The 72,089-nt window shown below is 46.4% G+C and overlaps 2 protein-coding genes and 5 long non-coding RNA genes across 7 annotated transcripts; 2 read left to right on the forward strand and 5 right to left on the reverse strand.

Moving 5' to 3' along the window:
* Positions 1 to 15,731: 15,731 nt before the first annotated feature.
* Positions 15,732 to 16,398, reverse strand: LOC117186638. The gene is made up of 2 exons (XR_004471618.1): positions 16,232 to 16,398; positions 15,732 to 16,171 (listed from the first exon to the last, which is right to left on the reverse strand). It is a non-coding gene; the product is annotated as an uncharacterized LOC117186638 (long non-coding RNA).
* A 4,787-nt stretch (positions 16,399 to 21,185) lies between these two features.
* LOC117186636 lies at positions 21,186 to 21,852 on the reverse strand. Its single transcript, XR_004471617.1, has 2 exons — positions 21,686 to 21,852; positions 21,186 to 21,625 (listed from the first exon to the last, which is right to left on the reverse strand). It is a non-coding gene; the product is annotated as an uncharacterized LOC117186636 (long non-coding RNA).
* A 4,881-nt stretch (positions 21,853 to 26,733) lies between these two features.
* On the reverse strand, positions 26,734 to 27,400 carry LOC117186641. Its single transcript, XR_004471620.1, has 2 exons — positions 27,234 to 27,400; positions 26,734 to 27,173 (listed from the first exon to the last, which is right to left on the reverse strand). It is a non-coding gene; the product is annotated as an uncharacterized LOC117186641 (long non-coding RNA).
* Positions 27,401 to 31,930: 4,530 nt separating this feature from the next.
* Positions 31,931 to 32,577, reverse strand: LOC117186335. The gene is made up of 2 exons (XR_004471451.1): positions 32,426 to 32,577; positions 31,931 to 32,365 (listed from the first exon to the last, which is right to left on the reverse strand). It is a non-coding gene; the product is annotated as an uncharacterized LOC117186335 (long non-coding RNA).
* A 4,964-nt stretch (positions 32,578 to 37,541) lies between these two features.
* On the reverse strand, positions 37,542 to 37,974 carry LOC117186696. Its single transcript, XR_004471640.1, has 2 exons — positions 37,823 to 37,974; positions 37,542 to 37,762 (listed from the first exon to the last, which is right to left on the reverse strand). It is a non-coding gene; the product is annotated as an uncharacterized LOC117186696 (long non-coding RNA).
* Positions 37,975 to 52,790: 14,816 nt separating this feature from the next.
* On the forward strand, positions 52,791 to 57,682 carry LOC117186312. The gene is made up of 2 exons (XM_033386923.1): positions 52,791 to 56,381; positions 57,029 to 57,682. The coding sequence occupies exon 1, from the start codon at positions 52,870 to 52,872 to the stop codon at positions 53,980 to 53,982; it is 1,113 nt and encodes a 370-aa protein (XP_033242814.1). The 5' UTR covers positions 52,791 to 52,869; the 3' UTR covers positions 53,983 to 56,381; positions 57,029 to 57,682.
* Positions 57,683 to 68,371: 10,689 nt separating this feature from the next.
* On the forward strand, positions 68,372 to 69,928 carry LOC117186603. The gene is made up of 2 exons (XM_033387591.1): positions 68,372 to 68,468; positions 69,116 to 69,928. Exon 2 carries the CDS (start codon positions 69,178 to 69,180, stop codon positions 69,736 to 69,738), a length of 561 nt encoding a protein of 186 aa, XP_033243482.1. The 5' UTR covers positions 68,372 to 68,468; positions 69,116 to 69,177; the 3' UTR covers positions 69,739 to 69,928.
* Positions 69,929 to 72,089: the final 2,161 nt, after the last annotated feature.

The raw sequence follows: 72,089 nt of genomic DNA on the forward strand, positions 1-72,089 counted from the left end.
TATTTTACCGGCTGCAACTGTAAACGGCAAACACAACGCAAACCAACGGTTTATCCAACAGCCGCTATCTCTCGCACGAAGCAGGGACAAAGAAGATCAGACGATAGCTCTGCGCCTGGACAGTAGCGCACAACGCCATCGAAAGCCCATCCGGACGAGTAGCAAGATGGGCATTGGGACTGCATCCATTCTCATTCGAAATACGATATCGGAAAGGCAAGTTGAACGCAGTGGCGGACGGACTCTCCCGCTTACCACGCGAAGAAACCTGAATAGCAGAAATCGTAGAATGCGCTTGGTATCAAAACAAATGGAAACAAGTAGAGATGACACCAAAAGAAGCTACGGATTATACCATAAAACACGGAAGATTATACCGACACATACCAAGCCAAACCGACGAAGACGATCAACCCTGGAAACTGTGCGTTCCAAAACAAGAGAGACAGAGGGTACTAACCGAAAATCACACAAACCCAACAGCCGGACATCTCGGGATCAGACGCACGAAAATCAGAATAAGGCAACGATACTTTTGGCCAGGGCCAAGCAGAGACGTAACACGATTCGTACGAACATGCGAAAGCTGCCAAAAATTTAAGGTATCGCAGCAAGCAGCGGCAGGCAAAATGCTGACCAAAATCGCAAACGCACCATGGGAAACAATATGCGTCGATTTCGTGGGACCACTCCCAGGATCGCCGCACGGCAACACCGCACTAATCGTGTTTATCGATAAATTTTCGAAATGGGTGGAGGTCACACCGACAAGAAGCGCAACAGCTGACGCATTCCTAAAGGCGTTCAGAGAAAAAATACTGGCGAGGGGAGGTGCACCAAAGCGAGTGATCTCAGACAACGGCGTACAATTTACAAGCAGAAAGACGAAACAGGTAATGAAAACGTGGGGCATCACCCAACAATTCACGGCACCATACACACCACAAGAAAACCCAACCGAACGAGCGAACCGAACACTAAAGACGATGATCGCACAATTCGCGGGAGGGAAACACAACAAATGGGACGAACAACTACCAGAACTAACCCTAGCGATAAATAGCAGCAAGTCAGAAGCAACAGGGTTTAGTCCAGCATACCTGATATTCGGGAGAGAACTTAGATTGCCGGGCAACCTATTCGACGAGGTAACACTAGGGTCAGGGTTCAACAATCAAACAAACCAGGAAAACACCGACAAACGAAAACAAACAGAAATAATAGCCAGGCAAAACATGGAAGAAGCAGCAGCAAAACAAGCAAGACATTACAATTTGCGAAAGCGAGCATGGAAGCCAAAAAGAGGGGACTTAGTATGGGTACGAACGCACCCACTATCGAAAAAAATCGACAAGACAACAGCGAAACTAGAACCGAAATACACCGGTCCGTGTAAGGTACTCGAACTAACCTCTCCAGTGATCATAACAGTACAAGATACGACAACGAACAAAAAACTACGGGCACACGTCTCACAACTAAAACCAGCAAAAATAGAGGAAGCAAACACAATAACGATGCCCTCTCTCTACCTTTTCAGACAGATGGAAAATAAAGAAGATAAATTCAACATTTCGGCCCGGAAATTCAAAGAAAGGATGGCACAGGCCAGCCACAAAAACCGAGCGGCAAAACTACTATCGGCCGCCCCCCCACTCAGCTCACGGATGAAAGTATCAGGAACAAAGGTGTCAGCACCAAGGAAAACAGCAACAAACAAAACGATGGAAACCACGGCAGGACAGCGCGAGACTCGAGGAGAACAAGTAGCAACGCACAATGAAGTAATCCCAACAAAAAAGAGGATCAGCTGGGCAAACCAGGCCAACCTACAGGAACAAACGGCACGAAGAATCAGCGAACAACAAGGCCCGGAACTTTCCTGGGCAAAACAAGTGGATGACGAAGAGTCCGACCGGGACGTGCTAGACCTAAACCCCGAGCGGCCAACACCAGAACCGGAAACCCAGAAACCCATCCAGAGAGGCACCATCCCGGGCGAATGGGAGGTCCCGGAAAAATTCGAACTAGCGACCACGGCGATCGAACTAGTCAAAGCAAAACTCCACGACCGCCCAAAACACACTCAACGACGGTTCAAACTACGGAACGAGAAACAGGAGGCGTGTTGGGTGAAGATCGGCCGAGCTGGAGATGTCCGCATCAGCGCATGGTTCCAAACAAAGTCAATTGGCGACGCTCCACTGGGAAAGGAGGGGGAGTGTGACGCACAGCGCCAGGAAGACAAAGCGCCGGCGCCACAAACACCACAACAATATCACTAGAAACACCAAGACAAGCCATGAAGACTATAAACTAAGTATTAGTAGGATAAGTAGAACATAAGCTACAAATACATGAAGACCTGCCACATAAGAAATAAATATAAATAAACAAACAATAAAAGATACATAAAACCAACCACAGCTGATCACCACCAATGGGCCCGTAGCACAGCCCCCACGGTCACACCCACAGCTGACTGCCCCAAGTGTGACCATAACCCAAGCTCCAACGGGCACACTATCAGCCGATCCGTACAAACGCGTTAGCGACCCCTCAGCACAACGCGCTAGGGACAGACCGTACGATCAGCTGCTTTTCGGAAATAAAAGGGGCTCCGCCAGAGCGATCAGCATCAGTTCGGCTCCGGCCCGTGGAGAGGTAAGCATCAGTAGCAGCCACCAGCAGCCCCAGCGATCCTCCAATCCTCCTCGGAGCGCATTAAACCTCCGTCACCTTTCCCCTCGGAGCGCATTAACCCTCCGCAACATTATTTCTCCTCGGAGCGCATTCAAACTCCGCAACATTATTTCTCCTCGGAGCGCATTCACCCTCCGCAACATTATTTCTCCTCGGAGCGCATTCACCCTCCGCAACATCATTTCTCCTCAGGGCGCATTCACCCTCCGCAACATTATTTCTACTCGGAGCGCATTCACCCTCCGCAACATTATTTCTCCTCGGAGCGCATTCACCCTCCGCAACATTATTTCTCCTCGGAGCGCATTCACCCTCCGCAACATTATTTCTCCTCGGAGCGCATTCACCCTCCGCAACATTATTTCTCCTCGGAGAGCATTAACCCTCCGCAACATTATTTCTCCTCGGAGCGCATTCACCCTCCGCAACATTATTTCTCCTCGGAGCGCATTATCCCTACGCAACCTTATTTCTCCTCGGAGCGCATTAACCCTCCGCAACATTATTCCTCCGCGGAGCGGATTAACCCTCCGCAACATTATTTCTCCTCGGAGCGCATTCACCCTCCGCGACATTCTTCCCTCGGAGCTCATTAGACCTCCGCGACCTCAACCGACACCGACCAGAAGACTACCAGGACCCGCCCGCAACCATCCGCCACGTGCGGCCAACCCGAAGGACGACCCCGAAGGAAGAGCCAGCAGAAAAACACCCGCGCAACTACCAAACTTTGTACCTTTAAGAACAATAAAAATAACTCTATCTCTAGCCCGCCTTATTCTTGAACCACGAGACTCTCTTTCAGCTACCACACCCAGAGATCAAACAAATTTCTGTGGAACCCGGCGCAACGAGCATACCCCGGCCGAAGCGCCGTCACATAATATACCCTATACTCTAAGAGTACTGGATATAAAAATTGACTGACTCAATATGGCAGAAAACAAATTAGAAGAAAAAAAATTTCGACTACATTTACATTCATCTTCTATTTTTCATGGCTTTACACAATTACCCAAGATATCTGCTGTTCATTGAAATAGTGTTGCTTTCGAACAAAATCAAAAAAATAAACTCAAATTAAAACCTATTTTATATGTTCTGTATGAGCTGCTTTACCCCAGCCTGGCATGGGTCAGTAAGATCCTGCCAACGTTTCAATAGGATTTGAGCCAATAATTTGAATAATTCTTAAGCCACTTGCCAAAACTAAGTTCATGTTGACGGATTTGCAGTTGGTAGAATTCCTTTGACCTTCGGCCATAAGATTTCGATGAGTTTAAGATCCAGTGACTGAGCTAAACATGGCAGAACGTCGATATTTTCGGAATATTTTTTGTTCAGGGCATCAGTAGATAATTGCCGCGCACTGTGCCAACTCCGTGCGGTCCGGTCCCAACTCGATGTTGCGAGTTTGGCGGTGCGCTCGGAAGATCCACAATCCACACGGCGTTCACCGCAGCGTAACGCTTAAGATAAATTAGTGGACGGTTTTCTAAGGGTTAAACTACAAAGAGAGTGAAAGCGCTCTAACTGCGATTGCCCACTCGGAGAACGGCGTCGTTTCATGCTCGGGCGGCGTAACCTCGTTTCCGATCACCATGAAGAGTCTTCGTTTGCGTGTCAACGAAATCACAACGACAATTAGCAGTTGCAGCCGGCCGCGCTTAAACCCGTATTACCCATTACATACATACATACTCTATACGCGATTAAGATTAAAGTTTAAGTTGATTGAAGTCCAAATGAATAAATCTCGAATTGTCTATATCGTGTAGTACATTATTAAACGCAAAGATTCCCCAGAGCATTTCTGCTCAACATTGAAATCTCGTATGGAGGATTTCACAACATTTTTGGTGGCCCATGAGGGGAACCGCGTTTAATTCGTACTATACGCATATGATTCTACCTCGTTCCGCGTTCAGTTAAATGTACAAATAAAATCATATTTTACCGGCTGCAACTGTAAACGGCAAACACAACGCAAACCAACGGTTTATCCAACAGCCGCTATCTCTCGCACGAAGCAGGGACAAAGAAGATCAGACGATAGCTCTGCGCCTGGACAGTAGCACACAACAACAACACAAGCCGACGGTTAGACAGCAGCCTCTCTCTCGTGCAAAGCAGAGACCAAGAAACCAACGAGCGTTCTGTTGCTGCACATCATCTCTAGACACAAGGCCTCAACTCAACGCTCACAGTAGCACAGTTTCTGCTCTCCGTTCGGACAACACCAACAACAACGACTCGCAAGTTCTCTTAAGTAAGTGTTTCCAGAGTAAGTGTTTCGTTGTGGGTATTTTGTACAAGGTCAAAGAGAGTGCAACTAAGGGTGAGAAAGGTACATACACATATAACAGCAACATGTCAACAGCCGAGTCCCACGACCTCGAAGCCGATCCTCAGGTGGAGATCGACAATCTCAGTGTTATTCAGACAAATCTCATTGCGAGGGTTAATCAAACGGTGCGTAATTTCAGAAAGGATGGCGCAGATCGGAAAACAAAAGCTTATTTTCAAACGCGCTTACAAACTTTGCAACGGTTCTTAGGTGAATTTGAGCAAAATCATCAACGTTTGCTAATACTTCGATGTCCAAGTACGCATAGTTATGTGTCCAGCGAAGTGGCCTTTCGCTTTGATGAAGACTATACAACGGCATTCAGCATCATATCAGAGGCCTACGAAAATGTATGTCCAAGAGCACCACCGGTACAGCAGAATCCGGAGCCAGCAAATCCATCTGTATCATCAGTGCAATTGCCCAAGCTACCTGTACCGACATTTACAGGAAAGTTTGTGGATTGGCCGGCATTTCACGATGCATTTGTTCAACTCATCCATAACAACCAGAAACTGTCCGACGTCCAAAGGTTTCATTTCCTGAAGCAAGCTCTTCCCTCGGATCGCGACGAGGATATTCAGCAGATGGCGCTTGCGGGAAATAACTATGCAACAGCTTGGAGTCTCGTCCTCAAGCGATACGACAACAACCGGCTGCAGTTTATGTACCATATGAACGGTTTGTATGACTTGCCACAGTTGACAAAGGAGCAGTCTGCTGATATAAAACATATGCTTAATGTTGCGACGGTTTGTCTCAATGCTTTCAAGAATCTAGATGTTCAGCATTGGATGGCTCATCATCTCACTTCCAGACTGCCAAGCACGACACTGCAAGCTTGGGAGCTCCATCTCGGTAGCTCGGCCGAACTTGCCACATTTTCTCAGCTACAATCATTTCTCAACGACCGTCTCGTCAGCATCGATGTGTTCGAAAATCGAGGCCACTCCACGACGCGGACACCTGTGCCGCAGCCTGCCAATCAAAGGCACCCGAAGAAGTCAGTTGGCAACGTAACATACAAGGGCAACAGTTTCCACGCCAAGACTGCGGTTGCCGAACACACTCGCTGCCCTTACTGTAGCGACAGTCACAATCTTCGGCATTGCCCGGACCTTTTGTCCAAGGACTGCTTTGCAAGGAAAGCCATCGTCGATCATGCAAAGGCATGCCTCAACTGTCTGAGCCGTTCCCATGCACTTTCAAAATGTACCAGTAAAAGGAACTGCACGCAGTGTGGTCAAAGACACCATACACTGCTGCACTTCCCAACTCCTGCTCAGGTGGCAACACAGCCTCACGTAGCCTCCCATAGCGCTCGTTCCGGTAACTCCTGGCAGTATACAACGAGCGACTCATCTGGCAGGGCTACACCTACGCAACTCTACGCTAGGACCCCACTTCCTACTCAGAGCACTGCACAGCCTCTCCCAGTTGTTCCCAACACTAGTTCCGGTGGTCATCCACAGTCTGCAGCGACCGACTCGTCTGTGAGAACACACTCTGCGCAACTAGTCTCCGCTACGGCAACGCATCACGGACCCAGCACTGTCCTTCTGGCCACTGCCCTGGTCACAATCCACAACCCCCACACTGGCCAATCAGCTGTGGTACGTGCGTTAGTGGATTCAGGCTCGGAAGGAACCCTCATTACAGAGCACACAGTGCAGGCTCTCAACCTCAAGCGGCATCCAATTTCGGCAGAAATTGCTGGAGTTGGGACCACCTCCAAGAACAGGTGTACCTACACTACAGAATTGTCATTAAGTTCTTGTACTTCGCAGTTTTGTACTACCATTGATACTGCGTTTATACTTAAAACGCTTACATCGCAATTACCTTCAAAATCCATCAAATTGCAGCAATGTCCTCATTTGAACGGAATAGAACTCGCCGATCCCAGGTTCTACAAATCACAACGGATTGACATAAACTGGATGTCCCCATGTCCCCCCATGTCAAACGGAAAATCGCTCAATGACGTCCTATGCACCGGACCAGCGCTCCAAAACGATCTAGCCGGCGTGGTCCTGAATTGGCGTTTCCATCGTTTTGTTTTTGCTGCCGACATTCAGAAGATGTATAGATGCATATAGACATGAATGCAGAGGATTCGCAATATCAACGCATCTTTTGGCATGACGAACACAACCAAGTAGCTGAGTATTATCTCAACACAGTTACGTTTGGAACCGCTTCAGCTCCTTACACAGCCATTCGCGTCATACATCAACTGGCGCAGGATGAACGCGACCGATACCCACTCGCGGAAAGGGTACTTCGACACGAAATATACGTTGATGACGTACAAAGCGGAGCTTCCACTTGCGAAGGAGCATTAGAAATTCAAAATCAATTGATCGGAGCCTTACGATCAGCAGGAATGGAGCTTCGAAAGTGGTCTGCGAATGACGCTTCTCTGCTACAAGACATACCTCCAGACCATTTATCTCATAAGACATTATTAGAGTTTGAGTACCAAGATCCCGTTAAAACCTTAGGCCTCTATTGGCATCCACATCAAGACTATTTTGGGTTCAAGATAAATTTTGAAATCAGTCACGCACATACTAAACGTTCTTTACTTTCCACAGTCGCCCGACTGTACGACCCATTAGGTTTCATCACGCCCTGTGTCATGACCGCGAAGGCGATACTCAAGGACTCATGGATGGCCCGCATCAAACGCAACGATGGCAGCCTAGCACAACTGGACTGGGATGAACCGCTGCCAACCGAACTGCTTGATAGATGGCAGGGATTCATACAGAACTTGCCATATGTCGAGCAAATTCAAGTACCACGATGGCTGCGCTTCAACATCCACGAGCTTGCGTCATTACAGCTACATGTTTTCTGCGATGGATCATCACTGGCGTATGCAGCATGTGCATATATTCGTGCAGAGCTACCAAACGGAATGATTCAAACTCATTTGCTAGCTGCACGCAGTCGAGTCACACCCACGAAACCGATCACAATTCCACGAGTCGAACTTTCGGGTGCGCTGCTGGCAGTTAAACTGGCAAAATGGATCCGGGACCAACTTCGCACTGCAGGACCACCTATGGCAACCTTCTATTGGTCAGATGCTACTATCGTTTTGTTTTGGATAAATGGAGATCCCCACCGATGGCAAACCTTTGTGATTTTGGAGCATAGTACATCAACTCAGTGGAGACATGTACCTACTGCGGTAAACCCAGCGGACTGCGCAACTCGTGGCCTATCACCACAAGAGTTAGCAGTACATCCATTATGGTGGTCTGGACCATCATGGCTACAGCAGCCGGAAAGCCAATGGCCGGCAAACGGAGTTCCCAGTCAGGACATCGACAGGACTATAATCGAGGAGAAACCATCAGTTTTGTTCCAAAATGCTGTGCAAGTCTCGGAGGCTCCAGAAGCCTTCATCCAAAACTCGTCCTCATACGACAGACTAATATCAGTCATGGCATATGTTCTACGGTTTATACATAACATTCAAGCCAAAGGGGAGCCAAACTGTCTGGACCACTGAGTGTGCAGGAGCTCGACAACGCTTTAATTAATCTCGTTCGCAGCATTCAACAGGAGGTCTACGCGACAGAAATATTGAGGTTGAAGGGAAACAAGGCACTATCGGGCACACACAAGCTGTGTCAATTATCCCCATTTCTAGATGACCAACAAATTCTACGAGTCAGAGGTCGACTGCGAAATGCAATGCACCTTCCCATAAGCCAGCGACAACCAATGATCATTCCCAATCATCATCATTTTACCGATCTCGTCGTGCGTAACGCCCACCGTCTCGCACTCCACGGCGGCACCGAATTAACGCTGGCCACTATTCGACACAAATTCTGGATAGTCAACGGAAAACAAACTGTCAAACGCATTCTTCGACAATGCGTCCGATGTTTTCGTCACCGACCGAAACCAGCAGCACAATTGATGGCCGATCTTCCCCTACATAGAGTCAATCCGCCAACTCGTGCATTCATCGCCACCGGAGTGGACTATACAGGCGCGTTCGAAATTCAAGCATCCAGATTCCGTGGACACACAAACTACAAGGCGTATATCGCAGTTTTCATCTGTTTGGCTACAAAGGCAATTCATCTTGAAGCGGTCACGGGCTTAACCACCGAACACTTTCTCATGGCCCTACAACGTTTCATCGCGCGTCGGGGCTACTGTGAACACATGTATAGCGACTGCGGCACGAACTTCATTGGTGCCGACCGGGCTCTTCAAACCTTGCAAATACATTTGAAATGAGAGCTACCCACAACTGTAATACCTGCTTTAGCGGCCCGAAACGTCCAATGGCATTTTAATCCACCGCATAGTCCTAATTTCGGAGGCCTTTGGGAGGCAAATGTAAAGTCTGTCAAAACACATCTCTATCGAGCCTTTCCAGGATATAAAATGACCTACGAACAACTTGCTACCGTGCTAACACAAATTGAAGCCTGTTTAAATTCCAGGCCATTATGTCCCCTAAGCGCGGAGCCGGAGGACCTAGCTGTCCTCACCCCGGCACATTTTCTTATTGGAGATTCATTATTAGCTCCGCCGGATGTAACGACAAGGGATGTTCCACTCACAGTCCAATTTCTGGAAGGACAGAAAATGATCCGGCAATTTTGGAAACGTTGGAGTTCGGATTGGCTATCACATCTTCAAGCCCGTCCAAAGTGGCGACATGAAACCGACAATCTACAAGTCAGCGATCTAGTAATTGTCAAGGATGACCGACTGCCACCCAACGAGTGAAAACTGGGAAGGATAATAGAAGTTCACCCTGGAGCTGACAGTTTAGTCAGAGTCGCAACTGTTAAAACAGCATCAGGCGTATACAAACGATCGGTCTCTAAACTATGTCGGCTACCGTTGCCACAGACCTCAGAATAATCCTACCACCGTTGCTAGCTCCATTCGACCATACATGTACCATAACGAACACTTTATTTATTCACAGAGCATTCACATGTGACATCCTTTGGTTTCTAATACTGGTCCCAGTATTGGGGGCGGCATGGACGGTTTTCTAAGGGTTAAACTACAAAGAGAGTGAGAGCGCTCTAACTGCGATTGCCCACTCGGAGAACGGCGTCGTTTCATGCTAGGGCGGCGTAACCTCGTCTCCGATCACCATGAAGAGTCTTCGTTTGCGTGTCGACGAAATCACAACGACAATTAGCAGTTGCAGCCGGCCGCGCTTAAGCCCGTATTACCCATTACATACATACATACTCTATACGCGATTAAGATTAAAGTTTAAGTTGATTGAAGTCCAAATGAATAAATCTCGAATTGTCTATATCGTGTAGTACATTATTACACGCAAAGATTCCCCAGAGCATTTCTGCTCAACATTGAAATCTCGTATCGAGGATTTCACAACAGTTAGTTACGCTCCCACCGCCGTTTTAACCGGCGCGCTACCTACACGTTACACCCAAGTGATCCAGTAGCTATTTCTTAATAATCTTGAACTTGAATCCCCGCACATATTTATGTACATATGTTTATGGCTACGTATACATTTTCAATTAGCATATACTTGAACATATGCATACATATATATATTCACTCATGCCTTCATAGTTATTGATACACATACATATATCACTATAAAATGGTTATATTCCGTTTTACCCGTTGTTTGAATCTCGTCAAAAGGGTGGTTCGTTAACCGAAGCCTCGGTAAATAGCACTTACAGCCATACATACATAAATGCAGTGCATTCTTTTCGTTTTTTCGCTTCTCCACCGGTTGCTTGCTTTGTATTTGTTGGGATAGTTTTCGATGCCGCGCTTGAACTTAATGGAACGTTAAGCAACGCGCTACCTCGCATTTCGAGGGTATATTTTTTTGAACTGCCGTCTGCAACCGACTCTATACATTAGTACCTCGTGCCTCAATATTATTGTTCGTCCACAATTTTCGCTCTTGGTTAAACATTTATTGATCGTAGTATTTATATCTGCACATTCCGGCCACATTTTACAATTTCCATAATATTGTTACGTTTATACAGTTCGTATTTTATGGGTTGAGAATATGCTTTCGATGTCTTGTTGCTCCCCTCGGCAGTCCCTCTTACGGTTCCGAGCACTATGGACCAATCGGCAGCCATTTTCACACGGTCTAAGTTTGCCTTCGCTGCAAGCAGACTGACCCGCTTCGACCAGAAGCTCGACGCTCCAGATGCTAGCACTCCAACCTGCTCCCAAGTCCATCGAGATCAACTCCAAAGCCTGTGGGCAAAGGTGGACGCGGAGTTCTAGGCCTGTTCGGTGGCGATGGCGGAAGCGGATCCAAAGGGTGGTAGCTGATGTCCAAGGGATGTACGATGACTGCTACACGGTCTACACGTAATGCCTTGCCGAACTGAACGATCAGCTCGAGCCCCCGAGTGTCTCTCACACGCCGCAACTGGCCGTTCAAGTGCAGACTTCCGGCGGTAGCCTCCATTCTCCATGTGACACTGGGGACTACCAGCAGTGTCCCACGTTCTGAGACCTGAGGTCTCCATTCTCAATGCCGTGTCCGCTCAGTCAAAGAAGATCTGCAGTTTTTCCATCCGCTCTCTGACTAAGCCGGGCTTACAACTAAATGCCGCAACCTACGTTATTCCGGAATTGGCCCTATGTGGTGGTTCTCTTGAGAGAATTACCGTGGTGGATGATCTTGGTGTTATATTAGACGCCAAGCTAAAGTATTCTGAACACATGTCGACAATGGTAAATATGGCCATGGGCGTACTTTGGTTTATAAAGAGGTGGTCAAAAGAATTTGACGACCCCTATATAACAAAGACTCTCTATACCTCGCTAGTTCGTACAAAGTACACCAGGACCGTATAGAATCAGTACAGAAAAACTCTTTACTCTTTGCTCTGCGGGGCCTTAACTGGGATACGGGTGTAGGTTGACAGACTGGCCTTGTATTCGGCCTAGTTTTGCTCAACGTTTTCAGCCTTAGCTTTATTGAAGAGTCTCCGGGAGGCTTTCCGGAGTTCACACAGTTTCGGATTCCACCATTCAGGTTTCTTCCGGCCTCTGTTCTTGCCAGAGGGGCATGCTTTGTCGAGCGCCTTATTGCAGGCGTCGGTAAAGATCTTAAGAAGACGAGGCGTGGGCTCCGTGGAGAACTCCTCCTCAGATGGGGGCTCAGGGAGAACGCGACAGAGGTAATCAGAGTACCGAGTCCAGTTTGTCCGCCTGATGTTCCGGAATCGGACTGGCTTCGGTACTGAGAAGGAGAAAACAGTTTCCACGTACCTGTGGTCCGAGAAGGAGTGCTCTTCCAGGACCCTCCAGGATACAATGTTACGCTGTATCTCATGAGAGGCAAGCGTGAGGTCCAGGACCTCCTTGCGGTTTTTAATGATAAAGGTGGGATCACTACCCCGGTTTAATAAGACCATCTGAGTGGTCAGTAAGTAACTGAAAAGCTACTCACCCCTTTCGTTTGTGTCAGTGCTTCCCCACTGACAGTGATGTGCATTGTCATCGCACCCCACAATTAGGCCGATGTCCTTGGCCGAGCAGTCTGCGATTAGAGCCCGGAGAGGCGCGTGTGGAGGGGGGTCTGGTTTTTCATGCCCCATGTATGCGGAGCAGATCCTCAGTGAGCGCTCCTGGCCTTCGAGGCTCACTGCGGTGTGGTCTTCATTGCTGAAATTTGGGAGCGCAACTCTCTTTTTGCAAGAATGCAGGTACGAATTTTACCTGCGGTTTCAACTACATATAGCTTGTAGTCAGAAGTCCTCAGACCGGAGACCCTGTTTCCGTCGGCTCCACCCTTGGCCAGGTGGAGCAGTAGAGCAGCGCATGCTGCCTTACAATGGTGGAGGTTTATCTGCAGGAGCGTCAACGACATTCCTGAGGCTCGCCTCCACCATTGTTGCTTCTAGATCGCTGTCAGGGGACTCCGGCTCCTCCCCGACAACGATGTGGCTGAGACCTCTGGCTAGGTCGCTCTCGTCGAACGCGTAGTCGTCCAAGATGTCGTCCGACATCATGGACGCCGCATCCGACGCCGGGTTGTCTTCCTCGCACGAGGCCCCCTCTTTCGGGATCTCCGGCAGCTCCGGGTCTGGCTCGACCTCCGCTTGCCTGCCCTTGCGATCGGACTTGTAAGTGGATATGGTGACCTTCTTGTAGCCATAATCCACTACACCGTCCGACTTTGCGTGGAGATCAATGGATTCCTCATTTAGGACGAGGATAATCTGGCGCCTCTGCCCTTGGATATCCTCCACCTTTGCCACCTTCCAATCGGCTGTAGGAAGGTGGGGGTTGCAGACCTGCAGTAACCTGAGGATCTTCTCGGGCTCTGCAGGCTTAGCCGAGACCCACGCTCTGGCTCTCGGGCGACTAGGGACATCTTCCCACTTCACGGCCTCCAGTTTCGCCCCTGGATAGACCTCTTTTAGGGCCGCCACCGCCTTCATGTAGAGGGCCGCAGAGCGAGCGTCTTGGCAGGCGATGGCTTTCACCTTGCCTTGATGCCACCCTGCGTCCTCACACTTTGACGGTGGTCCGCCGTTCTCCTCCAGTTCCAGTAGGAACCGGTCCTGGAGCTCGTTCTCCACCAGGTGCCACTTATCGCGAGGGACATGGCCGTCCTCGGCGCCCCTGTCCAGGACACCGATCAGGGTCTTGCCCCTCGCCACCTCAGCGAACGACCGGTTCGTGAGGTGGGTCTTCACCCGCTTGGCTTGCTGGGCTTGGCCTGGCTGATTTGCGGGGTCCTCCGCTCCATCTTACTCTAGTAGACTGCTATAAGTAAACCTCCCATCCTTAGTTAGCCGTACGAAAATGCTTGGTGTGATTTTTGTGCACAACTTGATCAGGGGTTACATAGACAGCCCTGATCTGTTGGGCCGCATAAACTTCACGATTCCTATTAGACTAACTAAAAATGTTATACCGTTGTTCCTTCCACTTTGTAGATCGAATTATTCCTTGCATGAACCGTTTAGGGTCTTATGCTCGGATTATAATTCCCTCTACCTAAGTTACTCACACAATTAGAAATTAGAAATTGTAGTGGTATTTGTATTTGTATTTTAAATGCATGCTTAGTTGCTTAATAAGTGTAGTGCTAATTTTCCTCGAATATTAGTCTTACAACTATCTTTCCTGCATGTTCGCGTTTGGTTCGGCTACGCACCGCGCGTAATGCGGCAGCGCCCCTCGGTCGGTTAGACGGGAGGAGGGCTGACGGTGCAGTAATTGCATCGCCTCTTTTAAGATGCAGTCATTGCATGTCAACGTCCATAAAGAAAAAATGTCTGTCCGGTAAAAGTAAGTCTGACCAACTTAAATTTTTCATGTTTTTTACTAGACTAGAAGCTATTTTTACAAAAAATAATCATGACCATAGCGATAAGCCTTCCTTATATTTTCGGGTACCTTGATTTTTAATATTAAGCAGTCGATGTTTTTTGGCTTATATCCCTTTCTGTAAATATTTGTTTTCGAATTTGCCCAAAACTTTTTAACTGGCCTTAACTGAGGCACATTTGCAGGTTTTGCAGCTTAGGCACGAACTCAATGCTTTGTTAAGTGCTTAACAAATGAGTTGGAAGCAGATCAAGGATAGTGGCTTCAGTCTTCTTCAGATGTGACAAAGTTGCGACAATGTTTGAAATAAACATAGAAATGTTGAAAAAACCCACAATGTTGCGAGAATGTTAGAAATAAACAGTGTAACGTTGAAAAAACGGACGCATGGTATGAGAAATGCTACGTTGTGAAAACAGTCAAGGAAAGCACTTAGAAAAGAAAGGTTTATCCAACGGCTTCGAGTTGTGCGATTATATGTGGTTAGTCTACACTTCAATAAAACATACGGCTTTTCCTGTGAATACGGATATTTGGAAATTCCGCCAAGAATTTGCCGAAAAACCAACAAAGGTATTCCCATATATATGGGAGGATCTGAACCCAAAACAAGCAAAAAAAAAAAGTGGCCAAGAGGCTTCAGAGTTGTTCTGGCATAATGAGCAGAAGCTATTATCATTCGCATAATACCTATCAAAAAATTTTTTAAGCGTCGGAAGACAATTGTCCTTGTAATTTTGCGCATTTACAGCCAATACTGCCAATATGTTGGTTTTTTTCATCTGGTACAGAGAAAAGTTTGATCAGGTCTTCTGGTGTCTGCATATGTAGTATAGAGAAAACTATTTTTTAACAATTTTTTTACAGTCGGTCCGGTTCAGCGCATTTTATTATAATTTATTGTACCAAAACGTTGTATTAAATGTAATTCATTACATAATTACCCATACTAATTAATCGGTATATATATCTAAATGGAGTAAAAAATTTACGGGATTTCATAAATTGAGAATGACTGAGCCAATCTGTCTCAAATTTGGTTTTCAGCTGTTTAAATTATCCATGGATTTTCTATTTTATTTTTTTTAATACTAGCCGTAGTAGCCGTATTAGCGGAGAATCAATTGCCATAGTCGGAGATCAGGTCAAAACTCTTTATATTCTCCATCAAGAAACAATTAACTGAGTTGTCCTCATTTCTTATCCGTGCAACCACAATGAGCGCCACAGCAAAACGAGGCAGGGCCGGCTAGTTAAACAACAAAAATCGAAGTATAGAGGCAATATAAAGAAAATTCCGTTTTGTATAAGGAGACTTAAAAAAAAAATGTAATAATGTTAATTATTATGTATTCTTCTTTTTTATGTGTAATTTAATTTACAAAGACTTGGAGGAAACTAATATATATTTAAATACTAATATTTAGTATACTAGCTCAAAAAATACTTTTCTCAAAATTTTATGTCTTGTAACTCATTTTTAGCCTGCCCTAGAATCTTAAATGTTTGCGTCCGATAGGGTAGGGTAGCCTTAAAGCAATTTTGATCAGCGTTGGTGTCAGCAGTAGTAAATGTTAGGGAGGGTATTGGCATTTGCCTCATGCGTTGCGGGCGCTGCTGATGATATTGCTGGTTTGGATGAGTCTGATTACGTCTCTGGCAGTACATTTTTGCAGAGTTAGGAGGTTGAATGTCAACAAAAAACGGCTGCAGGTTGCGACTGTGCTCTTCAAAAATGTTCTCCATATGCAACATACACTCTTGCAGTTGAACCTATTCATATAAAAATAAAATTTAGTCAATGCCTTGGACTTCAATCTTTCTTATACAAACTTGTTCGATGCTGGTTAAGTCCGTAAGTAGACCTAATAAAAAGGGAAGATTATGGCCTGTGCGAAGATGCCATTTTAGCCCACTCATTGAAGCGGCTATACTCGATGCTGCTATTGTGCTAGCTGGGTACTTTGCAAATTGATGTTCTGCGGAATAACAGTTATATAACTTATATAAGTGTTATATATAATAAGAAGAATAATAAAATATTAAAAAATATTGTAAAAGTAACTCTCTGTCTACATTCCTCGATTCGGAAATTAAAAAAAAAAAACGGAAGGGATCGTTGTGAGGTGCTGTGGCGACCGCAACTCTACATTTATACCCGATACTAACTCCGGCAGACGCCGAAATTTTGAGATATACGTTGTTTAATGACATCTAACAGGAGTGTGGATACCAAATTTGGTTGCTCTAGCCTTAATAGTCTCTGAGATTTGTGGATGCCCCAGATTTTCGTCCTTTGCGGGGGCGGAAGGGGTGTGTTGAAATTTTGAAACTAGCTCGTCAAGGTCCGATATCACAGGAGTGTGGATCAAAAATTTGGTTGCTCTAGCTTTTATAGTCTCTGAGATCTAGGAACTCACTTTTAGCAATAGGCAAAGCCGACCATGAAACCTGTGTGTTAGAGAGAGACAGAGCGAAGAGAATGACATTTTTTTCATCAGATTCTGCAGTCTAGAAGATATAATCATTCTCTACGATTCTGCGTTTTCTCGTATCTTTGAAATTGTGGATGCCACAGATTTTCGACCTTTTTGGGGCGGAAGTGGGCGGGGCGAAGTTTTGAAATATACCTGTAACAGTGACATGTCACAGAAGTCTGGATACAAAATGTCGTTGCTCTAGCTCTTATAGTCTCTGAGCACTAGGCGCTCATAGGGACGACAGACAGATATGGCTCTATCGACTTGGCTTTTGATGCTGATCAAGAATATATATACATTATGGGGTCGGAAACGGTTTCTGGACGTTTCACATATCCACTTTCACCACTTATCTAATATACCCCTATACTCTAAGAGTACTGGATATAAAAATTGACTGACTCAATATGGCAGAAAAAAAATTAGAAGAAAAAAAATTTCGACTCAAAATACATACTCCTTTTGAGACATTTCAGGTATTCAAAATTGAACAAGTTATACCTTTTTACAAAGCTAAAATTTAGGAAGAAATTATAAACCTGATGAAATTTTGTTACATTTACATTCATCTTCTATTTTTCATGGCTTTCCACAATTACCCAAGATATCTGCTGTTCATTGAAATAGTGTTGCTTTCGAACAAAATCAAAAAAATAAACTCAAATTAAAACCTATTTTATATGTTCTGTATGAGCTGCTTTACCCCAGCCTGGCATGGGTCAGTAAGATCCTGCCAACGTTTTAATAGGATTTGAGCCAATAATTTGAATAATTCTTAAACCACTTGCCAAAACTTAGTTCATGTTGACGGATTTGCAGTTGGTAGAATTCCTTTGACCTTCGGCCATAAGATTTCGATGAGTTTGAGATCCAGTGACTGAGCTAAACATGGCAGAACGTCGATATTTTCGGAATATTTTTTGTTCAGGGCATCAGTAGATAATTGCCGCGCACTGTGCCAGCTCCGTGCGGTCCGGTCCCAACTCGATGTCGCGAGTTTGGCGGTGCGCTCGGAAGATCCACAATCCACACGGCGTTCACCGCAGCGTAACGCTTAAGATAAGTTAGTTACGCTCCCACCGCCGTTTTAACCGGCGCGCTACCTACACGTTACACCCAAGTAATCCAGTAGCTATTTCTTAATAATCTTGAACTTGAATCCCCCGCACATATTTATGTACATATGTTTATGGCTACGTATACATTTTCAATTAGCATATACTTTAACATATGCATACATATATATATTCACTCATGCCTTCATAGTTATTGATACACTTACATGTATCACTATAAAATGGTTATATACCGTTTTACCCGTTGTTTGAATCTCGTCAAAAGGGTGGTTCGTTAACCGAAGCCTCGGTAAATAGCACTTACAGCCATACATACATACATGCAGTGCATTCTTTTCGTTTTTTCGCTTCTCCACCGGTTGCTTGCTTTGTATTTGTTGGGATAGTTTTCGATGCCGCGCTTGAACTTAATGGAACGTTAAGCAACGCGCTACCTCGCATTTCGAGGGTATATTTGGACCAATCGGCAGCCATTTTCACACGGTCTAAGTTTGCCTTCGCTGCAAGCAGACTGACCCGCTTAGACCAGAAGCTCGACGCTCCAGATGCTAGCACTCCAACCTGCTCGCTCTCCCAAGTCCATCGAGATCAACTCCAAAGCCTGTGGGCAAAGGTGGACGCGGAGTTCTAGGCCTGTTCGGTGGCGATGGCGGAAGCGGATCCAAAGGGTGGTAGCTGATGTCCAAAGGATGTACGATGACTGCTAAACGGTCTACACGTAATGCCTTGCCGAACTGAACGATCAGCTCGAGCCCCCGAGTGTCTCTCACACGCCGCAACTGGCCGTTCAAGTGCAGACTTCCGGCGGTAGCCTCCATTCTCCATGTGACACTGGGGACTACCAGCAGTGTCCCACGTTCTGAGACCTGAGGTCTCCATTCTCAATGCCGTGTCCGCTCAGTCAAAGAAGATCTGCAGTTTTTCCATCCGCTCTCTGACTAAGCCGGGCTTACAACTAAATGCCGCAACCTACGTTATTCCGGAATTGGCCCTATGTGGTGGTTCTCTTGAGAGAATTACCGTGGTGGATGGTCTTGGTGTTATATTAGACGCCAAGCTAAAGTATTCTGAACACATGTCGACAATGGTAAATATGGCCATGGGCGTACTTTGGTTTATAAAGAGGTGGTCAAAAGAATTTGACGACCCCTATATAACAAAGACTCTCTATACCTCGCTAGTTCGTACAAAGTACACCAGGACCGTATAGAATCAGTACAGAAAAACTCTTTACTCTTTGCTCTGCGGGGCCTTAACTGGGATACGGGTGTGAGACTTCCATCTTACTCTAGTAGACTGCTATAAGTAAACCTCCCATCCTTAGTTAGCCGTACGAAAATGCTTGGTGTGATTTTTGTGCACAACTTGATCAGGGGTTACATAGACAGCCCTGATCTGTTGGGCCGCATAAACTTCACGATTCCTATTAGACTAACTAAAAATGTTATACCGTTGTTCCTTCCACTTTGTAGATCGAATTATTCCTTGCATGAACCGTTTAGGGTCTTATGCTCGGATTATAATTCCCTCTACCTAAGTTACTCACACAATTAGAAATTAGAAATTGTAGTGGTATTTGTATTTGTATTTTAAATGCATGCTTAGTTACTTAATAAGTGTAGTGCTTATTATTCTCGAATATTAGTCTTACAACTATCTTTCCTGCATGTTCGCGTTTGGTTCGGCTACGCACCGCGCGTAATGCGGCAGCGCCCCTCGGTCGGTTAGACGGGAGGAGGGCTGACGGTGCAGTAATTGCATCGCCTCTTTTAAGATGCAGTCATTGCATGTCAACGTCCATAAAGAAAAAATGTCTGTCCGGTTAAAGTAAGTCTGACCAACTTAAATTTTTCATGTTTTTTACTAGACTAGAAGCTATTTTTACAAAAAATAATCATGACCATAGCGATAAGCCTTCCTTATATTTTCGGGTACCGTGATTTTTAATATTAAGCAGTCGATGTTTTTTGGCTTATATCCCTTTCTGTAAATATTTGTTTTCGAATTTGCCCAAAACTTTTTAACTGGCCTTAACTGAGGCACATTTGCAGGTTTTGCAGCTTAGGCACGAACTCAATGCTTTGTTAAGTGCTTAACAAATGAGTTGGAAGCAGATCAAGGATAGTGGTCTTCAGTCTTCTTCAGATGTGACAAAGTTGCGACAATGTTTGAAATAAACATAGAAATGTTGAAAAAACCCACAATGTTGCGAGAATGTTAGAAATAAACAGTGTAACGTTGAAAACGGACGCATGGTATGAGAAATGCTACGTTATGAAAACAGTCAAGGAAAACACTTAGAAAAGAAAGGTTTATCCAACGGCTTCGAGTTGTGCGATTATATGTGGTTAGTCTACACGTCAATAAAACATACGGCTTTTCCTGTGAATACGGATATTTGGAAATTCCGCCAAGAATTTGCCGAAAAACCAACAAAGGTATTCCCATATATATGGGAGGATCTGAACCCAAAACAAGCAAAAAAAAAGTGGCCAAGAGGCTTCAGAGTTGCTCTGGCATAATGAGCAGAAGCTATTATCATTCGCATAATACCTATCAACAAATTTTTTAAGCGTCGGAAGACAATTGTCCTTGTAATTTTGCGCATTTACAGCCAATACTGCCAATATGTTGGTTTTTTTCATCTGGTACAGAGAAAAGTTTGATCAGGTCTTCTGGTGTCTGCATATGTAGTATAGAGAAAACTATTTTTTAACAATTTTTTTACAGTCGGTCCGGTTCAGCGCATTTTATTATAATTTATTGTACCAATACGTTGTATTAAATGTAATCCGTTACATAATTACCCATACTAATAAATCGGTATATATATATAAATGGAGTAAAAAATTTACGGGATTTCATAAATTGAGAATGACTGAGCCGATCTGTCTCAAATTTGGTTTTCAGCTGTTTAAATTATCCAGGAGAAGGTTTATACGAAAACACTCCCGAAAAAAATGGATTTTCTATTTTATTTTTTTTAATACTAGCCGTAGTAGCCGTATTAGCGGAGAATCAATTGCCATAGTCGGAGATCAGGTCAAAACTCTTTATATTCTCCATCAAGAAACAATCAACTGAGTTGTCCTCATTTCTTATCCGTGCAACCACAATGAGCGCCACAGCAAAACGAGGCAGGGCCGGCTAGTTAAACAACAAAAATCGAAGTATAGAGGCAATATAAAGAAAATTCCGTTTTGTATAAGGAGACTTAAAAAAAAAATGTAATAATGTTAATTATTATGTATTCTTCTTTTTTATGTGTAATTTAATTTACAAAGACTTGGAGGAAACTAATATATATTTAAATACTAATATTTAGTATACTAGCTCAAAAAATACTTTTCTCAAAATTTTATGTCTTGTAACTCATTTTTAGCCTGCCCTAGAATCTTAAATGTTTGCGTCCGATAGGGTAGGGTAGCCTTAAAGCAATTTTGATCAGCGTTGGTGTCAGCAGTAGTAAATGTTAGGGAGGGTATTGGCATTTGCCTCATGCGTTGCGGGCGCTGCTGATGATATTGCTGGTTTGGATGAGTCTGATTACGTCTCTGGCAGTACATTTTTGCAGAGTTAGGAGGTTGAATGTCAACAAAAAACGGCTGCAGGTTGCGACTGTGCTCTTCAAAAATGTTCTCCATATGCAACATACACTCTTGCAGTTGAACCTATTCATATAAAAATAAAATTTAGTCAATGCCTTGGACTTCAATCTTTCTTATACAAACTTGTTCGATGCTGGTTAAGTCCGTAAGTAGACCTAATAAAAAGGGAAGATTATGGCCTGTGCGAAGATGCCATTTTAGCCCACTCATTGAAGCGGCTATACTCGATGCTGCTATTGTGCTAGCTGGGTACTTTGCAAATTGATGTTCTGCGGAATAACAGTTATATAACTTATATAAGTGTTATATATAATAAGAAGAATAATAAAATATTAAAAAATATTGTAAAAGTAACTCTCTGTCTACATTCCTCGATTCGGAAATTAAAAAAAAAAAACGGAAGGGATCGTAGTGAGGTGCTGTGGCGACCGCAACTCTACATTTATACCCGATACTAACTCCGGCAGACGCCGAAATTTTGAGATATACGTTGTTTAATGACATCTAACAGGAGTGTGGATACCAAATTTGGTTGCTCTAGCCTTAATAGTCTCTGAGATTTGTGGATGCCCCAGATTTTCGTCCTTTGCGGGGGCGGAAGGGGGTGTGTTGAAATTTTGAAACTAGCTCGTCAAGGTCCGATATCACAGGAGTGTGGATCAAAAATTTGGTTGCTCTAGCTTTTATAGTCTCTGAGATCTAGGAACTCACTTTTAGCAATAGGCAAAGCCGACCATGAAACCTGTGTGTTAGAGAGAGACAGAGCGAAGAGAATGACATTTTTTTCATCAGATTCTGCAGTCTAGAAGATATAATCATTCTCTACGATTCTGCGTTTTCTCGTATCTTTGAAATTGTGGATGCCACAGATTTTCGACCTTTTTGGGGGCGGAAGTGGGCGGGGCGAAGTTTTGAAATATACCTGTAACAGTGACATGTCACAGAAGTCTGGATACAAAATGTCGTTGCTCTAGCTCTTATAGTCTCTGAGCACTAGGCGCTCATAGGGACGACAGACAGATATGGCTCTATCGACTTGGCTTTTGATGCTGATCAAGAATATATATACATTATGGGGTCGGAAACGGTTTCTGGACGTTTCACATATCCATTTTCACCACTTATCTAATATACCCCTATACTCTAAGAGTACTGGATATAAAAATTGACTGACTCAATATGGCAGAAAAAAAATTAGAAGAAAAAAAATTTCGACTCAAAATACATACTCCTTTTGAGACATTTCAGGTATTCAAAATTGAACAAGTTATACCTTTTTACAAAGCTAAAATTTAGGAAGAAATTATAAACCTGATGAAATTTTGTTACATTTACATTCATCTTCTATTTTTCATGGCTTTCCACAATTACCCAAGATATCTGCTGTTCATTGAAATAGTGTTGCTTTCGAACAAAATCAAAAAAATAAACTCAAATTAAAACCTATTTTATATGTTCTGTATGAGCTGCTTTACCCCAGCCTGGCATGGGTCAGTAAGATCCTGCCAACGTTTTAATAGGATTTGAGCCAATAATTTGAATAATTCTTAAACCACTTGCCAAAACTTAGTTCATGTTGACGGATTTGCAGTTGGTAGAATTCCTTTGACCTTCGGCCATAAGATTTCGATGAGTTTGAGATCCAGTGACTGAGCTAAACATGGCAGAACGTCGATATTTTCGGAATATTTTTTGTTCAGGGCATCAGTAGATAATTGCCGCGCACTGTGCCAACTCCGTGCGGTCCGGTCCCAACTCGATGTCGCGAGTTTGGCGGTGCGGTCGGAAGATCCACAATCCACACGGCGTTCACCGCAGCGTAACGCTTAAGATAAGTTAGTTACGCTCCCACCGCCGTTTTAACCGGCGCGCTACCTACACGTTACACCCAAGTGATCCAGTAGCTATTTCTTAATAATCTTGAACTTGAATCCCCCGCACATATTTATGTACATATGTTTATGGCTACGTATACATTTTCAATTAGCATATACTTTAACATATGCATACATATATATATTCACTCATGCCTTCATAGTTATTGATACACATACATGTATCACTATAAAATGGTTATATACCGTTTTACCCGTTGTTTGAATCTCGAAGCCTCGGTAAATAGCACTTACAGCCATACATACATACATGCAGTGCATTCTTTTCGTTTTTTCGCTTCTCCACCGGTTGCTTGCTTTGTATTTGTTGGGATAGTTTTCGATGCCGCGCTTGAACTTAATGGAACGTTAAGCAACGCGCTACCTCGCATTTCGAGGGTATATTTGGACCAATCGGCAGCCATTTTCACACGGTCTAAGTTTGCCTTCGCTGCAAGCAGACTGACCCGCTTCGACCAGAAGCTCGACGCTCCAGATGCTAGCACTCCAACCTGCTCGCTCTCCCAAGTCCATCGAGATCAACTCCAAAGCCTGTGGGCAAAGGTGGACGCGGAGTTCTAGGCCTGTTCGGTGGCGATGGCGGAAGCGGATCCAAAGGGTGGTAGCTGATGTCCAAAGGATGTACGATGACTGCTAAACGGTCTACACGTAATGCCTTGCCGAACTGAACGATCAGCTCGAGCCCCCGAGTGTCTCTCACACGCCGCAACTGGCCGTTCAAGTGCAGACTTCCGGCGGTAGCCTCCATTCTCCATGTGACACTGGGGACTACCAGCAGTGTCCCACGTTCTGAGACCTGAGGTCTCCATTCTCAATGCCGTGTCCGCTCAGTCAAAGAAGATCTGCAGTTTTTCCATCCGCTCTCTGACTAAGCCGGGCTTACAACTAAATGCCGCAACCTACGTTATTCCGGAATTGGCCCTATGTGGTGGTTCTCTTGAGAGAATTACCGTGGTGGATGGTCTTGGTGTTATATTAGACGCCAAGCTAAAGTATTCTGAACACATGTCGACAATGGTAAATATGGCCATGGGCGTACTTTGGTTTATAAAGAGGTGGTCAAAAGAATTTGACGACCCCTATATAACAAAGACTCTCTATACCTCGCTAGTTCGTACAAAGTACACCAGGACCGTATAGAATCAGTACAGAAAAACTCTTTACTCTTTGCTCTGCGGGGCCTTAACTGGGATACGGGTGTGAGACTTCCATCTTACTCTAGTAGACTGCTATAAGTAAACCTCCCATCCTTAGTTAGCCGTACGAAAATGCTTGGTGTGATTTTTGTGCACAACTTGATCAGGGGTTACATAGACAGCCCTGATCTGTTGGGCCGCATAAACTTCACGATTCCTATTAGACTAACTAAAAATGTTATACCGTTGTTCCTTCCACTTTGTAGATCGAATTATTCCTTGCATGAACCGTTTAGGGTCTTATGCTCGGATTATAATTCCCTCTACCTAAGTTACTCACACAATTAGAAATTAGAAATTGTAGTGGTATTTGTATTTGTATTTTAAATGCATGCTTAGTTGCTTAATAAGTGTAGTGCTAATTATTCTCGAATATTAGTCTTACAACTATCTTTCCTGCATGTTCGCGTTTGGTTCGGCTACGCACCGCGCGTAATGCGGCAGCGCCCCTCGGTCGGTTAGACGGGAGGAGGGCTGACGGTGCAGTAATTGCATCGCCTCTTTTAAGATGCAGTCATTGCATGTCAACGTCCATAAAGAAAAAATGTCTGTCCGGTAAAAGTAAGTCTGACCAACTTAAATTTTTCATGTTTTTTACTAGACTAGAAGCTATTTTTACAAAAAATAATCATGACCATAGCGATAAGCCTTCCTTATATTTTCGGGTACCGTGATTTTTAATATTAAGCAGTCGATGTTTTTTGGCTTATATCCCTTTCTGTAAATATTTGTTTTCGAATTTGCCCAAAACTTTTTAACTGGCCTTAACTGAGGCACATTTGCAGGTTTTGCAGCTTAGGCACGAACTCAATGCTTTGTTAAGTGCTTAACAAATGAGTTGGAAGCAGATCAAGGATAGTGGTCTTCAGTCTTCTTCAGATGTGACAAAGTTGCGACAATGTTTGAAATAAACATAGAAATGTTAAAAAAAACCCACAATGTTGCGAGAATGTTAGAAATAAACAGTGTAACGTTGAAAACGGACGCATGGTATGAGAAATGCTACGTTGTGAAAACAGTCAAGGAAAACACTTAGAAAAGAAAGGTTTATCCAACGGCTTCGAGTTGTGCGATTATATGTGGTTAGTCTACACGTCAATAAAACATACGGCTTTTCCTGTGAATACGGATATTTGGAAATTCCGCCAAGAATTTGCCGAAAAACCAACAAAGGTATTCCCATATATATGGGAGGATCTGAACCCAAAACAAGCAAAAAAAAAGTGGCCAAGAGGCTTCAGAGTTGTTCTGGCATAATGAGCAGAAGCTATTATCATTCGCATAATACCTATCAAAAAATTTTTTAAGCGTCGGAAGACAATTGTCCTTGTAATTTTGCGCATTTACAGCCAATACTGCCAATATGTTGGTTTTTTTCATCTGGTACAGAGAAAAGTTTGATCAGGTCTTCTGGTGTCTGCATATGTAGTATAGAGAAAACTATTTTTTAACAATTTTTTTACAGTCGGTCCGGTTCAGCGCATTTTATTATAATTTATTGTACCAATACGTTGTATTAAATGTAATCCGTTACATAATTACCCATACTAATAAATCGGTATATATATATAAATGGAGTAAAAAATTTACGGGATTTCATAAATTGAGAATGACTGAGCCGATCTGTCTCAAATTTGGTTTTCAGCTGTTTAAATTATCCAGAGAAGGTTTATACGAAAACACTCCCGAAAAAAATGGATTTTCTATTTTATTTTTTTTAATACTAGCCGTAGTAGCCGTATTAGCGGAGAATCAATTGCCATAGTCGGAGATCAGGTCAAAACTCTTTATATTCTCTGTTAGGTATTATATTAATATCTATATACGGTCACACCATCCAAGGGGGATAGAATAAAGGAGAATCTTGAAGACAACGCGTGCTTAAGTCTGAGTGTCAATACACTACATTCTCCATCAAGAAACAATCAACTGAGTTGTCCTCATTTCTTATCCGTGCAACCACAATGAGCGCCACAGCAAAACAAGGCAGGGCCGGCTAGTTAAACAACAAAAATCGAAGTATAGAGGCAATATAAAGAAAATTCCGTTTTGTATAAGGAGACTTAAAAAAAAAATGTAATAATGTTAATTATTATGTATTCTTCTTTTTTATGTGTAATTTAATTTACAAAGACTTGGAGGAAACTAATATATATTTAAATACTAATATTTAGTATACTAGCTCAAAAAATACTTTTCTCAAAATTGTATGTCTTGTAACTCATTTTTAGCCTGCCCTAGAATCTTAAATGTTTGCGTCCGATAGGGTAGGGTAGCCTTAAAGCAATTTTGATCAGCGTTGGTGTCAGCAGTAGTAAATGTTAGGGAGGGTATTGGCATTTGCCTCATGCGTTGCGGGCGCTGCTGATGATATTGCTGGTTTGGATGAGTCTGATTACGTCTCTGGCAGTACATTTTTGCAGAGTTAGGAGGTTGAATGTCAACAAAAAACGGCTGCAGGTTGCGACTGTGCTCTTCAAAAATGTTCTCCATATGCAACATACACTCTTGCAGTTGAACCTATTCATATAAAAATAAAATTTAGTCAATGCCTTGGACTTCAATCTTTCTTATACAAACTTGTTCGATGCTGGTTAAGTCCGTAAGTAGACCTAATAAAAAGGGAAGATTATGGCCTGTGCGAAGATGCCATTTTAGCCCACTCATTGAAGCGGCTATACTCGATGCTGCTATTGTGCTAGCTGGGTACTTTGCAAATTGATGTTCTGCGGAATAACAGTTATATAACTTATATAAGTGTTATATATAATAAGAAGAATAATAAAATATTTAAAAATATTGTAAAAGTAACTCTCTGTCTACATTCCTCGATTCGGAAATTAAAAAAAAAAACGGAAGGGATCGTTGTGAGGTGCTGTGGCGACCGCAACTCTACATTTATACCCGATACTAACTCCGGCAGACGCCGAAATTTTGAGATATACGTTGTTTAATGACATCTAACAGGAGTGTGGATACCAAATTTGGTTGCTCTAGCCTTAATAGTCTCTGAGATTTGTGGATGCCCCAGATTTTCGTCCTTTGCGGGGGCGGAAGGGGGTGTGTTGAAATTTTGAAACTAGCTCGTCAAGGTCCGATATCACAGGAGTGTGGATCAAAAATTTGGTTGCTCTAGCTTTTATAGTCTCTGAGATCTAGGAACTCACTTTTAGCAATAGGCAAAGCCGACCATGAAACCTGTGTGTTAGAGAGAGACAGAGCGAAGAGAATGAAATTTTGTTCATCAGATTCTGCAGTCTAGAAGATATAATCATTCTCTACGATTCTGCGTTTTCTCGTATCTTTGAAATTGTGGATGCCACAGATTTTCGACCTTTTTGGGGGCGGAAGTGGGCGGGGCGAAGTTTTGAAATATACCTGTAACAGTGACATGTCCCAGAAGTCTGGATACAAAATGTCGTTGCTCTAGCTCTTATAGTCTCTGAGCACTAGGCGCTCATAGGGACGACAGACAGATATGGCTCTATCGACTTGGCTTTTGATGCTGATCAAGAATATATATACATTATATGGTCGGAAACGGTTTCTGGACGTTTCACATATCCACTTTCACCACTTATCTAATTGTGACGCCCAGCGCCAGGAAGACCAAGTGCCAAGACCAAGACCCCCCTCCACAGGCGCTCAGGGCGCTAATCACAGACTGCAAGGCCAAGGACACCGGCCTAATCGTAGGGTGCGACGCCAATGCACACCACTGCCAGTGGGGAAGCACTGACACCAACGAAAGGGGTGAGTACCTTTTCAACTATTTACTGACCACTCAGATGGTCCTTTTAAATAGGGGAAGTGATCCCACCTTCATTATTAAAAACCGCAAGGAGGTCCTGGACCTCACACTTGCCTCTCATGAGTTACACGTGAACATCGTATCCTGGAGGGTCCTGGAAGAGCACTCCTTCTCGGACCACAGGTACGTGGAAACCGTATTCTTTTTTTCACTACCGAGACCAGCTCAATTTCGGAACCTTAGGCGGACAAACTGGGCTCGGTACTCAGACCACCTCTGTCGTGTTCTCAATGAGACTCCACCTGAGGAGGAGATCTCCAGGAAAGCCACGACTCATCTTGTTAAACTATTTACCGACGCCTGCAATGAGGCGCTCGATAAATCCTGCCCCTCTAGCAAGAGCAGAGGCCGGAAGAAACCTGAATGGTGGAATCCGAAACTGAGGGAACTCCGGAAAGCCTCCCGAAGACTCTTCAATAAAGCTAAGGCTGAAAACGCTGAGCAGAACTGGGCCGATTACAAGGCCAGTCTGTCAGTTTACAATAAAGAACTGAGGAAAGCCAAACGCGCCTCATGGCGTAAGTTCTGTAGCGACATTGAGAATAACTCGGAAGCCTCGCGCTTGCGCAAAGTTCTCTCGAAGACTACACCCACTCTGTGCTACCTGAAGAACGCCGACCAATCATGGACAACGTCCAGCAATGAGTCGCTAAATCTTCTCCTTAACACCCACTTTCCCGGCTGCGATGAAAACAGACCACACTACATCGCGGCTCCCTCCGTTGCCTCAAGTGTTATCATGAACCTGCTAAGCCAGGAGAACATTTCCTGGGCAATAAAAAGCTTCAAACCATACAAGTCTGCGGGACCAGATGGCATCATCCCTGCCCAACTGATTCACGCTGGACAAAAAGCCACTAATTGGCTCAAAAGGATATACGAGGGAATCTTCTCCCATGGATATATCCCGGAAACCTGGCTTCATACCAAAGTCGTCTTCATCCCCAAGGCAGGCAAGCCCTCGCACACTGCCCCCAAAGATTTCAGACCCATAAGTCTATCGTCCTTCCTTCTGAAGACGATGGAACGGCTTTTGGGGATGCATCTCACGGTAAATATGCCGCCTAGTCTATTCTCAGACTCCCAGCATGCCTATCGGAAAGGAAGATCCACCGAAACGGCCCTACACACGATCACATCGATCATAGAAGCGTCCCTCAACTGTAAGGAGTACACCCTGGTAGCCTTCCTTGACATAGAAGGTGCCTTTAATAACATCCTCCCGACCGCCATCACGGGTGCACTGACGGACCTGGGGGTTGACTCCCGGACGGTGAGCCTGATCGATCAGATGCTACAATGCAGGACGGTTGAGGCATCACTGGGGACGTCAACGTCCACCAGATTTGTCAGTAGAGGCACCCCGCAGGGCGGAGTCCTCTCGCCCCTCCTATGGAACGTGGCAGTGAACGAACTGCTGCGGGAGATAGAGGGGGTGGCTGCCGCGTGGTGGCGTATGCGGACGATGTTGCTATAGCATTCTCGGGTAAATTCCCGCAGACGCTGTGTGAGGGCCTGACAAGCACTCTCATGAAGATGTCAAAATGGGCAGACAAATGCGGTCTAGGCGTCAACCCGTCTAAAACGAAACTGGTGCTCTTCACTAGGAAGTACAAAGTTCCGGCACTGATTCCCCCAAGACTATGTGGGAAGCGCTAATCTTCAGCAACAACGCCAAGTATCTTGGTCTAATCCTCGATAGAAAGCTCGATTGGAAATTGAGCATAGAGGATAGAGTAAAGAAGGCCACAGTAGCCCTCTATACTTGCAGGAAAGCCATCGGACTAAGATGGGGAATGACCCCCTATATAGTTCGGTGGCTTTACACCACCATCATACGACCGATCATGCTCTATGGAGCGGTAGTATGGTGGCCAGCCTTAGACAAAAGGACATGCCTCAATAAACTCAGCAGAGTTCAACGCATGGCAGAGCTATGCATAACTGGCGGGCTACGCACTACTCCAGGGGAAGCCCTGGATACTGTGCTGGACCTCCTCCCCATAGATCTCATGGGAAAGAAAGTGGCAACACTTCCGCACTCAGAATGAGAGAAGCCAGACTGTGGAAAGCGTCCGCGGTTGGGCACTCGGGAATCCTGACGAGACACCCGCAATTACCAGAGAGGACAGATTATTGTGTCCCTAGTGATCTCCTCTCGACGCCTTTCCAGGTATCAATCCCATCTAGGGAGGACTGGGAGATGGGCGAACCAGAACCCGCAAATGCGGTTCACTTCTACACTGATGGCTCCAAGCTAGAGGGCCGCGTGGGAGCCGGAGTCTACTGCAGCGAGCTGAACATCAGTCATTGCTTCAGGCTCCCGGACCACTGCAGTGTGTTCCAAGCGGAGGTTGTAGCCATCAAGAAGGCCATTTCTATCGTCTCCAAACTACTTCTAGACACGCACTTAGTGTGCGTTTTCTCGGACAGCCAAGCAGCTATTAAAGCTCTAGGCTCAATATCGTCGACCTCAGCGACTGTAAATGACTGCCGCAGGTCTCTGCACGAGATCGCAGATCAGTTAGACCTCTTCCTTATATGGGTCCCAGGCCACAGGGACATCGAGGGGAACGACGCCGCCGACGAGCTAGCAAGGCAGGGTACTACAGTTCCTCTCCTTATGGAGAGGGAGCAGGTAGCGATGCCTCTGGCTACGTGCAGGCTCCTCACGCACGAATTGTTCGAGCAAAATGCCAATAGGAGATGGCAGCAAACCGTTTCCTGTAAAATCTCAAGATTGATATGGCCATATCGATCGAAGAAGCGCTCAGCCGAGCTGTATAGGCTCAGCAGAGCACAGTGCTCTTCAGTTACTCGAGCCATTACGGGACACTGGCAGATTGGCACTCATGCCTCTAGACTGTCAATCCCTCATAACGACTTCTGCAGGAGTTGTCGCGACGAGGAAGAGGAGGAATCGGTCCCCCACTTCTTCTGCCACTGCCCGGCCCTTGGAAATCGTCGTCTTCGTATTCTCGGGGCCGCTTTCCTCACAGACATTTCGGACCTGTCCGAAATCAAACCGGGGACCTTGTCCAGATTCATCCAAGTCTCCGGATGGGACTGCCCTTAATTTGCAACAGCCTGTTTCTCCACGGTTTTTAGGTACTGGGAAGGGGCACACGCCCATGCGGCACCACAACGGACCTTCTACAGGTCCAAGTGAGCTTGGGAGGGTTTCATCACTCCCCAGGCTACCGCCTGAACCTAACCTAACCTAACCGTAGTAGCCGTATTAGCGGAGAATCAATTGCCATAGTCGGAGATCAGGTCAAAACTCTTTATATTCTCCATCAAGAAACAATCAACTGAGTTGTCCTCATTTCTTATCCGTGCAACCACAATGAGCGCCACAGCAAAACGAGGCAGGGCCGGCTAGTTAAACAACAAAAATCGAAGTATAGAGGCAATATAAAGAAAATTCCGTTTTTTATAAGGAGACTTAAAAAAAAATGTAATAGTGTTAATTATTATGTATTCTTCTTTTTTATGTGTAATTTAATTTACAAAGACTTGGAGGAAACTAATATATATTTAAATACTAATATTTAATATACTAGCTCAAAAAATACTTTTCTCAAAATTGTATGTCTTGTAACTCATTTTTAGCCTGCCCTAGAATCTTAAATGTTTGCGTCCGATAGGGTAGGGTAGCCTTAAAGCAATTTTGATCAGCGTTGGTGTCAGCAGTAGTAAATGTTAGGGAGGGTATTGGCATTTGCCTCATGCGTTGCGGGCGCTGCTGATGATATTGCTGGTTTGGATGAGTCTGATTACGTCTCTGGCAGTACATTTTTGCAGAGTTAGGAGGTTGAATGTCAACAAAAAACGGCTGCAGGTTGCGACTGTGCTCTTCAAAAATGTTCTCCATATGCAACATACACTCTTGCAGTTGAACCTATTTATATAAAAATAAAATTTAGTCAATGCCTTGGACTTCAATCTTTCTTATACAAACTTGTTCGATGCTGGTTAAGTCCGTAAGTAGACCTAATAAAAAGGGAAGATTATGGCCTGTGCGAAGATGACATTTTAGCCCACTCATTGAAGCGGCTATACTCGATGCTGCTATTGTGCTAGCTGGGTACTTTGCAAATTGATGTTCTGCGGAATAACAGTTATATAGCTTATATAACAGTTATATATAATAATAAGAATAATAAAATATTAAAATACCGAATATTCGGTAAAATGCACATCCCCACAACAAAACATGTCTGTCCAGAGAAGGGTTGGTAATTTCGGCTTCAGAATTTCAAAGGGGGCTCTAAAACACATGATGGGTATATTTTGGTATATTGTAAGGAATGGGCAGATCAAGCAGGCCAAGATTTGGGTTCTCATGCCGTATTGACTAGGAATAGTTTTTCTTAGCTCAAACTTGGTTCGCCATGGAGCTTAAATTTTGTCTGAAATATTGTGATCCCATAATTGTAAAAGTAACTCTCTGTCTACATTCCTCGATTCGGAAATTAAAAAAAAAACGGAAGGGATCGTTGTGAGGTGCTGTGCCGACCGCAACTCTACATTTATACCCGATACTAACTCAGTATAGCTCTCCTCCGGCAGACGCCGAAATTTTGAGATATACGTTGTTTAGTGACATCTAACAGGAGTGTGGATACCAAATTTGGTTGCTTTAGCCTTAATAGTCTCTGAGATTTGTGGATGCCCCAGATTTTCGTCCTTTGCGGGGGCGGAAGGGGGTGTGGCGAAATTTTGAAACTCGCTCGTCAAGGTCCGATATCACAGGAGTGTGGATCAAAAATTTGGTTGCTCTAGCTTTTATAGTCTCTGAGATCTAGGAACTCACTTTTAGCAATAGGCAAAGCCGACCATGAAACCTGTGTGTTAGAGAGAGACAGAGCGAAGAGAATGAAATTTTTTTCATCAGATTCTGCAGTCTAGAAGATATAATCATTCTCTACGATTCTGCGTTTTCTCGTATCTTTGAAATTGTGGATGCCACAGATTTTCGACCTTTTTGGGGGCGGAAGTGGGCGGGGCGAAGTTTTGAAATATACCTGTAACAGTGACATGTCCCAGAAGTCTGGATACAAAATGTCGTTGCTCCAGCTCTTATAGTCTCTGAGCACTAGGCGCTCATAGGGACGACAGACAGATATGGCTCTATCGACTTGGCTTTTGATGCTGATCAAGAATATATATACATTATATGGTCGGAAACGGTTTCTGGACGTTTCACATATCCACTTTCACCACTTATCTAATTGTGACGCCCAGCGCCAGGAAGACCAAGTGCCAAGACCAAGACCCCCCTCCACAGGCGCTCAGGGCGCTAATCACAGACTGCAAGGCCAAGGACACCGGCCTAATCGTAGGGTGCGACGCCAATGCACACCACTGCCAGTGGGGAAGCACTGACACCAACGAAAGGGGTGAGTACCTTTTCAACTATTTACTGACCACTCAGATGGTCCTTTTAAATAGGGGAAGTGATCCCACCTTCATTATTAAAAACCGCAAGGAGGTCCTGGACCTCACACTTGCCTCTCATGAGTTACACGGGAACATCGTATCCTGGAGGGTCCTGGAAGAGCACTCCTTCTCGGACCACAGGTACGTGGAAACCGTATTCTTTTTTTCACTACCGAGACCAGCTCAATTTCGGAACCTTAGGCGGACAAACTGGGCTCGGTACTCAGACCACCTCTGTCGTGTTCTCAATGAGACTCCACCTGAGGAGGAGATCTCCAGGAAAGCCACGACTCATCTTGTTAAACTATTTACCGACGCCTGCAATGAGGCGCTCGATAAATCCTGCCCCTCTAGCAAGAGCAGAGGCCGGAAGAAACCTGAATGGTGGAATCCGAAACTGAGGGAACTCCGGAAAGCCTCCCGAAGACTCTTCAATAAAGCTAAGGCTGAAAACGCTGAGCAGAACTGGGCCGATTACAAGGCCAGTCTGTCAGTTTACAATAAAGAACTGAGGAAAGCCAAACGCGCCTCATGGCGTAAGTTCTGTAGCGACATTGAGAATAACTCGGAAGCCTCGCGCTTGCGCAAAGTTCTCTCGAAGACTACACCCACTCTGTGCTACCTGAAGAACGCCGACCAATCATGGACAACGTCCAGCAATGAGTCGCTAAATCTTCTCCTTAACACCCACTTTCCCGGCTGCGATGAAAACAGACCACACTACATCGCGGCTCCCTCCGTTGCCTCAAGTGTTATCATGAACCTGCTAAGCCAGGAGAACATTTCCTGGGCAATAAAAAGCTTCAAACCATACAAGTCTGCGGGACCAGATGGCATCATCCCTGCCCAACTGATTCACGCTGGACAAAAAGCCACTAATTGGCTCAAAAGGATATACGAGGGAATCTTCTCCCATGGATATATCCCGGAAACCTGGCTTCATACCAAAGTCGTCTTCATCCCCAAGGCAGGCAAGCCCTCGCACACTGCCCCCAAAGATTTCAGACCCATAAGTCTATCGTCCTTCCTTCTGAAGACGATGGAACGGCTTTTGGGGATGCATCCACCGAAACGGCCCTACACACGATCACATCGATCATAGAAGCGTCCCTCAACTGTAAGGAGTACACCCTGGTAGCCTTCCTTGACATAGAAGGTGCCTTTAATAACATCCTCCCGACCGCCATCACGGGTGCACTGACGGACCTGGGGGTTGACTCCCGGACGGTGAGCCTGATCGATCAGATGCTACAATGCAGGACGGTTGAGGCATCACTGGGGACGTCAACGTCCACCAGATTTGTCAGTAGAGGCACCCCGCAGGGCGGAGTCCTCTCGCCCCTCCTATGGAACGTGGCAGTGAACGAACTGCTGCGGGAGATAGAGGGGGGTGGCTGCCGCGTGGTGGCGTATGCGGACGATGTTGCTATAGCATTCTCGGGTAAATTCCCGCAGACGCTGTGTGAGGGCCTGACAAGCACTCTCATGAAGATGTCAAAATGGGCAGACAAATGCGGTCTAGGCGTCAACCCGTCTAAAACGAAACTGGTGCTCTTCACTAGGAAGTACAAAGTTCCGGCACTGATTCCCCCAAGACTATGTGGGAAGCGCTAATCTTCAGCAACAACGCCAAGTATCTTGGTCTAATCCTCGATAGAAAGCTCGATTGGAAATTGAGCATAGAGGATAGAGTAAAGAAGGCCACAGTAGCCCTCTATACTTGCAGGAAAGCCATCGGACTAAGATGGGGAATAACCCCCTATATAGTTCGGTGGCTTTACACCACCATCATACGACCGATCATGCTCTATGGAGCGGTAGTATGGTGGCCAGCCTTAGACAAAAGGACATGCCTCAATAAACTCAGCAGAGTTCAACGCATGGCAGAGCTATGCATAACTGGCGGGCTACGCACTACTCCAGGGGAAGCCTGGATACTGTGCTGGACCTCCTCCCCATAGATCTCATGGGAAAGAAAGTGGCAACACTTCCGCACTCAGAATGAGAGAAGCCAGACTGTGGAAAGCGTCCGCGGTTGGGCACTCGGGAATCCTGACGAGACACCCGCAATTACCAGAGAGGACAGATTATTGTGTCCGTAGTGATCTCCTCTCGACGCCTTTCCAGGTATCAATCCCATCTAGGGAGGACTGGGAGATGGGCGAACCAGAACCCGCAAATGCGGTTCACTTCTACACTGATGGCTCCAAGCTAGAGGGCCGCGTGGGAGGCGGAGTCTACTGCAGCGAGCTGAACATCAGTCATTGCTTCAGGCTCCCGGACCACTGCAGTGTGTTCCAAGCGGAGGTTGTAGCCATCAAGGAGGCCATATCTATCGTCTCCAAACTACTTCTAGACACGCACTTAGTGTGCGTTTTCTCGGACAGCCAAGCAGCTATTAAAGCTCTAGGCTCAATATCGTCGACCTCAGCGACTGTAAATGACTGCCGCAGGTCTCTGCACGAGATTGCAGATCAGTTAGACCTCTTCCTTATATGGGTCCCAGGCCACAGGGACATCGAGGGGAACGACGCCGCCGACGAGCTAGCAAGGCAGGGTACTACAGTTCCTCTCCTTATGGAGAGGGAGCAGGTAGCGATGCCTCTGGCTACGTGCAGGCTCCTCACGCACGAATTGTTCGAGCAAAATGCCAATAGGAGATGGCAGCAAACCGTTTCCTGTAAAATCTCAAGATTGATATGGCCATATCGATCGAAGAAGCGCTCAGCCGAGCTGTATAGGCTCAGCAGAGCACAGTGCTCTTCAGATACTCGAGCCATTACGGCACACTGGCAGATTGGCACTCATGCCTCTAGACTGTCAATCCCTCATAACGACTTCTGCAGGAGTTGTCGCGACGAGGAAGAGGAGGAATCGGTCCCCCACTTCTTCTGCCACTGCCCGGCCCTTGGAAATCGTCGTCTTCGTATTCTCGGGGTTGCTTTCCTCACAGACATTTCGGACCTGTCCGAAATCAAACCGGGGACCTTGTCCAGATTCATCCAAGTCTCCGGATGGGACTGCCCTTAATTTGCAACAGCCTGTTTCTCCACGGTTTTTAGGCACTGGGAAGGGGCACACGCCCATGCGGCACCACAACGGACCTTCTACAGGTCCAAGTGAGCTTGGGAGGGTTTCATCACTCCCCCAGGCTACCGCCTGAACCTAACCTAACCTAACCGTAGTAGCCGTATTAGCGGAGAATCAATTGCCATAGTCGGAGATCAGGTCAAAACTCTTTATATTCTCCATCAAGAAACAATCAACTGAGTTGTCCTCATTTCTTATCCGTGCAACCACAATGAGCGCCACAGCAAAACGAGGCAGGGCCGGCTAGTTAAACAACAAAAATCGAAGTATAGAGGCAATATAAAGAAAATTCCGTTTTGTATAAGGAGACTTAAAAAAAAATGTAATAATGTTAATTATTATGTATTCTTCTTTTTTATGTGTAATTTAATTTACAAAGACTTGGAGGAAACTAATATATATTTAAATACTAATATTAAATATACTAGCTCAAAAAATACTTTTCTCAAAATTGTATGTCTTGTAACTCATTTTTAGCCTGCCCTAGAATCTTAAATGTTTGCGTCCGATAGGGTAGGGTAGCCTTAAAGCAATTTTGATCAGCGTTGGTGTCAGCAGTAGTAAATGTTAGGGAGGGTATTGGCATTTGCCTCATGCGTTGCGGGCGCTGCTGATGATATTGCTGGTTTGGATGAGTCTGATTACGTCTCTGGCAGTACATTTTTGCAGAGTTAGGAGGTTGAATGTCAACAAAAAACGGCTGCAGGTTGCGACTGTGCTCTTCAAAAATGTTCTCCATATGCAACATACACTCTTGCAGTTGAACCTATTTATATAAAAATAAAATTTAGTCAATGCCTTGGACTTCAATCTTTCTTATACAAACTTGTTCGATGCTGGTTAAGTCCGTAAGTAGACCTAATAAAAAGGGAAGATTATGGCCTGTGCGAAGATGACATTTTAGCCCACTCATTGAAGCGGCTATACTCGATGCTGCTATTGTGCTAGCTGGGTACTTTGCAAATTGATGTTCTGCGGAATAACAGTTATATAGCTTATATAACAGTTATATATAATAATAAGAATAATAAAATATTAAAATACCGAATATTCGGTAAAATGCACATCCCCACAACAAAACATGTCTGTCCAGAGAAGGGTTGGTAATTTCGGCTTCAGAATTCCAAAGGGGGCTCTAAAACACATGATGGGTATATTTTGGTATATTGTAAGGAATGGGCAGATCAAGCAGGCCAAGAATTGGGTTCTCATGCCGTATTGACTAGGAATAATTTTTCTTAGCTCAAACTTGGTTCGCCATGGAGCTTAAATTTTGTCTGAAATATTGTGATCCCATTATTGTAAAAGTAACTCTCTGTCTACATTCCTCGATTCGGAAATTAAAAAAAAAACGGAAGGGATTGTTGTGAGGTGCTGTGCCGACCGCAACTCTACATTTATACCCGATACTAACTCCGGCAGACGCCGAAATTTTGAGATATACGTTGTTTAATGACATCTAACAGGAGTGTGGATACCAAATTTGGTTGCTCTAGCCTTAATAGTCTCTGAGTTTTGTGGATGCCCCAGATTTTCGTCCTTTGCGGGGGCGGAGGGGGGTGTGGCGAAATTTTGAAACTAGCTCGTCAAGGTCCGATATCACAGGAGTGTGGATCAAAAATTTGGTTGCTCTAGCTTTTATAGTCTCTGAGATCTAGGAACTCACTTTTAGCAATAGGCAAAGCCGACCATGAAACCTGTGTGTTAGAGAGAGACAGAGCGAAGAGAATGAAATTTTTTTCATCAGATTCTGCAGTCTAGAAGATATAATCATTCTCTACGATTCTGCGTTTTCTCGTATCTTTGAAATTGTGGATGCCACAGATTTTCGACCTTTTTGGGGGCGGAAGTGGGCGGGGCGAAGTTTTGAAATATACCTGTAACAGTGACATGTCCCAGAAGTCTGGATACAAAATGTCGTTGCTCTAGCTCTTATAGTCTCTGGGCACTAGGCGCTCATAGGGACGACAGACAGATATGGCTCTATCGACTTGGCTTTTGATGCTGATCAAGAATATATATACATTATATGGTCGGAAACGGTTTCTGGACGTTTCACATATCCACTTTCACCACTTATCTAATTGTGACGCCCAGCGCCAGGAAGACCAAGCGCCGGCGCCACAAACACCACAACAATATCACTAGAAACACCAAGACAAGCCATGAAGACTATAAAATAAGTATTAGTAGGATAAGTAGAACATAAGCTACAAATACATGAAGACCTGCCACATAAGAAATAAATATAAATAAACAAACAATAAAAGATACATAAAACCAACCACAGCTGAGCACCACCAATGGGCCCGTAGCACAGCCACCCACGGTCACACCCACAGCTGACCGCCCCAAGTGTGACCATAACCCAAGCTCCAACGGGCACACTATCAGCCGATCCGTACAAACGCGTTAGGGACCCCTCAGCACAACGCGCTAGGGACAGACCGTACGATCAGCTGCTTTTCGGAAATAAAAGGGGCTCCGCCAGAGCGATCAGCATCAGTTCGGCTCCGGCCCGTGGAGAGGTAAGCATCAGTAGCAGCCACCAGCAGCCCCAGCGATCCTCCAATCCTCCTCGGAGCGCATTAAACCTCCGCCACCTTTCCCCTCGGAGCGCATTCACCCTCCGCAACATTATTTCTCCTCGGAGCGCATTCACCCTCCGCAACATTATTTCTCCTCGGAGCGCATTCACCCTCCGCAACATTATTTCTCCTCGGAGCGCATTCACCCTCCGCAACATTATTTCTCCTCGGAGCGCATTCACCCTCCGCAACATTATTTCTCCTCGGAGCGCATTCACCCTCCGCAACATTATTTCTCCTCGGAGCGCATTAACCCTCCGCAACATTATTTCTCCTCGGAGCGCATTCACCCTCCGCAACATTATTTCTCCTCGGAGCGCATTAACCCTCCGCAACCTTATTTCTCCTCGGAGCGCATTAACCCTCTGCAACATTATTCCTCCTCGGAGCGCATTTACCCTCCGCAACATTATTCCTCCTCGGAGCGGATTAACCCTCCGCAACATTATTTCTCCTCGGAGCGCATTCACCCTCCGCGACATTCTTCCCCTCGGAGCTCATTAGACCTCCGCGACCTCAACCGACACCGACCAGAAGACTACCAGGACCCGCCCGCAACCATCCGCCACGTGCGGCCAACCCGAAGGACGACCCCGAAGGAAGAGCCAGCAGAAAAACACCCGCGCAACTACCAAACTTTGTACCTTTAAGAACAATAAAAATAACTCTATCTCTTTTATTACCGCTCAAAGCCCGCCTTATTCTTGAACCACGAGACTCTCTTTCAGCTACCACATCCAGAGATCAAACCAATTTCTGTGGAACCCGGCGCGACGAGCATACCCCGGCCGAAGCGCCGTCACAGTGGCGCCCGAGCAGGTTGTGGTAGCATAAGAAGCATAATCTCAAAGGTCAAGATGGCAAAACAATGGATAAACCAAGCAACGAAACTGGAGTTACAAAACTATTGCGAGGAATTCGGATTGGAGAAACTGGATGGACTAGAAACCCAAAAGAAACAACTACTACAATTTTCGGAGAGAACAGACCTCCCAATACATATTCGAGAGAGGCTAGAACAACTAGCAAATACCCAAACACGAGGGAGAAGCCCGAGAACCAAGGGCCCAAGGCAACAATCACCAAAAGGAGTACCACAAAAACCAACAATGGAAGAGAGCCAAGGGGAGACCAGGACAGGCAGGAAGAAATCGCTATTTCCAAAACAGATAAAGAAAGGATCACCAGAAGCAGTAGCGATAATAGAAAAAATACGCAAGTGGGAACTGATCTTTACAGGAAAAGGAGGGCTGCTAGAATTCCTGAGCAGGATGGAGGAATTAGCAGAAACCTACGGGGTAGAACCGGACCACCTCGTATTCGCAATGCCGATAATTCTGGAAGAAAGCGCACTAGACTGGTGGCACACAAAGCCAGCGCCAGTCACATCATGGGAGGATGCAAAGGTCGGACTAAAAGAGAACTTCGTATCCCCCAGATACCAAGAGGAGCTTGCAAAACAAGTGGCAGAGCGAAAACAAGCGGAAACAGAACCAGTTCGAGACTTTATCCAAGAAATAAGGAAGTTAATGAGGTTCGGAACCTACACAGAGCAGGAAAAACTGGAAATAATATACCAGAACTGCCGGCTGCCGCTGAAACTATACGTGAAGAGGAGAGAATTCCAAACGCTGTCGGAATTCATGATCATCACAGAGGAATTCGAAAAAATTTAGACAGATGCAGGACTCTTCAAGGTTACAGGTCGCCAATGGAATAACCCACAAAACGACCAACCAGCTTGGCAAAGGACGCAATACCGACAAAGGAAATGTCAAAGATGTGGAAACTATGGGCACGAGGCCCGAACATGCAACAGGGAACCCGTACTGTACTGCTGTACCTGCAACAAACAAGGAGTACGCACAATAGACTGCTGCAGAAAACAACCGGAAAACACACAGGGCGCAGGACCAACCCGCGAATCTCCTGTGGCCCAAAACCAGCTGAGCGGGACAACACACAATTAATATTTAACAAGAACCAACTTTTAGGACGGGCCAGGATTGGATCACAACTGATGGATGTAATCATCGATACAGGGGCAACAAGATGCATGATAAACGAAAGGGCGGCCGAAAAACTAAAAGAAGAAGGCATCGAAGGAGTGGAAAACAGATTAATCCGTCTCGCGGATGGGAGCACTCGGAGAACAACACGGAGAATCCAACTAACAGTAGAACTAGGGGGAAAAGAGACCACCCAATCATTCCTAATCATGACAGGGGTACCAGACACCCCCATACTAGGGATGGAATTTTTAAAGGATGCAGGCACATCAATAACGTGCGGAGAAGCCACAGTAAACTTCAACGGGGAACCAAACCCAAAGAGAAAGGAGGAAAGCGCAAGAAATTCAGTAACAGAGCCGACGGACGAAGAAATCGAAAAATGGATTAAAACGGAGGTACAAAAATCCAACACTCTTGAAGGGGTGAGCAATGTTACGAAACATCGGATATTTCTGAAGGATGACAGACCAGTCAAACAGAGGTATTACCCAAGAAACCCAGCGCAAATGGAAATCATCAACAAAGAGATCAGCGAACTCATAAAGCAAGATCTAATAGAACCATCACACAGCCCATACAGCTCGCCGATTGTTCTCATAAAAAAGAAAACCGGAGATTGGAGGGTCTGCGTGGACTACCGACTGTTAAACGAAAAAACAGAGAAGGATGCATACCCATTACCACGGATGGACTTTATTCTAAATCAGCTTAAAGAGGCTAAATACATTAGCACGCTCGACTTAAAGTCAGGGTATTGGCAAATCCCTATGGAAAAACAGAGCCGACACTACACAGCCTTTACAGCTCCCGGGCGAGGATTGTACCAATGGAAGGTCATGCCATTCGGACTCACAACAGCACCTGCTACGTTCCAAAGAGCCCTAGACTCGGTAATCGGACCGGACATGGAACCATTCGCTTTCGCATACCTAGACGACATAATCGTAATTGGGCGGACGAAAGTTGAACACATGCAGAAACTACAAACGGTATTCGAACGACTACGGACAGCAAACCTACGCATTAACGCAGCAAAATGTCACTTTTTCCAAAAGAAACTTAAATACCTAGGACACATGGTGAGCGAGGAAGGAATACACACAGACCCAGATAAAGTGGCGGCCATTAAAGAACTCACCGCACCAACTACACTGAAACAGCTGCACAGTTTTTTGGGCCTGGCATCTTGGTACCGCAGATTCGTACCAGCGTACACCGAACGAGCAAAAGCTCTACAAGACCTATTAAAAAAGGGGCAAAAATTTGAGTGGGGCGAAGCACAAGAGAACAGCTTCCAAGACCTAAAGCTGTGTCTAACGGAAGCACCAATATTAGCATGCCCGGACTTCAGAAAAACATTCATACTGCAAACAGACGCAAGCGACTGCGGCCTAGGAGCGGTGTTGACCCAGGAAGATGCGGACGGAGAACATGTAATTTCCTACGCAAGCCGCAAGCTCAAAAGCGAGGAAACGAAATACTCCGCAACGGAAAAAGAATGCCTAGCCATCTACTGGGGTATACACAAGATGAGGATGTACCTGGAAGGCTACCAATTTATCGTAATTACAGATCACCGGTCCCTCAAATGGTTAAATTCCATCGAAAGCCCATCCGGACGAGTAGCAAGATGGGCATTGGGACTGCAACCATTCTCATTCGAAATACGATATCGGAAAGGCAAGTTGAACGCAGTGGCGGACGGACTCTCCCGCTTACCACGCGAAGAAACCCGAATAGCAGAAATCGTAGAATGCGCTTGGTATCAAAACAAATGGAACCAAGTAGAGATGACACCAAAAGAAGCTACGGATTATACCATAAAACACGGAAGATTATACCGACACATACCAAGCCAAACCGACGAAGACGATCAACCCTGGAAACTGTGCGTTCCAAAACAAGAGAGACAGAGGGTACTAACCGAAAATCACACAAACCCAACAGCCGGACATCTCGGGATCAGACGCACGAAAATCAGAATAAGGCAACGATACTTTTGGCCAGGGCCAAGCAGAGACGTAACACGATTCGTACGAACATGCGAAAGCTGCCAAAAATTTAAGGTATCGCAGCAAGCAGCGGCAGGCAAAATGCTGACCAAAATCGCAAACGCACCATGGGAAACAATATGCGTCGATTTCGTGGGACCACTCCCAAGATCGCCGCACGGCAACACCGCACTAATCGTGTTTATCGATAAATTTTCGAAATGGGTGGAGGTCACACCGACAAGAAGCGCATTCCTAAAGGCGTTCAGAGAAAAAATACTGGCAAGGGGAGGTGCACCAAAGCGAGTGATCTCAGACAACGGCGTACAATTTACAAGCAGAAAGACGAAACAGGTAATGAAAACGTGGGGCATCACCCAACAATTCACGGCACCATACACACCACAAGAAAACCCAACCGAACGAGCGAACCGAACACTAAAGACGATGATCGCACAATTCGCGGGAGGGAAACACAACAAATGGGACGAACAACTACCAGAACTAACCCTAGCGATAAATAGCAGCAAGTCAGAAGCAACAGGGTTTAGTCCAGCATACCTGATATTCGGGAGAGAACTTAGATTGCCGGGCAACCTATTCGACGAGGTAACACTAGGGTCAGGGTTCAACAATCAAACAAACCAGGAAAACACCGACAAACGAAAACAAACAGAAACAATAGCCAGGCAAAACATGGAAGAAGCAGCAGCAAAACAAGCAAGACATTACAATTTGCGAAAGCGAGCATGGAAGCCAAAAAGAGGGGACTTAGTATGGGTACGAACGCACCCACTATCGAAAAAAATCGACAAGACAACAGCGAAACTAGAACCGAAATACACCGGTCCGTGTAAGGTACTCGAACTAACCTCTCCAGTGATCATAACAGTACAAGATACGACAACGAACAAAAAACTACGGGCACACGTCTCACAACTAAAACCAGCAAAAATAGAGGAAGCAAACACAATAACGATGCCCTCTCTCTACCTTTTCAGACAGATGGAAAATAAAGAAGATAAATTCAACATTTCGGCCCGGAAATTCAAAGAAAGGATGGCACAGGCCAGCCACAAAAACCGAGCGGCAAAACTACTATCGGCCGCCCCCCCACTCAGCTCACGGATGAAAGTATCAGGAACAAAGGTGTCAGCACCAAGGAAAACAGCAACAAACAAAACGATGGAAACCACGGCAGGACAGCGCGAGACTCGAGGAGAACAAGTAGCAACGCACAATGAAGTAATCCCAACAAAAAAGAGGATCAGCTGGGCAAACCAGGCCAACAGGAACAAATCAGCGAACAACAAGGCCCGGAACTTTCCTGGGTAAAACAAGTGGAAGACGAAGAGTCCGACCGGGACGTGCTAGACCTAAGCCCCGAGCGGCCAACACCAGAACCGGAAACCCAGAAACCCATCCAGAGAGGCACCATCCCGGGCGAATGGGAGGTCCCGGAAAAATTCGAACTAGCGACCACGGCGATCGAACTAGTCAAAGCAAAACTCCACGACCGCCCAAAACACACTCAACGACGGTTCAAACTACGGAACGAGAAACAGGAGGCGTGTTGGGTGAAGATCGGCCGAGCTGGAGATGTCCGCATCAGCGCATGGTTCCAAACAAAGTCAATTGGCGCCGCTCCACTGGGAAAGGAGGGGGAGTGTGACGCCCAGCGCCAGGAAGACCAAGCGCCGGCGCCACAAACACCACAACAATATCACTAGAAACACCAAGACAAGCCAAGAAGACTATAAAATAAGTATTAGTAGGATAAGTAGAACATAAGCTACAAATACATGAAGACCTGCCACATAAGAAATAAATATAAATAAACAAACAATAAAAGATACATAAAACCAACCACAGCTGATCACCACCAATGGGCCCGTAGCACAGCCCCCACGGTCACACCCACAGCTGACTGCCCCAAGTGTGACCATAACCCAAGCTCCAACGGGCACACTATCAGCCGATCCGTACAAACGCGTTAGGGACCCCTCAGCACAACGCGCTAGGGACAGACCGTACGATCAGCTGCTTTTCGGAAATAAAAGGGGCTCCGCCAGAGCGATCAGCATCAGTTCGGCTCCGGCCCGTGGAGAGGTAAGCATCAGTAGCAGCCACCAGCAGCCCCAGCGATCCTCCAATCCTCCTCGGAGCGCATTAAACCTCCGCCACCTTTCCCCTCGGAGCGCATTAACCCTCCGCAACATTATTTCTCCTCGGAGCGCATTCACCCTCCGCAACATTATTTCTCCTCGGAGCGCATTCACCCTCCGCAACATTATTTCTCCTCGGAGCGCATTCACCCTCCGCAACATTATTTCTCCTCGGAGCGCATTCACCCTCCGCAACATTATTTCTCCTCGGAGCGCTTAACCCTCCGCAACCTTATTTCTCCTCGGAGCGCATTAACCCTCCGCAACCTTATTTCTCCTCGGAGCGCATTAACCCTCCGCAACATTATTTCTCCTCGGAGCGCATTAACCCTCCGCAACATTATTTCTCCTCGGAGCGCATTAACCCTCCGCAACATTATTTCTCCTCGGAACGCATTAGCCCTCCGCAACATTATTCCTCCTCGGAGCGCATTCACCCTCCGCAACATTATTCCTCCTCGGAGCGCATTAACCCTCCGCAACATTATTTCTCCTCGGAGCGCATTCACCCTCCGCGACATTCTTCCCCTCGGAGCTCATTAGACCTCCGCGACCTCAACCGACACCGACCAGAAGACTACCAGGACCCGCCCGCAACCATCCGCCACGTGCGGCCAACCCGAAGGACGACCCCGAAGGAAGAGCCAGCAGAAAAACACCCGCGCAACTACCAAACTTTGTACCTTTAAGAACAATAAAAATAACTCTATCTCTTTTATTACCGCTCAAAGCCCGCCTTATTCTTGAACCACGAGACTCTCTTTCAGCTACCACATCCAGAGATCAAACAAATTTCTGTGGAACCCGGCGCGACGAGCATACCCCGGCCGAAGCGCCGTCACAGTGGCGCCCGAGCAGGTTGTGGTAGCATAAGAAGCATAATCTCAAAGGTCAAGATGGCAAAACAATGGATAAACCAAGCAACGAAACTGGAGTTACAAAACTATTGCGAGGAATTCGGATTGGAGAAACTGGATGGACTAGAAACCCAAAAGAAACAACTACTACAATTTTCGGAGAGAACAGACCTCCCAATACATATTCGAGAGAGGCTAGAACAACTAGCAAATACCCAAACACGAGGGAGAAGCCCGAGAACCAAGGGCCCAAGGCAACAATCACCAAAAGGAGTACCACAAAAACCAACAATGGAAGAGAGCCAAGGGGAGACCAGGACAGGCAGGAAGAAATCGCTATTTCCAAAACAGATAAAGAAAGGATCACCAGAAGCAGTAGCGATAATAGAAAAAATACGCAAGTGGGAACTGATCTTTACAGGAAAAGGAGGGCTGCTAGAATTCCTGAGCAGGATGGAGGAATTAGCAGAAACCTACGGGGTAGAACCGGACCACCTCGTATTCGCAATGCCGATAATTCTGGAAGAAAGCGCACTAGACTGGTGGCACACAAAGCCAGCGCCAGTCACATCATGGGATCCTCCCATGACTAAAGATACTAAAGGACTAAAAGAGAACTTCGTATCCCCCAGATACCAAGAGGAGCTTGCAAAACAAGTGGCAGAGCGAAAACAAGCGGAAACAGAACCAGTTCGAGACTTTATCCAAGAAATAAGGAAGTTAATGAGGTTCGGAACCTACACAGAGCAGGAAAAACTGGAAATAATATACCAGAACTGCCGGCTGCCGCTGAAACTATACGTGAAGAGGAGAGAATTCCAAACGCTGTCGGAATTCATGATCATCACAGAGGAATTCGAAAAAATTGAGACAGATGCAGGACTCTTCAAGGTTACAGGTCGCCAATGGAATAACCCACAAAACTACCAACCAGCTTGGCAAAGGACGCAATACCGACAAAGGAAATGTCAAAGATGTGGAAACTATGGGCACGAGGCCCGAACATGCAACAGGGAACCCGTACTGTACTGCTGTACCTGCAACAAACAAGGAGTACGCACAATAGACTGCTGCAGAAAACAACCGGAAAACACACAGGGCGCAGGACCAACCCGCGAATCTCCTGTGGCCCAAAACCAGCTGAGCGGGACAACACACAATTAATATTTAACAAGAACCAACTTTTAGGACGGGCCAGGATTGGATCACAACTGATGGATGTAATCATCGATACAGGGGCAACAAGATGCATGATAAACGAAAGGGCGGCCGAAAAACTAAAAGAAGAAGGCATCGAAGGAGTGGAAAACAGATTAATCCGTCTCGCGGATGGGAGCACTCGGAGAACAACACGGAGAATCCAACTAACAGTAGAACTAGGGGGAAAAGAGACCACCCAATCATTCCTAATCATGACAGGGGTACCAGACACCCCCATACTAGGGATGGAATTTTTAAAGGATGCAGGCACATCAATAACGTGCGGAGAAGCCACAGTAAACTTCAACGGGGAACCAAACCCAAAGAGAAAGGAGGAAAGCGCAAGAAATTCAGTAACAGAGCCGACGGACGAAGAAATCGAAAAATGGATTAAAACTCTTGAAGGGGTGAGCAATGTTACGAAACATCGGATATTTCTGAAGGATGACAGACCAGTCAAACAGAGGTATTACCCAAGAAACCCAGCGCAAATGGAAATCATCAACAAAGAGATCAGCGAACTCATAAAGCAAGATCTAATAGAACCATCACACAGCCCATACAGCTCGCCGATTGTTCTCATAAAAAAGAAAACCGGAGATTGGAGGGTCTGCGTGGACTACCGACTGTTAAACGAAAAAACAGAGAAGGATGCATACCCATTACCACGGATGGACTTTATTCTAAATCAGCTTAAAGAGGCTAAATACATTAGCACGCTCGACTTAAAGTCAGGGTATTGGCAAATCCCTATGGAAAAACAGAGCCGACACTACACAGCCTTTACAGCTCCCGGGCGAGGATTGTACCAATGGAAGGTCATGCCATTCGGACTCACAACAGCACCTGCTACGTTCCAAAGAGCCCTAGACTCGGTAATCGGACCGGACATGGAACCATTCGCTTTCGCATACCTAGACGACATAATCGTAATTGGGCGGACGAAAGTTGAACACATGCAGAAACTACAAACGGTATTCGAACGACTACGGACAGCAAACCTACGCATTAACGCAGCAAAATGTCACTTTTTCCAAAAGAAACCTAAATACCTAGGACACATGGTGAGCGAGGAAGGAATACACACAGACCCAGATAAAGTGGCGGCCATTAAAGAACTCACCGCACCAACTACACTGAAACAGCTGCACAGTTTTTTGGGCCTGGCATCTTGGTACCGCAGATTCGTACCAGCGTACACCGAACGAGCAAAAGCTCTACAAGACCTATTAAAAAAGGGGCAAAAATTTGAGTGGGGCGAAGCACAAGAGAACAGCTTCCAAGACCTAAAGCTGTGTCTAACGGAAGCACCAATATTAGCATGCCCGGACTTCAGAAAAACATTCATACTGCAAACAGACGCAAGCGACTGCGGCCTAGGAGCGGTGTTGACCCAGGAAGATGCGGACGGAGAACATGTAATTTCCTACCCAAGCCGCAAGCTCAAAAGCGAGGAAACGAAATACTCCGCAACGGAAAAAGAATGCCTAGCCATCTACTGGGGTATACACAAGATGAGGATGTACCTGGAAGGCTACCAATTTATCGTAATTACAGATCACCGGTCCCTCAAATGGTTAAATTCCATCGAAAGCCCATCCGGACGAGTAGCAAGATGGGCATTGGGACTGCAACCATTCTCATTCGAAATACGATATCGGAAAGGCAAGTTGAACGCAGTGGCGGACGGACTCTCCCGCTTACCACGCGAAGAAACCCGAATAGCAGAAATCGTAGAATGCGCTTGGTATCAAAACAAATGGAACCAAGTAGAGATGACACCAAAAGAAGCTACGGATTATACCATAAAACACGGAAGATTATACCGACACATACCAAGCCAAACCGACGAAGACGATCAACCCTGGAAACTGTGCGTTCCAAAACAAGAGAGACAGAGGGTACTAACCGAAAATCACACAAACCCAACAGCCGGACATCTCGGGATCAGACGCACGAAAATCAGAATAAGGCAACGATACTTTTGGCCAGGGCCAAGCAGAGACGTAACACGATTCGTACGAACATGCGAAAGCTGCCAAAAATTTAAGGTATCGCAGCAAGCAGCGGCAGGCAAAATGCTGACCAAAATCGCAAACGCACCATGGGAAACAATAGGCGTCGATTTCGTGGGACCACTCCCAAGATCGCCGCACGGCAACACCGCACTAATCGTGTTTATCGATAAATTTTCGAAATGGGTGGAGGTCACACCGACAAGAAGCGCAATAGCTGACGCATTCCTAAAGGCGTTCAGAGAAAAAATACTGGCGAGGTGCACCAAAGCGAGTGATCTCAGACAACGGCGTACAATTTACAAGCAGAAAGACGAAACAGGTAATGAAAACGTGGGGCATCACCCAACAATTCACGGCACCATACACACCACAAGAAAACCCAACCGAACGAGCGAACCGAACACTAAAGACGATGATCGCACAATTCGCGGGAGGGAAACACAACAAATGGGACGAACAACTACCAGAACTAACCCTAGCGATAAATAGCAGCAAGTCAGAAGCAACAGGGTTTAGTCCAGCATACCTGATATTCGGGAGAGAACTTAGATTGCCGGGCAACCTATTCGACGAGGTAACACTAGGGTCAGGGCTCAACAATCAAACAAACCAGGAAAACACCGACAAACGAAAACAAACAGAAATAATAGCCAGGCAAAACATGGAAGAAGCAGCAGCAAAACAAGCAAGACATTACAATTTGCGAAAGCGAGCATGGAAGCCAAAAAGAGGGGACTTAGTATGGGTACGAACGCACCCACTATCGAAAAAAATCGACAAGACAACAGCGAAACTAGAACCTAAATACACCGGTCCGTGTAAGGTACTCGAACTAACCTCTCCAGTGATCATAACAGTACAAGATACGACAACGAACAAAAAACTACGGGCACACGTCTCACAACTAAAACCAGCAAAACTAGAGGAAGCAAACACAATAACGATGCCCTCTCTCTACCTTTTCAGACAGATGGAAAATAAAGAAGATAAATTCAACATTTCGGCCCGGAAATTCAAAGAAAGGATGGCACAGGCCAGCCACAAAAACCGAGCGGCAAAACTACTATCGGCCGCCCCCCCACTCAGCTCACGGATGAAAGTATCAGGAACAAAGGTGTCAGCACCAAGGAAAACAGCAACAAACAAAACGATGGAAACCACGGCAGGACAGCGCGAGACTCGAGGAGAACAAGTAGCAACGCACAATGAAGTAATCCCAACAAAAAAGAGGATCAGCTGGGCAAACCAGGCCAACCTACAGGAACAAACGGCACGAAGAATCAGCGAACAACAAGGCCCGGAACTTTCCTGGGCAAAACAAGTGGAAGACGAAGAGTCCGACCGGGACGTGCTAGACCTAAACCCCGAGCGGCCAACACCAGAACCGGAAACCCAGAAACCCATCCAGAGAGGCACCATCCCGGGCGAATGGGAGGTCCCGGAAAAATTCGAACTAGCGACCACGGCGATCGAACTAGTCAAAGCAAAACTCCACGACCGCCCAAAACACACTCAACGACGGTTCAAACTACGGAACGAGAAACAGGAGGCGTGTTGGGTGAAGATCGGCCGAGCTGGAGATGTCCGCATCAGCGCATGGTTCCAAACAAAGTCAAATGGCGACGCTCCACTGGGAAAGGAGGGGGAGTGTGACGCCCAGCGCCAGGAAGACCAAGCGCCGACGCCACAAACACCACAACAATATCACTAGAAACACCAAGACAAGCCATGAAGACTATAAAATAAGTATTAGTAGGATAAGTAGAACATAAGCTACAAATACATGAAGACCTGCCACATAAGAAATAAATATAAATAAACAAACAATAAAAGATACATAAAACCAACCACAGCTGATCACCACCAATGGGCCCGTAGCACAGCCCCCACGGTCACACCCACAGCTGACTGCCCCAAGTGTGACAATAACACAAGCTCCAACGGGCACACTATCAGCCGATCCGTACAAACGCGTTAGGGACCCCTCAGCACAACGCGCTAGGGACAGACCGTACGATCAGCTGCTTTTCGGAAATAAAAGGGGCTCCGCCAGAGCGATCAGCATCAGTTCGGCTCCGGCCCGTGGAGAGGTAAGCATCAGTAGCAGCCACCAGCAGCCCCAGCGATCCTCCAATCCTCCTCGGTGCGCATTAAACCTCCGCCACCTTTCCCCTCGGAGCGCATTCACCCTCCGCAACATTATTTCTCCTCGGAGCGCATTCACCCTCCGCAACATTATTTCTCCTCGGAGCGCATTCACCCTCCGCAACATTATTTCTCCTCGGAGCGCATTCACCCTCCGCAACATTATTTCTCCTCGGAGCGCATTCACCCTCCGCAACATTATTTCTCCTCGGAGCGCTTAACCCTCCGCAACCTTATTTCTCCTCGGAGCGCATTAACCCTCCGCAACCTTATTTCTCCTCGGAGCGCATTAACCCTCCGCAACATTATTTCTCCTCGGAGCGCATTAACCCTCCGCAACATTATTTCTACTCGGAGCGCATTAACCCTCCGCAACATTATTTCTCCTCGGAACGCATTAGCCCTCCGCAACATTATTCCTCCTCGGAGCGCATTCACCCTCCGCAACATTATTCCTCCTCGGAGCGCATTAACCCTCCGCAACATTATTTCTCCTCGGAGCGCATTCACCCTCCGCGACATTCTTCCCCTCGGAGCTCATTAGACCTCCGCGACCTCAACCGACACCGACCAGAAGACTACCAGGACCCGCCCGCAACCATCCGCCACGTGCGGCCAACCCGAAGGACGACCCCGAAGGAAGAGCCAGCAGAAAATCACCCGCGCAACTACCAAACTTTGTACCTTTAAGAACAATACAAATAACTCTATCTCTTTTATTACCGCTCAAAGCCCGCCTTATTCTTGAACCACGAGACTCTCTTTCAGCTACCACATCCAGAGATCAAACAAATTTCTGTGGAACCCGGCGCGACGAGCATACCCCGGCCGAAGCGCCGTCACAGTGGCGCCCGAGCAGGTTGTGGTAGCATAAGAAGCATAATCTCAAAGGTCAAGATGGCAAAACAATGGATAAACCAAGCAACGAAACTGGAGTTACAAAACTATTGCGAGGAATTCGGATTGGAGAAACTGGATGGACTAGAAACCCAAAAGAAACAACTACTACAATTTTCGGAGAGAACAGACCTCCCAATACATATTCGAGAGAGGCTAGAACAACTAGCAAATACCCAAACACGAGGGAGAAGCCCGAGAACCAAGGGCCCAAGGCAACAATCACCAAAAGGAGTACCACAAAAACCAACAATGGAAGAGAGCCAAGGGGAGACCAGGACAGGCAGGAAGAAATCGCTATTTCCAAAACAGATAAAGAAAGGATCACCAGAAGCAGTAGCGATAATAGAAAAAATACGCAAGTGGGAACTGATCTTTACAGGAAAAGGAGGGCTGCTAGAATTCCTGAGCAGGATGGAGGAATTAGCAGAAACCTACGGGATAGAACCGGACCACCTCGTATTCGCAATGCCGATAATTCTGGAAGAAAGCGCACTAGACTGGTGGCACACAAAGCCAGCGCCAGTCACATCATGGGAGGATGCAAAGGTCGGACTAAAAGAGAACTTCGTATCCCCCAGATACCAAGAGGAGCTTGCAAAACAAGTGGCAGAGCGAAAACAAGCGGAAACAGAACCAGTTCGAGACTTTATCCAAGAAATAAGGAAGTTAATGAGGTTCGGAACCTACACAGAGCAGGAAAAACTGGAAATAATATACCAGAACTGCCGGCTGCCGCTGAAACTATACGTGAAGAGGAGAGAATTCCAAACGCTGTCGGAATTCATGATCATCACAGAGGAATTCGAAAAAATTGAGACAGATGCAGGACTCTTCAAGGTTACAGGTCGCCAATGGAATAACCCACAAAACGACAAACCAGCTTGGCAAAGGACGCAATACCGACAAAGGAAATGTCAAAGATGTGGAAACTATGGGCACGAGGCCCGAACATGCAACAGGGAACCCGTACTGTACTGCTGTACCTGCAACAAACAAGGAGTACGCACAATAGACTGCTGCAGAAAACAACCGGAAAACACACAGGGCGCAGGACCAACCCGCGAATCTCCTGTGGCCCAAAACCAGCTGAGCGGGACAACACACAATTAATATTTAACAAGAACCAACTTTTAGGATGGGCCAGGATTGGATCACAACTGATGGATGTAATCATCGATACAGGGGCAACAAGATGCATGATAAACGAAAGGGCGGCCGAAAAACTAAAAGAAGAAGGCATCGAAGGAGTGGAAAACAATTTAATCCGTCTCGCGGATGGGAGCACTCGGAGAACAACACGGAGAATCCAACTAACAGTAGAACTAGGGGGAAAAGAGACCACCCAATCATTCCTAATCATGACAGGGGTACCAGACACCCCCATACTAGGGATGGAATTTTTAAAGGATGCAGGCACATCAATAACGTGCGGAGAAGCCACAGTAAACTTCAACGGGGAACCAAACCCAAAGAGAAAGGAGGAAAGCGCAAGAAATTCAGTAACAGAGCCGACGGACGAAGAAATCGAAAAATGGATTAAAACGGAGGTACAAAAATCCAACACTCTTGAAGGGGTGAGCAATGTTACGAAACATCGGATATTTCTGAAGGATGACAGACCAGTCAAACAGAGGTATTACCCAAGAAACCCAGCGCAAATGGAAATCATCAACAAAGAGATCAGCGAACTCATAAAGCAAGATCTAATAGAACCATCACACAGCCCATACAGCTCGCCGATTGTTCTCATAAAAAAGAAAACCGGAGATTGGAGGGTCTGCGTGGACTACCGACTGTTAAACGAAAAAACAGAGAAGGATGCATACCCATTACCACGGATGGACTTTATTCTAAATCAGCTTAAAGAGGCTAAATACATTAGCACGCTCGACTTAAAGTCAGGGTATTGGCAAATCCCTATGGAAAAACAGAGCCGACACTACACAGCCTTTACAGCTCCCGGGCGAGGATTGTACCAATGGAAGGTCATGCCATTCGGACTCACAACAGCACCTGCTACGTTCCAAAGAGCCCTAGACTCGGTAATCGGACCGGACATGGAACCATTCGCTTTCGCATACCTAGACGACATAATCGTAATTGGGCGGACGAAAGTTGAACACATGCAGAAACTACAAACGGTATTCGAACGACTACGGACAGCAAACCTACGCATTAACGCAGCAAAATGTCACTTTTTCCAAAAGAAACTTAAATACCTAGGACACATGGTGAGCGAGGAAGGAATACACACAGACCCAGATAAAGTGGCGGCCATTAAAGAACTCACCGCACCAACTACACTGAAACAGCTGCACAGTTTTTTGGGCCTGGCATCTTGGTACCGCAGATTCGTACCAGCGTACACCGAACGAGCAAAAGCTCTACAAGACCTATTAAAAAAGGGGCAAAAATTTGAGTGGGGCGAAGCACAAGAGACCAGCTTCCAAGACCTAAAGCTGTGTCTAACGGAAGCACCAATATTAGCATGCCCGGACTTCAGAAAAACATTCATACTGCAAACAGACGCAAGCGACTGCGGCCTAGGAGCGGTGTTGACCCAGGAAGATGCGGACGGAGAACATGTAATTTCCTACGCAAGCCGCAAGCTCAAAAGCGAGGAAACGAAATACTCCGCAACGGAAAAAGAATGCCTAGCCATCTACTGGGGTATACACAAGATGAGGATGTACCTGGAAGGCTACCAATTTATCGTAATTACAGATCACCGGTCCCTCAAATGGTTAAATTCCATCGAAAGCCCATCCGGACGAGTAGCAAGATGGGCATTGGGACTGCAACCATTCTCATTCGAAATACGATATCGGAAAGGCAAGTTGAACGCAGTGGCGGACGGACTCTCCCGCTTACCACGCGAAGAAACCCGAATAGCAGAAATCGTAGAATGCGCTTGGTATCAAAACAAATGGAACCAAGTAGAGATGACACCAAAAGAAGCTACGGATTATACCATAAAACACGGAAGATTATACCGACACATACCAAGCCAAACCGACGAAGACGATCAACCCTGGAAACTGTGCGTTCCAAAACAAGAGAGACAGAGGGTACTAACCGAAAATCACACAAACCCAACAGCCGGACATCTCGGGATCAGACGCACGAAAATCAGAATAAGGCAACGATACTTTTGGCCAGGGCCAAGCAGAGACGTAACACGATTCGTACGAACATGCGAAAGCTGCCAAAAATTTAAGGTATCGCAGCAAGCAGCGGCAGGCAAAATGCTGACCAAAATCGCAAACGCACCATGGGAAACAATAGGCGTCGATTTCGTGGGACCACTCCCAAGATCGCCGCACGGCAACACCGCACTAATCGTGTTTATCGATAAATTTTCGAAATGGGTGGAGGTCACACCGACAAGAAGCGCAACAGCTGACGCATTCCTAAAGGCGTTCAGAGAAAAAATACTGGCGAGGGGAGGTGCACCAAAGCGAGTGATCTCAGACAACGGCGTACAATTTACAAGCAGAAAGACGAAACAGGTAATGAAAACGTGGGGCATCACCCAACAATTCACGGCACCATACACACCACAAGAAAACCCAACCGAACGAGCGAACCGAACACTAAAGACGATGATCGCACAATTCGCGGGAGGGAAACACAACAAATGGGACGAACAACTACCAGAACTAACCCTAGCGATAAATAGCAGCAAGTCAGAAGCAACAGGGTTTAGTCCAGCATACCTGATATTCGGGAGAGAACTTAGATTGCCGGGCAACCTATTCGACGAGGTAACACTAGGGTCAGGGTTCAACAATCAAACAAACCAGGAAAACACCGACAAACGAAAACAAACAGAAATAATAGCCAGGCAAAACATGGAAGAAGCAGCAGCAAAACAAGCAAGACATTACAATTTGCGAAAGCGAGCATGGAAGCCAAAAAGAGGGGACTTAGTATGGGTACGAACGCACCCACTATCGAAAAAAATCGACAAGACAACAGCGAAACTAGAACCGAAATACACCGGTCCGTGTAAGGTACTCGAACTAACCTCTCCAGTGATCATAACAGTACAAGATACGACAACGAACAAAAAACTACGGGCACACGTCTCACAACTAAAACCAGCAAAACTAGAGGAAGCAAACACAATAACGATGCCCTCTCTTTACCTTTTCAGACAGATGGAAAATAAAGAAGATAAATTCAACATTTCGGCCCGGAAATTCAAAGAAAGGATGGCACAGGCCAGCCACAAAAACCGAGCGGCAAAACTACTATCGGCCGCCCCCCCACTCAGCTCACGGATGAAAGTATCAGGAACAAAGGTGTCAGCACCAAGGAAAACAGCAACAAACAAAACGATGGAAACCACGGCAGGACAGCGCGAGACTCGAGGAGAACAAGTAGCAACGCACAATGAAGTAATCCCAACAAAAAAGAGGATCAGCTGGGCAAACCAGGCCAACCTACAGGAACAAACGGCACGAAGAATCAGCGAACAACAAGGCCCGGAACTTTCCTGGGCAAAACAAGTGGAAGACGAAGAGTCCGACCGGGACGTGCTAGACCTAAACCCCGAGCGGCCAACACCAGAACCGGAAACCCAGAAACCCATCCAGAGAGGCACCATCCCGGGCGAATGGGAGGTCCCGGAAAAATTCGAACTAGCGACCACGGCGATCGAACTAGTCAAAGCAAAACTCCACGACCGCCCAAAACACACTCAACGACGGTTCAAACTACGGAACGAGAAACAGGAGGCGTGTTGGGTGAAGATCGGCCGAGCTGGAGATGTCCGCATCAGCGCATGGTTCCGAACAAAGTCAATTGGCGACGCTCCACTGGGAAAGGAGGGGGAGTGTGACGCCCAGCGCCAGGAAGACCAAGCGCCGGCGCCACAAACACCACAACAATATCACTAGAAACACCAAGACAAGCCATGAAGACTATAAAATAAGTATTAGTAGGATAAGTAGAACATAAGCTACAAATACATGAAGACCTGCCACATAAGAAATAAATATAAATAAACAAACAATAAAAGATACATAAAACCAACCACAGCTGATCACCACCAATGGGCCCGTAGCACAGCCCCCACGGTCACACCCACAGCTGACTGCCCCAAGTGTGACCATAACCCAAGCTCCAACGGGCACACTATCAGCCGATCCGTACAAACGCGTTAGGGACCCCTCAGCACAACGCGCTAGGGACAGACCGTACGATCAGCTGCTTTTCGGAAATAAAAGGGGCCTTGCCAGAGCGATCAGCATCAGTTCGGCTCCGGCCCGTGGAGAGGTAAGCATCAGTAGCAGCCACCAGCAGCCCCAGCGATCCTCCAATCCTCCTCGGAGCGCATTAAACCTCCGCCACCTTTCCCCTCGGAGCGCATTAACCCTCCGCAACATTATTTCTCCTCGGAACGCATTAACCCTCCGCAACATTATTCCTCCTCGGAGCGCATTCACCCTCCGCAACATTATTCCTCCTCGGAGCGCATTAACCCTCCGCAACATTATTTCTCCTCGGAGCGCATTCACCCTCCGCGACATTCTTCCCCTCGGAGCACATTAGACCTCCGCGACCTCAACCGACACCGACCAAAAGACTACCAGGACCCGCCCGCAACCATCCGCCACGTGCGGCCAACCCGAAGGACGACCCCGAAGGAAGAGCCAGCAGAAAAACACCCGCGCAACTACCAAACTTTGTACCTTTAAGAACAATAAAAATAACTCTATCTCTTTTATTACCGCTCAAAGCCCGCCTTATTCTTGAACCACGAGACTCTCTTTCAGCTACCACACCCAGAGATCAAACAAATTTCTGTGGAACCCGGCGCGACGAGCATACTCCGGCCGAAGCGCCGTCACAGTGGCGCCCGAGCAGGTTGTGGTAGCATAAGAAGCATAATCTCAAAGGTCAAGATGGCAAAACAATGGATAAACCAAGCAACGAAACTGGAGTTACAAAACTATTGCGAGGAATTCGGATTGGAGAAACTGGATGGACTAGAAACCCAAAAGAAACAACTACTACAATTTTCGGAGAGAACAGACCTCCCAATACATATTCGAGAGAGGCTAGAACAACTAGCAAATACCCAAACACGAGGGAGAAGCCCGAGAACCAAGGGCCCAAGGCAACAATCACCAAAAGGAGTACCACAAAAACCAACAATGGAAGAGAGCCAAGGGGAGACCAGGACAGGCAGGAAGAAATCGCTATTTCCAAAACAGATAAAGAAAGGATCACCAGAAGCAGTAGCGATAATAGAAAAAATACGCAAGTGGGAACTGATCTTTACAGGAAAAGGAGGGCTGCTAGAATTCCTGAGCAGGATGGAGGAATTAGCAGAAACCTACGGGGTAGAACCGGACCACCTCGTATTCGCAATGCCGATAATTCTGGAAGAAAGCGCACTAGACTGGTGGCACACAAAGCCAGCGCCAGTCACATCATGGGAGGATGCAAAGGTCGGACTAAAAGAGAACTTCGTATCCCCCAGATACCAAGAGGAGCTTGCAAAACAAGTGGCAGAGCGAAAACAAGCGGAAACAGAACCAGTTCGAGACTTTATCCAAGAAATAAGGAAGTTAATGAGGTTCGGAACCTACACAGAGCAGGAAAAACTGGAAATAATATACCAGAACTGCCGGCTGCCGCTGAAACTATACGTGAAGAGGAGAGAATTCCAAACGCTGTCGGAATTCATGATCATCACAGAGGAATTCGAAAAAATTGAGACAGATGCAGGACTCTTCAAGGTTACAGGTCGCCAATGGAATAACCCACAAAACGACCAACCAGCTTGGCAAAGGACGCAATACCGACAAAGGAAATGTCAAAGATGTGGAAACTATGGGCACGAGGCCCGAACATGCAACAGGGAACCCGTACTGTACTGCTGTACCTGCAACAAACAAGGAGTACGCACAATAGACTGCTGCAGAAAACAACCGGAAAACACACAGGGCGCAGGACCAACCCGCGAATCTCCTGTGGCCCAAAACCAGCTGAGCGGGACAACACACAATTAATATTTAACAAGAACCAACTTTTAGGACGGGCCAGGATTGGATCACAACTGATGGATGTAATCATCGATACAGGGGCAACAAGATGCATGATAAACGAAAGGGCGGCCGAAAAACTAAAAGAAGAAGGCATCGAAGGAGTGGAAAACAATTTAATCCGTCTCGCGGATGGGAGCACTCGGAGAACAACACGGAGAATCCAACTAACAGTAGAACTAGGGGGAAAAGAGACCACCCAATCATTCCTAATCATGACAGGGGTACCAGACACCCCCATACTAGGGATGGAATTTTTAAAGGATGCAGGCACATCAATAACGTGCGGAGAAGCCACAGTAAACTTCAACGGGGAACCAAACCCAAAGAGAAAGGAGGAAAGCGCAAGAAATTCAGTAACAGAGCCGACGGACGAAGAAATCGAAAAATGGATTAAAACGGAGGTACAAAAATCCAACACTCTTGAAGGGGTGAGCAATGTTACGAAACATCGGATATTTCTGAAGGATGACAGACCAGTCAAACAGAGGTATTACCCAAGAAACCCAGCGCAAATGGAAATCATCAACAAAGAGATCAGCGAACTCATAAAGCAAGATCTAATAGAACCATCACACAGCCCATACAGCTCGCCGATTGTTCTCATAAAAAAGAAAACCGGAGATTGGAGGGTCTGCGTGGACTACCGACTGTTAAACGAAAAAACAGAGAAGGATGCATACCCATTACCACGGATGGACTTTATTCTAAATCAGCTTAAAGAGGCTAAATACATTAGCACGCTCGACTTAAAGTCAGGGTATTGGCAAATCCCTATGGAAAAACAGAGCCGACACTACACAGCCTTTACAGCTCCCGGGCGAGGATTGTACCAATGGAAGGTCATGCCATTCGGACTCACAACAGCACCTGCTACGTTCCAAAGAGCCCTAGACTCGGTAATCGGACCGGATATGGAACCATTCGCTTTCGCATACCTAGACGACATAATCGTAATTGGGCGGACGAAAGTTGAACACATGCAGAAACTACAAACGGTATTTGAACGACTACGGACAGCAAACCTACGCATCAACGCAGCAAAATGTCACTTTTTCCAAAAGAAGCTTAAATACCTAGGACACATGGTGAGCGAGGAAGGAATACACACAGACCCAGATAAAGTGGCGGCCATTAAAGAACTCACCGCACCAACTACACTGAAACAGCTGCACAGTTTTTTGGGCCTGGCATCTTGGTACCGCAGATTCGTACCAGCGTACACCGAACGAGCAAAAGCTCTACAAGACCTATTAAAAAAGGGGCAAAAATTTGAGTGGGGCGAAGCACAAGAGAACAGCTTTCAAGACCTAAAGCTGTGTCTAACGGAAGCACCAATATTAGCATGCCCGGACTTCAGAAAAACATTCATACTGCAAACAGACGCAAGCGACTGCGGCCTAGGAGCGGTGTTGACCCAGGAAGATGCGGACGGAGAACATGTAATTTCCTACGCAATCCGCAAGCTCAAAAGCGAGGAAACGAAATACTCCGCAACGGAAAAAGAATGCCTAGCCATCTACTGGGGTATACACAAGATGAGGATGTACCTGGAAGGCTACCAATTTATCGTAATTACAGATCACCGGTCCCTCAAATGGTTAAATTCCATCGAAAGCCCATCCGGACGAGTAGCAAGATGGGCATTGGGACTGCAACCATTCTCATTCGAAATACGATATCGGAAAGGCAAGTTGAACGCAGTGGCGGACGGACTCTCCCGCTTACCACGCGAAGAAACCCGAATAGCAGAAATCGTAGAATGCGCTTGGTATCAAAACAAATGGAACCAAGTAGAGATGACACCAAAAGAAGCTACGGACTATACCATAAAACACGGAAGATTATACCGACACATACCAAGCCAAACCGACGAAGACGATCAACCCTGGAAACTGTGCGTTCCAAAACAAGAGAGACAGAGGGTACTAACCGAAAATCACACAAACCCAACAGCCGGACATCTCGGGATCAGACGCACGAAAATCAGAATAAGGCAACGATACTTTTGGCCAGGGCCAAGCAGAGACGTAACACGATTCGTACGAACATGCGAAAGCTACCAAAAATTTAAGGTATCGCAGCAAGCAGCGGCAGGCAAAATGCTGACCAAAATCGCAAACGCACCATGGGAAACAATATGCGTCGATTTCGTGGGACCACTCCCAAGATCGCCGCACGGCAACACCGCACTAATCGTGTTTATCGATAAATTTTCGAACCGACAAGAAGCGCAACAGCTGACGCATTCCTAAAGGCGTGCAGAGAAAAAATACTGGCGAGGGGAGGTGCACCAAAGCGAGTGATCTCAGACAACGGCGTACAATTTACAAGCAGAAAGACGAAACAGGTAATGAAAACGTGGGGCATCACCCAACAATTCACGGCACCATACACACCACAAGAAAACCCAACCGAACGAGCGAACCGAACACTAAAGACGATGATCGCACAATTCGCGGGAGGGAAACACAACAAATGGGACGAACAACTACCAGAACTAACCCTAGCGATAAATAGCAGCAAGTCAGAAGCAACAGGGTTTAGTCCAGCATACCTGATATTCGGGAGAGAACTTAGATTGCCGGGCAACCTATTCGACGAGGTAACACTAGGGTCAGGGTTCAACAATCAAACAAACCAGGAAAACACCGACAAACGAAAACAAACAGAAACAATAGCCAGGCAAAACATGGAAGAAGCAGCAGCAAAACAAGCAAGACATTACAATTTGCGAAAGCGAGCATGGAAGCCAAAAAGAGGGGACTTAGTATGGGTACGAACGCACCCACTATCGAAAAAAATCGACAAGACAACAGCGAAACTAGAACCGAAATACACCGGTCCGTGTAAGGTACTCGAACTAACCTCTCCAGTGATCATAACAGTACAAGATACGACAACGAACAAAAAACTACGGGCACACGTCTCACAACTAAAACCAGCAAAAATAGAGGAAGCAAACACAATAACGATGCCCTCTCTCTACCTTTTCAGACAGATGGAAAATAAAGAAAATAAATTCAACATTTCGGCCCGGAAATTCAAAGAAAGGATGGATAAAAGTATCAGGAACAAAGGTGTCAGCACCAAGGAAAACAGCAACAAACAAAACGATGGAAACCACGGCAGGACAGCGCGAGACTCGAGGAGAACAAGTAGCAACGCACAATGAAGTAATCCCAACAAAAAAGAGGATCAGCTGGGCAAACCAGGCCAACCTACAGGAACAAACGGCACGAAGAATCAGCGAACAACAAGGTCCGGAACTTTCCTGGGCAAAACAAGTGGAAGACGAAGAGTCCGACCGGGACGTGCTAGACCTAAACCCCGAGCGGCCAACACCAGAACCGGAAACCCAGAAGCCCATCCAGAGAGGCACCATCCCGGGCGAATGGGAGGTCCCGGAAAAATTCGAACTAGCGACCACGGCGATCGAACTAGTCAAAGCAAAACTCCACGACCGCCCAAAACACACTCAACGACGGTTCAAACTACGGAACGAGAAACAGGAGGCGTGTTGGGTGAAGATCGGCCGAGCTGGAGATGTCCGCATCAGCGCATGGTTCCAAACAAAGTCAATTGGCGACGCTCCACTGGGAAAGGAGGGGGAGTGTGACGCCCAGCGCCAGGAAGACCAAGCGCTGGCGCCACAAACACCACAACAATATCACTAGAAACACCAAGACAAGCCATGAAGACTATAAAATAAGTATTAGTAGGATAAGTAGAACATAAGCTACAAATACATGAAGACCTGCCACATAAGAAATAAATATAAATAAACAAACAATAAAAGATATATAAAACCAACCACAGCTGATCACCACCAATGGGCCCGTAGCACAGCCCCCACGGTCACACCCACAGCTGACTGCCCCAAGTGTGACCATAACCCAAGCTCCAACGGGCACACTATCAGCCGATCCGTACAAGCGCGTTAGGGACCCCTCAGCACAACGCGCTAGGGACAGACCGTACGATCAGCTGCTTTTCGGAAATAAAAGGGGCTCCGCCAGAGCGATCAGCATCAGTTCGGCTCCGGCCCGTGGAGAGGTAAGCATCAGTAGCAGCCACCAGCAGCCCCAGCGATCCTCCAATCCTCCTCGGAGCGCATTAAACCTCCGCCACCTTTCCCCTCGGAGCGCATTAACCCTCCGCAACATTATTTCTCCTCGGAGCGCATTCACCCTCCGCAACATTATTTCTCCTCGGAGCGCATTCACCCTCCGCAACATTATTTCTCCTCGGAGCGCATTCACCCTCCGCAACATTATTTCTCCTCGGAGCGCATTCACCCTCCGCAACATTACTTCTCCTCGGAGCGCATTCACCCTCCGCAACATTATTTCTCTTCGGAGCGCATTAACCCTCCGCAACCTTATTTCTCCTCGGAGCGCATTAACCCTCCGCAACCTTATTTCTCTTCGGAGCGCATTAACCCTCCGCAACATTATTTCTCCTCGGAGCGCATTAACCCTCCGCAACATTATTTCTCCTCGGAGCGCATTAACCCTCCGCAACATTATTTCTCCTCGGAACGCATTAACCCTCCGCAACATTATTCCTCCTCGGAGCGCATTCACCCTCCACAACATTATTCCTCCTCGGAGCGCATTAACCCTCCGCAACATTATTTCTCCTCGGAGCGCATTCACCCTCCGCGACATTCTTCCCCTCGGAGCTCATTAGACCTCCGCGACCTCAACCGACACCGACCAGAAGACTACCAGGACCCGCCCGCAACCATCCGCCACGTGCGGCCAACCCGAAGGACGACCCCGAAGGAAGAGCCAGCAGAAAAACACCCGCGCAACTACCAAACTTTGTACCTTTAAGAACAATAAAAATAACTCTATCTCTTTTATTACCGCTCAAAGCCCGCCTTATTCTTGAACCACGAGACTCTCTTTCAGCTACCACACCCAGAGATCAAACAAATTTCTGTGGAACCCGGCGCGACGAGCATACCCCGGCCGAAGCGCCGTCACAGTGGCGCCCGAGCAGGTTGTGGTAGCATAAGAAGCATAATCTCAAAGGTCAAGATGGCAAAACAATGGATAAACCAAGCAACGAAACTGGTGTTACAAAACTATTGCGAGGAATTCGGATTGGAGAAACTGGATGGACTATAAACCCAAAAGAAACAACTACTACAATTTTCGGAGAGAACAGACCTCCCAATACATATTCGAGTGAGGCTAGAACAACTAGCAAATACCCAAACACGAGGGAGAAGCCCGAGAACCAAGAGCCCAAGGCAACAATCACCAAAAGGAGTACCACAAAAACCAACAATGGAAGAGAGCCAAGGGGAGACCAGGACAGGCAGGAAGAAATCGCTATTTCCAAAACAGATAAAGAAAGGATCACCAGAAGCAGTAGCGATAATAGAAAAAATACGCAAGTGGGAACTGATCTTTACAGGAAAAGGAGGGCTGCTAGAATTCCTGAGCAGGATGGAGGAATTAGCAGAAACCTACGGGGTAGAACCGGACCACCTCGTATTCGCAATGCCGATAATTCTGGAAGAAAGCGCACTAGACTGGTGGCACACAAAGCCAGCGCCAGTCACATCATGGGAGGATGCAAAGGTCGGACTAAAAGAGAACTTCGTATCCCCCAGATACCAAGAGGAGCTTGCAAAACAAGTGGCAGAGCGAAAACAAGCGGAAACAGAACCAGTTCGAGACTTTATCCAAGAAATAAGGAAGTTAATGAGGTTCGGAACCTACACAGAGCAGGAAAAACTGGAAATAATATACCAGAACTGCCGGCTGCCGCTGAAACTGTACGTGAAGAGGAGAGAATTCCAAACGCTGTCGGAATTCATGATCATCACAGAGGAATTCGAAAAAATTGAGACAGATGCAGGACTCTCCAAGGTTACAGGTCGCCAATGGAATAACCCACAAAACGACCAACCAGCTTGGCAAAGGACGCAATACCGACAAAGGAAATGTCAAAGATGTGGAAACTATGGGCACGAGGCCCGAACATGCAACAGGGAACCCGTACTGTACTGCTGTACCTGCAACAAACAAGGAGTACGCACAATAGACTGCTGCAGAAAACAACCGGAAAACACACAGGGCGCAGGACCAACCCGCGAATCTCCTGTGGCCCAAAACCAGCTGAGCGGGACAACACACAATTAATATTTAACAAGAACCAACTTTTAGGACGGGCCAGGATTGGATCACAACTGATGGATGTAATCATCGATACAGGGGCAACAAGATGCATGATAAACGAAAGGGCGGCCGAAAAACTAAAAGAAGAAGGCATCGAAGGAGTGGAAAACAATTTAATCCGTCTCGCGGATGGGAGCACTCGGAGAACAACACGGAGAATCCAACTAACAGTAGAACTAGGGGGAAAAGAGACCACCCAATCATTCCTAATCATGACAGGGGTACCAGACACCCCCATACTAGGGATGGAATTTTTAAAGGATGCAGGCACATCAATAACGTGCGGAGAAGCCACAGTAAACTTCAACGGGGAACCAAACCCAAAGAGAAAGGAGGAAAGCGCAAGAAATTCAGTAACAGAGCCGACGGACGAAGAAATCGAAAAATGGATTAAAACGTAGGTACAAAAATCCAACACTCTTGAAGGGGTGAGCAATGTTACGAAACATCGGATATTTCTGAAGGATGACAGACCAGTCAAACAGAGGTATTACCCAAGAAACCCAGCGCAAATGGAAATCATCAACAAAGAGATCAGCGAACTCATAAAGCAAGATCTAATAAAACCATCACACAGCCCATACAGCTCGCCGATTGTTCTCATAAAAAAGAAAACCGGAGATTGGAGGGTCTGCGTGGACTACCGACTGTTAAACGAAAAAACAGAGAAGGATGCATACCCATTACCACGGATGGACTTTATTCTAAATCAGCTTAAAGAGGCTAAATACATTAGCACGCTCGACTTAAAGTCAGGGTATTGGCAAATCCCTATGGAAAAACAGAGCCGACACTACACAGCCTTTACAGCTCCCGGGCGAGGATTGTACCAATGGAAGGTCATGCCATTCGGACTCACAACAGCACCTGCTACGTTCCAAAGAGCCCTAGACTCGGTAATCGGACCGGACATGGAACCATTCGCTTTCGCATACCTAGACGACATAATTGTAATTGGGCGGACGAAAGTTGAACACATGCAGAAACTACAAACGGTATTCGAACGACTACGGACAGCAAACCTACGCATCAACGCAGCAAAATGTCACTTTTTCCAAAAGAAACTTAAATACCTAGGACACATGGTGAGCGAGGAAGGAATACACACAGACCCAGATAAAGTGGCGGCCATTAAAGAACTCACCGCACCAACTACACTGAAACAGCTGCACAGTTTTTTGGGCCTGGCATCTTGGTACCGCAGATTCGTACCAGCGTACACCGAACGAGCAAAAGCTCTACAAGACCTATTAAAAAAGGGGCAAAAATTTGAGTGGGGCGAAGCACAAGAGAACAGCTTCCAAGACCTAAAGCTGTGTCTAACGGAAGCACCAATATTAGCATGCCCGGACTTCAGAAAAACATTCATTCTGCAAACAGACGCAAGCGACTGCGGCCTAGGAGCGGTGTTGACCCAGGAAGATGCGGACGGAGAACATGTAATTTCCTACGCAAGCCGCAAGCTCAAAAGCGAGGAAACGAAATACTCCGCAACGGAAAAAGAATGCCTAGCCATCTACTGGGGTATACACAAGATGAGGATGTACCTGGAAGGCTACCAATTTATCGTAATTACAGATCACCGGTCCCTCAAATGGTTAAATTCCATCGAAAGCCCATCCGGACGAGTAGCAAGATGGGCATTGGGACTGCAACCATTCTCATTCGAAATACGATATCGGAAAGGCAAGTTGAACGCAGTGGCGGACGGACTCTCCCGCTTACCACGCGAAGAAACCCGAATAGCAGAAATCGTAGAATGCGCTTGGTATCAAAACAAATGGAACCAAGTAGAGATGACACCAAAAGAAGCTACGGATTATACCATAAAACACGGAAGATTATACCGACACATACCAAGCCAAACCGACGAAGACGATCAACCCTGGAAACTGTGCGTTCCAAAACAAGAGAGACAGAGGGTACTAACCGAAAATCACACAAACCCAACAGCCGGACATCTCGGGATCAGACGCACGAAAATCAGAATAAGGCAACGATACTTTTGGCCAGGGCCAAGCAGAGACGTAACACGATTCGTACGAACATGCGAAAGCTGCCAAAAATTTAAGGTATCGCAGCAAGCAGCGGCAGGCAAAATGCTGACCAAAATCGCAAACGCACCATGGGAAACAATATGCGTCGATTTCGTGGGACCACTCCCAAGATCGCCGCACGGCAACACCGCACTAATCGTGTTTATCGATAAATTTTCGAACCGACAAGAAGCGCAACAGCTGACGCATTCCTAAAGGCGTGCAGAGAAAAAATACTGGCGAGGGGAGGTGCACCAAAGCGAGTGATCTCAGACAACGGCGTACAATTTACAAGCAGAAAGACGAAACAGGTAATGAAAACGTGGGGCATCACCCAACAATTCACGGCACCATACACACCACAAGAAAACCCAACCGAACGAGCGAACCGAACACTAAAGACGATGATCGCACAATTCGCGGGAGGGAAACACAACAAATGGGACGAACAACTACCAGAACTAACCCTAGCGATAAATAGCAGCAAGTCAGAAGCAACAGGGTTTAGTCCAGCATACCTGATATTCGGGAGAGAACTTAGATTGCCGGGCAACCTATTCGACGAGGTAACACTAGGGTCAGGGTTCAACAATCAAACAAACCAGGAAAACACCGACAAACGAAAACAAACAGAAACAATAGCCAGGCAAAACATGGAAGAAGCAGCAGCAAAACAAGCAAGACATTACAATTTGCAAAAGCGAGCATGGAAGCCAAAAAGAGGGGACTTAGTATGGGTACGAACGCACCCACTATCGAAAAAAATCGACAAGACAACAGCGAAACTAGAACCGAAATACACCGGTCCGTGTAAGGTACTCGAACTAACCTCTCCAGTGATCATAACAGTACAAGATACGACAACGAACAAAAAACTACGGGCACACGTCTCACAACTAAAACCAGCAAAAATAGAGGAAGCAAACACAATAACGATGCCCTCTCTCTACCTTTTCAGACAGATGGAAAATAAAGAAGATAAATTCAACATTTCGGCCCGGAAATTCAAAGAAAGGATGGATGAAAGTATCAGGAACAAAGGTGTCAGCACCAAGGAAAACAGCAACAAACAAAACGATGGAAACCACGGCAGGACAGCGCGAGACTCGAGGAGAACAAGTAGCAACGCACAATGAAGTAATCCCAACAAAAAAGAGGATCAGCTGGGCAAACCAGGCCAACCTACAGGAACAAACGGCACGAAGAATCAGCGAACAACAAGGCCCGGAACTTTCCTGGGCAAAACAAGTGGAAGACGAAGAGTCCGACCGGGACGTGCTAGACCTAAACCCCGAGCGGCCAACACCAGAACCGGAAACCCAGAAACCCATCCAGAGAGGCACCATCCCGGGCGAATGGGAGGTCCCGGAAAAATTCGAACTAGCGACCACGGCGATCGAACTAGTCAAAGCAAAACTCCACGACCGCCCAAAACACACTCAACGACGGTTCAAACTACGGAACGAGAAACAGGAGGCGTGTTGGGTGAAGATCGGCCGAGCTGGAGATGTCCGCATCAGCGCATGGTTCCAAACAAAGTCAATTGGCGACGCTCCACTGGGAAAGGAGGGGGGAGTGTGACGCCCAGCGCCAGGAAGACCAAGCGCCGGCGCCACAAACACCACAACAATATCACTAGAAACACCAAGACAAGCCATGAAGACTATAAAATAAGTATTAGTAGGATAAGTAGAACATAAGCTACAAATACATGAAGACCTGCCACATAAGAAATAAATATAAATAAACAAACAATAAAAGATACATAAAACCAACCACAGCTGATCACCACCAATGGGCCCGTAGCGCATTCACCCTCCGCAACATTATTTCTCCTCGGAGCGCATTCACCCTCCGCAACATTATTTCTCCTCGGAGCGCATTCACCCTCCGCAACATTATTTCTCCACGGAGCGCATTCACCCTCCGCAACATTATTTCTCCTCGGAGCGCATTAACCCTCCGCAACATTATTTCTCCTCGGAGCGCATTCACCCTCCGCAACATTATTTCTCCTCGGAGCGCATTAACCCTCCGCAACCTCATTTCTGCTCGGAGCGCATTAACCCTCCGCAACATTATTTCTCCTCGGAGCGCATTAACCCTCCGCAACATTATTTCTCCTCGGAGCGCATTAACCCTCCGCAACATTATTTCTCCTCGGAACGCATTAGCCCTCCGCAACATTATTCCTCCTCGGAGCGCATTCACCCTCCGCAACATTATTCCTCCTCGGAGCGCATTAACCCTCCGCAACATTATTTCTCCTCGGAGCGCATTCACCCTCCGCGACATTCTTCCCCTCGGAGCACATTAGACCTCCGCGACCTCAACCGACACCGACCAAAAGACTACCAGGACCCGCCCGCAACCATCCGCCACGTGCGGCCAACCCGAAGGATGACCCCGAAGGAAGAGCCAGCAGAAAAACACCCGCGCAACTACCAAACTTTGTACCTTTAAGAACAATAAAAATAACTCTATCTCTTTTATTACCGCTCAAAGCCCGCCTTATTCTTGAACCACGAGACTCTCTTTCAGCTACCACACCCAGAGATCAAACAAATTTCTGTGGAACCCGGCGCGACGAGCATACCCCGGCCGAAGCGCCGTCACAGTGGCGCCCGAGCAGGTTGTGGTAGCATAAGAAGCATAATCTCAAAGGTCAAGATGGCAAAACAATGGATAAACCAAGCAACGAAACTGGAGTTACAAAACTATTGCGAGGAATTCGGATTGGAGAAACTGGATGGACTAGAAACCCAAAAGAAACAACTACTACAATTTTCGGAGAGAACAGACCTCCCAATACATATTCGAGAGAGGCTAGAACAACTAGCAAATACCCAAACACGAGGGAGAAGCCCGAGAACCAAGGGCCCAAGGCAACAATCACCAAAAGGAGTACCACAAAAACCAACAATGGAAGAGAGCCAAGGGGAGACCAGGACAGGCAGGAAGCAATCGCTATTTCCAAAACAGATAAAGAAAGGATCACCAGAAGCAGTAGCGATAATAGAAAAAATACGCAAGTGGGAACTGATCTTTACAGAAAAAGGAGGGCTGCTAGAATTCCTGAGCAGGATGGAGGAATTAGCAGAAACCTACGGGGTAGAACCGGACCACCTCGTATTCGCAATGCCGATAATTCTGGAAGAAAGCGCACTAGACTGGTGGCACACAAAGCCAGCGCCAGTCACATCATGGGAGGATGCAAAGGTCGGACTAAAAGAGAACTTCATATCCCCCAGATACCAAGAGGAGCTTGCAAAACAAGTGGCAGAGCGAAAACAAGCGGAAACAGAACCAGTTCGAGACTTTATCCAAGAAATAAGGAAGTTAATGAGGTTCGGAACCTACACAGAGCAGGAAAAACTGGAAATAATATACCAGAACTGCCGGCTGCCGCTGAAACTATACGTGAAGAGGAGAGAATTCCAAACGCTGTCGGAATTCATGATCACCACAGAGGAATTCGAAAAAATTGAGACAGATGCAAGACTCTCCAAGGTTACAGGTCGCCAATGGAATTACCCACAAAACGACCAACCAGCTTGGCAAAGGACGCAATACCGACAAAGGAAATGTCAAAGATGTGGAAACTATGGGCACGATGCCCGAACATGCAACAGGGAACCCGTACTGTACTGCTGTACCTGCAACAAACAAGGAGTACGCACAATAGACTGCTGCAGAAAACAACCGGAAAACACACATGGCGCAGGACCAACCCGCGAATCTCCTGTGGCCCAAAACCAGCTGAGCGGGACAACACACAATTAATATTTAACAAGAACCAACTTTTACGACGGGCCAGGATTGGATCACAACTGATGGATGTAATCATCGATACAGGGGCAACAAGATGCATGATAAACGAAAGGGCGGCCGAAAAACTAAAAGAAGAAGGCATCGAAGGAGTGGAAAACAGA

The sequence above is a fragment of the Drosophila miranda genome, chromosome XR, assembly GCF_003369915.1.
Source record: "Drosophila miranda strain MSH22 chromosome XR, D.miranda_PacBio2.1, whole genome shotgun sequence".
NCBI classification, from domain to species: domain Eukaryota; kingdom Metazoa; phylum Arthropoda; class Insecta; order Diptera; family Drosophilidae; genus Drosophila; species Drosophila miranda.

Excerpts from the sequence above, each read along its gene's own strand:
- LOC117186312 (XM_033386923.1), top strand. The coding sequence starts at position 52,870 with ATGGCAAAACAATGGATAAACCAAGCAACGAAACTGGAGTTACAAAAC.
- LOC117186603 (XM_033387591.1), top strand. The coding sequence starts at position 69,178 with ATGAAAGTATCAGGAACAAAGGTGTCAGCACCAAGGAAAACAGCAACA.